Source organism: Dermacentor silvarum, chromosome 1 (genome assembly GCF_013339745.2).
Source record: "Dermacentor silvarum isolate Dsil-2018 chromosome 1, BIME_Dsil_1.4, whole genome shotgun sequence".
Classification (NCBI taxonomy): Eukaryota; Metazoa; Arthropoda; class Arachnida; order Ixodida; family Ixodidae; genus Dermacentor; species Dermacentor silvarum.
Genome location: NC_051154.1, coordinates 291,411,885 through 291,481,132, shown reverse-complemented (window position 1 = coordinate 291,481,132; position 69,248 = coordinate 291,411,885). Strand labels below are relative to the sequence as shown.

The window sequence follows — 69,248 nt, the reverse complement described above, 5'->3', positions numbered from 1 at the left end:
TAGTGACGATAACTTTGTGAATACTGTGGTATACACTGATTGGTTAGGTTACAACCTTTGACATATTCTTGGCGAAACTTAAATCTGTACACGACCGTTGTCGAGTAGTTGAGTGACTTAGATTGGTGTGGCACTTCAAACCAAACTCTTCTAGCACAAACTGAATGAACCCTTTCTTGTCTGGTTTTAAAATGTCCGCATTGAAGTCTCCAACGGTGATCAGAGGGGTAATGTCATCACGGCTAACCCATGCAAAGTGCGTGGTCATGAACTTCTTGATATAACACTTGGGTGTACCTGGAGATATATACACAATGGACATCACACTTCCGTCTTTCGTTTGCACGGCACAGACATCCCTACAGTCAGTGGCATTGTCCTCTTGTAAGTCAAGGGTGTATGGTTGTACATCCATTTTGTCCTTTGCGTATTTGGCAACGCCTCCTACTCGTGAGTCCATGTAATGAGTGAGTAAAAACTTTATTGAAAATAAATAAAAGAAGGTACGATGGCTGGGGTTCTTATTCCAGGCCTCTACTGGCACAAGTGGCTCGCTGGACTTGGTCCAGAAGAGCTAATTGGCTCTCCCGGCTCTCGTCCGCAAGCCATGCCTCCCACTTCCTATTCCTCATTTGTAGGTGTTTGAGTATTATTGGGCTGCCTATGTGCGGAGGCCTCCTTGGGCACTCCCATGTGATGTGTTTTAGTGTGGCTGTGGCTGTGCTCCACGGGCACTTGTCAGTGAACCTCGTGGGGTGTATTCTGTGCAGGTGGTGCAGGTTGGAGTATGTATTCGTCTGAATACGACTACAGTCCCTCTCCCATTGGCTGTTTAAATTCGAGTGAGGATGTCGAAAACGTCTCTGCTCCGGTCTTCGCTGTAAGAGGATGTCACGAGAATTCGGTGGAAGGTCGTCACTTGGCTCGGCCGTTGCTCGGACTTTTAATCCCCGAGCAATACGGTCTGCCCTCGCGTTCCCTGCCAGTCACTCGTGACACCATATGATAGTGTGGTGCCCTTCTACTTGACAGCCCAAAATTTTGATTATTGACGGGGGCGCCGTCCCATTTAGAAACAGGTGGAAAGCTGCTTGTGAGTTGGATAATACGACATCCGAATTGGTTTGGCGCTCGGTGTCCTGAATGGCCACGGTGATGGCTGCAGCCTCTGCCACGCAAGCCGAGGATGTTTTGAAGGAATGCGTTGTTACGTTGTTCTGACACGTAAAGACTGGGAACGGTGAATGTGTCGGAGCTGGTTCAACTAGCATCCGTGTAATACACTCCCAGTCCCATGCCGAAACATTTGTGAAGAGTTTGCCCTTGCTCTGCGTTGTCCGGGATGGTACTTGGGATGCATATATATTCTTAGGAATTGGCGCCACCGCAATGTGCGATTGAACGTTGCGTTCTATCTGTGCCGTTTCCTCTCCGCAATACCGGGGCCTCAGTGTAAAGCCTAACCTCGCCAATACTTCCCTGCCCTGAGTTGAAGAACAAAGTCGTTCTTTCTGAGCGTATAACGTCGCGACTGCGTACTTCTCAAAAGTATTGTGCATGCCTAGTCACTCGAATGTCTCTGCGCTAGCACATTCGGGAAGACCAAGAGCGGCTTTGAAGGATTTTCTGATTTATTTTCCTGTATTATTTGCCAGTATTATTTCTTGGTTCGCCAAAGCCTGAAACGGAAGGGCGTATGCGATCCGGCTGTTTACGAATGCGTGAACTAGGCTGATGGTCTCTCCTTCAGTTAGGCCGTCTCTGCTTCTTACCACTCTTCGTATCATCCTGGAAACATTTCCTGTGACCCCCTTTTGTTCTTGAAGGGTGTGTGATGTTCCAGCGTTCTGCTGTATTCGCAACCCCAATATTCTGAGTGTGTCCCCTTCTCAAATCGGCGCCCCATCGAGAGTCAGAGTGATTGGCACCCAGTCCTTCTTTCTTGCGTATTTCGCACGCACCTGAATGAGTTCCGATTCCTCGGATGCGCACGCCATGTCCGCCATCCTCTTGTATTCGACGACAGCATCCATAGCCTTTTGTAAAGTATCTTGCTTGTCTCCGTAGGACTCCTGGTGAGCCCATAGCGTGATGTCATCGGCATATATCGCACAGCCGAGTTTCGGGTGTTTATCTAGCTCAAGGGCTAGCTTTCTCATCCCCACATTAAATAGCAGTGGAGAGAGTATATCTCCCTGAGGAGTGCTTCTGTCGGGACAGCTAAAGGTGTCGGACCTCGTGGAGCCCACGCCGATTGTGGCCGTGCGGTCACTGAGGAACGAGTGCACGTATAGGTATAAATTCGTGCTCTGGGGTAGTTTACCGCTTCCAGTTTCTCCAAAGTAGTGTGGTGGGAGATGATGTCGAAGGCCTTTTTGATATCCAATGCCACTACAAATTTATCGACCGACCCTCTGTTGGGGTGCAGGACCTCGTACTTTAGTAGTAGAAAAAAGTCCTGCGCCGTTCTATGTGGTTCGAGAGCCGGACCTGAACAACCTTTTTGAAAGAGTTTCCCTGCGCCTGAGGTTAGGGAGATGGGTCGACGGTTGTTGATGTTACGGGGCTCGCCCGGTTTCGGAATCAGGATTACTTTGGCTTCATTCTATTCTTTGGAAAGGATGCCGTTCTCTGTCCAGATCGTGTTGTTAAAGAATTCGGTCAAGCTCTTTAGCCTGTCGTCGCCCATGCGCCCACGCTAGAGTGCAAGGTGATTTTTTTTCTGTAAATTAGAGTGGCTTACAATTGGTTAATCCGCTACACAAGGCTCATGGGGCGGTATCCAAAGTGCTAGAGCTAAACACTTTGAGTAAGTAATGCTAAAATCAATGCGCCGTGCGCCTGTAAGGAAGCTACTTTCATTACGATGAAGATACTTTGTGCGAGGTCAGAAAATGACAAATCTGAGCCTCTGGTAAATATGTTCTCTCTCTCTGTGCTTATTCGCATTAAAAGAGGATATTCGTTCCACGAATGTGCACATAGGTTAAGAAGCACTAAGAAAAGAGAACAGAAAAATGCGAGAACTCCAAGAGATGGCAGGAAACGGCTCCCATAGCATCGAAAAAAACTCTCCGGTCCTCAATGAAGGGCATGGTATAGGCAAAGTTTTTGCCGTTGCTACATGGTGAGATCAAATTTATTGCGACATTTTATTTCGTCGAAGAAGTTTCCGGAGGCCGTTTTATTGTTTATCGAGGCACACGTTGAAGATCTGACGTATTTTCTCCAAGTCTTCTTTCTGAAACGGTGAAAAACAGAAGAATAATCATTTGGTATAGCGGAGAGCATGCATTGTGCTCTCCTAATCTTCTCGGTACTTTTCCTTATCTCGCTTCGCTAAGTTCCGAAAGCGCTGGTATCTCATGATCCCATGACCAAAGGAAGGGAGAGGAAGGTGGTTGAACACCGTCGTCTTGCGTGACAAATAAATTATGCAGTCGTCGCAGGTGTTCCCAAATAGGAATTCTAGCATGAAAACTTCAACTGCGTTGTGTATCCTGTTCATATAAAAAGTACGCCAAATGCAAGGAAGAGCACGGTGTCTATGCTACTAGATCACTCGTAAAAAGGTCACCCTATTGGTCTCTTGCTCTTTCAGAAGCTGTTTGTGTGCTAAAGGTGGCATAAAAATTTTACAGGAAGCAGGGTGTTGGATACCTCCCAATTCCCGTTTGGCCTGCGCAACGAAGTATCGAATTTATAAGCTTGATACGTGCTTGATTTTAGACCAGAAATACTACGTCCCGCTGAAATTATGGCTGCATGCACAATGTTTTCGCCGGAGGGCGCCTAACCAAAAGGAGCGACAATAGAGCCTTGCGTCTTAGAAGATAAAGAAACCAGAATAATAAAAAAAAATACTGAGTTTGATGTGTTCGCGCCTGCGGCGTAGTTCATAAGAAAATAAAGGTAAAGTACAACTGTCAATACAGATAAAGGTAACTAAATGGAGATCGGCTGATATAAACGAGTCGGAAAGGCGCGAAGCTAAACACAAATGCGCCCTTCACACTTTCATGCTCAAAACAAAGCGCAGGTGCCACCTGTTGCCACAGGTGCCACCCCGCAGTTTCAGCACTTTGAAACTGCAGGGTTATTTCCTTCTCTGAACTCCCTTTTGCCAAAAGAGAAGACAGCGTATCGGTTCAGTGCTTATATGAAAAAAAAAAACTGCGCACCCGAACAAAAGAAAAGAATGACTGGATTCCGGAAAGTGCACATTTTTGTTGTTGCTGTTTTTTATAAATTTGCTGAATAGTGGCCCCAACTGTGGAGCGGATGCGGTAATTGCAAGCTTTGGGCAAAGGCTTCCCACACCGGTGAAGCGACGGCCGGCATGCCTTTCTCTTTCTATGATTTGTGGGAATATAGAAAGTTAACTCGAAATAAATTCCGCCATAGGAACGTCTGAAGCACAAAACACGAACATTAGACAAAATCTGTCTACTACCGTGCAGTCCCACGTTGGCTGAACCATCATGCTTGCAGTTCACGTATAGGCGCTAGCGCCTTAGTTCCATCGACTTATTTTTGTAGGAAACTGGAAACGACTGGGTTAGTGTATATATATGCATCCTTTCTTCCTGCCCTCATCATCATATTTCATCACTCTTTTTTTGTCCCCTTTCCTTTTTCCCCTGTGCAGAGTAGCAGTCCAGAGAATGCTAGCTCAGGCGGACATCTCTGCCTTTCTAATAAATTATCTCTCCTTCTACCTCCAGGGGCCAACCTAAACTACGGCGAGAATGTCGCGGCCAACTCGAAGAAAGGCCACATGTCCTATTTGTGGGTGAGCCTTGTCATAACATCATGGTAGAATTCTTTCGCAGAGTCTTTGAAAGCTGCACTGTTGTGGTGCGCAAGCGGAAGCCGCATCAACCTTTTTTTTGCATCATGGGCAGGAGAGCAGCCTTGCAAAACATAACGTACCTCAAAGTATTGAAGCTAACGTGATCACAGGTGCTGTAAGAACGTAGCGTTGGCATAGTGGCTGTAAAGTTAACCATGAAAACCTAATTGGTTAATAATTAATCGAGAACAGCACGAGTAGTGCCGGAGGCTTTTTCAGGTGGTGCTAACTAGTCACGCTTGTTCTGAACGCAGAGAACGCTTCGCTTAAACAAACAAAACAATAAAAAAAATAGCCGGTATACACAAAAACATTCTTGCGCAATAGAACTGTTCGTAAGAGCAGATGTCCGGAATGATGATATTGGGCCGACTATTATCGGAGGCTGCCGGCCAATGGCAATGAAAAGTTTTTTTTTTCTAATTCGGCCACTGGGGCGTATAATCTATGGCACACTGTTTATGTGAATTTCAACAACAGAAACAAAATTGCGCCGTATACTTTATATGCTATGTGCTACCTCGTTTAGAACCATATTTGCGTTTAGAACTATCTTTATTGGCCCAATAATCTTAGTTTATTGCACTGCATCGGTCAAATAAATCATCTTGAAAATAGAATCTAGATGACTTACCAGGAGAACTCCTTGTGCTCCTTGTTCCTGCAAGTGATTCAAAGGAGTGGCTTTAAAACATGGCAGCTGTGCACACAGATAAGCACATTCACGCGGTAAGCCCGTTTGGTCCAAAACCAAGTTTTTTTCAGTGCCCATGAGCTCTCCCAATTGTATTCTTTTTCGGAAGAACGCTGCAGAGCTGTACATACGTAACAGCTGTTTTTTGGAGTCAAGTGTCGTCATCGCGGGCCTGCTTTCGTACGAAACCTCTTGTACGGAAGTACTTATTTTACTCCGAGAAGCGATAAAAGTGTGATGACCAGACTACTTTCCTCTTCTTTTCATCAAATTGTTGTGTGCAAGCAAGATTCTAAAATGTATGCATCTCAGAGGAAGACCGTTATTCTGTGCTTTCTTTAAGGGTCACGAGGGCGATATAGTAGCGATAGCTCTACGTGTTCAAGAGAGTTGCACAGAGGTGTGACGGGACTGATTGATTGATTGACTCGTCGGGTTTAAGATCCCGAAGTAACACTGAGAATGCTCTATAGTGGACGACTATGAAGTATAAATAGCTTTGAAATTTAGGCCAACTAGGCCCAGGTACAGGGTGATAAACGAAGCCAAAGAACGCATCTGAATCCACAAGCACGAATATCAGATAAATCCACGTACTAATCCACCAATCCCATGGTGGCTGAACGATCGCAGCGCCAGACTTCACCCTGGCGATTATAGCAGGAAACTCTATGACTTTTGCGACCTGCAGTTCGCCGGCATCCAGTGAGATCAGAGAGGAGTCGCCGATTCATTCGCGCGGGCAAACGCCAGGAGTTACCTTCTTTCAGCATCGCTAATCGCATCCGCAGTGATTCCAGCTGCGATCGAACCTATCACTTGCTTTACGTGGTGGCTAAGGCGCTCGCAACAATGGCCATGCCAAAGCTGGCGCGTGTTGTCGCCAGCGGCCTTCCGCGTGCCGCACGCGCGAACGCATCTTTATTTAGCGCGTAAAATGAGAACACAATGTATCCGATTGAATTTTTCCCTATTATTACTATATTCCTAAGACTGTGATTTTTGTAATAGTAGTAGTATATAGCAGTCGTTGTATTTTTTGTTGTTGGGAATGGAGCTTGGCTGATTGGAATAACTCTCACGCTTTCTCGCACGCCATATGAAACGCCTGTCACGTAGCATATGGCGCGTTTTACTTCTTGCTTTGCGCGTTCCGACAAAGCGTCTCAACTGTAGCGCGAGTTAGGGCACAAGCCGCAAACGTGCACCTTGTTTTTTATTTTCATCCATGCAGCTGCCTTCCTGTTTCGTGCTCTCGAGATAATTGTCAACAAGCTCAGGGACGTTTTGCGGAACTGCTATCGCGGGTGCGTTCTCTTTCATAGCTGCACCTGTGAATTTGGATTTCAGAACGACGTGGCACGCGGTAACGCGCGTTCTGTACCTCGTTTACGGCGCTCGAAGGCTTTAATAGACAGTATAGTGTTCGGCGCCTTGGGCACATCATACGCAAGCACTTGCAGGATGCAACAGTGCGCGTCTTTTGAACGTATACGGAGATGCAAACACGTTAGCGGATGAGGCGCCATCTTGTGCCTCGTGTCAAACGTGTGCAAACAAAGGCACTTCATTAGCAGACCTCTTGCCGTTTCTTTGTCAACGTGCCTCGTCAAGCTTACGGACCCCAGAATTGTCGAAACAGCTCAGAAATTCGGCCTTCCAGTCTCTCATAACTTGGGAGTCCAGTGAGTTGACAGTAAGCTAGAGAAAGCTTAATTCGCCGCTTATTGTCGATCAACGATACCGAGAGCGCAAGTATCAGGGCAATTTGTACTGAAGTGGGAGCCACGGGCGCCGCCGTGTTTGACAACGCTATTTTTTAACCTCACGTAAAACTTACGAGCGCTCGTAAGCCACAGAAGCCCTAAGAGCGGACGGAGCATGCGTAGTGACGACAGCACTCTTTATTTAGGTAGGTAATGCGATTTCGTTTGCTTACCAAAACTATTCTGAAACAATCGAATGACAGGCCTGCTAAATCATTATCTATTATATTTCTACAATTAATCACTATAGCTTGGCACAAAAGCACGGGGTCATTCTCGCAGCAGCGCCATATGCGAAACACAAAGGAAAACTACGCGTTCTCTGCGCTAACACCTGCGCGTGAATCAACTCCCCTGATGCCTCTATCATGCAGCTCGGCGCGTGTCCCTTGGATGAAAGATACAACGCATTGGCCTCATTCACCTCCCATGACACCCAATTCGATACGATTTGTAGCGAACGTTTTACTTAGTTTGGCAAACGGTAATTTAAAGGGACACTAACGAGAAACACCGAATCAGTTGCGATTGATAAAGCATTCTTGAAGAGCTCTGCTTTCGTTGATTTCGCGGTTATTGGTTGATTATTACAAGAAAAAAATATATGATCAAAATGTCATTTTTTTAAATGTGACCCGTTGTGGTTCAGTAAAAGTTGTTCAAACATTCAAAGTTCAATCTCCGGTTCCTTTAGAGTACAATACAGTCCATTTTTAGTGATGGCTCTAGCTTGGACCGAGCAGACATGGTCAAAATCCATGACGTCACGGCTGGCTGATGCGGGAACTTGAAGACGGCGTTACCACACATCTTTTGCTTACGCGTATTTCCTGGCTTACTAAGCGTCTTCACGCGGTAAGATGGGCTGTTTTGGTATTGTGAAAGGGTAACTTACTAACAGAACTGTAATCATTTTTCTCTTTAGTGCCCCTTTAACAATTGCGAGAAATCATTCAGCTACGTACGCTGAAGGGTCTCCTGATTTCTTCAGCTCGTCAGATGAAGGAGTCTGTGAACAGCTATTTCCGTGAACGAAAATAAATGCAGGTGACCATGCCAAAACAACGTCGAGGTTTAAAACTGGGACACTAGGGCGCCCCGGCTATCAACACCATGCAATGTGAAGTGAATTCTGCTGCGCTTAAGCATGCTAATTTCAGCCGCACAGAGTCACTGAAACTTCGCCGCTTTAATATGTGGCGCAAAAAAAAATAAAGAAAGAAAACTAGAAAAGCAAATGACGGAGGAAAGGTTGTGTGTTAGCGCATTCGTCCTCAAAATCTGACAGTGCTTCATTTAGTCCATCTTACAACGCGCGCTTGTCAGTTTACTCAGATGCGAAGAAAACACGCAAGCACATTTGCCTGCAGTAAGTATATGTTTGAAAATCCCGAGTGACACACTTACCAGAGAGCCATTGAATTCCGTGCACACTTTCTTGATTCCGCATTCCACGTCCTCGCCGCAGTGCAAAACCTTTCCGACAGCGTTTAGCTTGGTCGTCATCTGCAATAATAATCATAGTAGCAATAATAATAATAACAATAATAGTAATAGTAATGCCGACCCCACGTTCTGGGGGAGTATGGTGGTACTACGAGGAACTCTGTTTTTATTTAGCGACCATTTGCAAGTATAAAGCATACAACCAAGTAGGACACACTTTCATCAGGAGACGCCTAGCTGAACATTAATTGTGGCGGCAGCGATATGACTACACGGCGTGACTACGACCGCATGGCGACGTTGGGGACGAAACGCGGGAACGGCACGACGGAATGAAGACGAAACGACAATGACGACACTGAGATGGCGACGCTGGAGTGGCAGCGGCAGCATGACGACGATGCGGGATAAGAACGCTGGAAGGACACGACAGAACGAAGACGATGCATCGACCACGACGGCATCACGGCGACTGTATGACGACGACGTCGCTTTAAGGACGATGGAGTCACGACGACTTGACAGCACTAGGATGATGGTACTGGAATGAGGAAGAAGGCGTGTCGACGACAGCATTAAAATGACGACGTGCGGACGGACACATTGTGAGCCTAAAGAAGCCATCCACTGCAATAGAGAGAGAGAGAGAGAGAGAGAGGAATGTGCGCGATGCGAATAAGTATGTGTTAAGTAAGAAGCCACGTGAACAGCGTTAGCTCGATAGCCGAAGCTCTTACGTCGCACAACCTGCGCTCCGTCAGCGCTGACCAGATATCAACGGCGCTGATCACAACATGAGCTCACTTTCCTTCCTGAATTGCACGGAGACCCGCCATGGTTGTTCAGTGGTTATGGCGTCGGGCTGCTGAGCACGATCGAATGCCGGCCACGGTGGCTGCATTCCGATGGGGGCGAAATGCAGAAAACACCCGTGTACATAGATTTAGGTGCACGTTAAAGAACTTTCGTTGGTCTAAATTAATCCGGAGTCCCCCAATATGATATGCCTCATAATCAGATTGTGGTTTTGGCACGTAAAATCCCAGAATTTAGTGTGTGTGTGTGTGTGTGTGTGTTTGATCCACCTTATTTGGTGTTTTCATTTCGGCATAGCTTGTGAGTGGTGTAGTGCATAAACATAAAAGCGGCGTGAGGTTACAAGTTGCATAGTATGAAAATAAATAGAATTGTACGCATCGCCATTAGTTGAAGAGCATTTTATTAATAGCTTCACTAAAACTTCATTTCGCAAGGGTTCCAACATGTGCGCTAGATCTGCATTTTGTTTTGTCCAGCTCTCTTGATTTCATGGCACAACAATGAAAACAACATTATCACTCGCACACAGACTCGGTTAATTGTGAAATAATATGTAGTACTGATAAATTCATTGTTTTTATCGTAGATTTACCTGATCACTCAATCGGTGTAAGCAAAACTTTTCTTGTGTGTGTGTTTGTCTGTGTGATTGGATGCAAGTATCCAATCATACGGAAACTCCTGCGTCAGTGTACCCTCTGTTTCCCTGCATAGCTGCGAGATCACCTATTTGTAAAAAAACGTGACATCCTGTTATGACGGCGCACGTGATGTGATGATTTCAATTCTATCCCTGTGAAGATACCGTGTATTTCTTGGTCTTCTGCGCTGAGTCTACGTTTTGTATAAATTGCGTTCCGCGCAATAAACCAGTGGTTGTTAGTTCAGTGCCTTGTCTGTGGTCCTCACTTCGTCCCGACCATGTACCAAACAGCCCAGTTCAGCACACTCATTCGTAGCCTTAGTGAACTTTACATAGCTACTTCGGAGGTTCTGAAGCAGTTACCACGATAAAACTAACATCAACATTTTCAAGTGACTGAAGTGATACTGATATGGAAGTGAGGCTTACAGAGAAAGTTACAGTATGAGGAATGACTCTATCTGAGCTGCGGTCACTCTCATGGACAGTTGAGCTGAAGTTTAGGAGGGCAGCTGACATAATGATAGCTGCGTAACGGAAATGGACAAACGCTACGTTGTCAGAAAGACCATAAAGATTGATCGCGATAAGATGAAGCAAGATTGGCGTGAGACGTGCCGGGGAGCCGCTGTGAATCGAGATGTTATATTCAAGAAATTGAAGAAGGAGTAGGGAGATGATGTAGGTGCAGTTGAAGAAGCAGCATATCAAAAACTGTGGCACAATGTCGCAATGTAATAGAGCATGTTCAACAGCCAATAGAGGCATTTCGCTTGCAGATAGATTTGTCAGGTATGTTCCCTCCTTATACGATAGAAGTCGCACAGGTATGCTTTGGATTGAAATAGTAAATGAATTGGCGAAAAAAAAGAAATAGTAGGATAAACGCTAAGTGACGATTGAGGGACAACCTTACAGTTACCAGAAACGTTAGAAGCGTCGTTTATCACATTATTAAAAGAAATTCACTCCCCACATGTACTCCTGCTGCGTCAAACGAGGGACGCTGTCCAAGAGCTGCAATTATCAGCAATGAAGCAGGTCATGCGTTGCACTCTTCTATAATTGGTTAACCAAACCACCTGTCTGAGCCGAACGTACAACCGGCTTTAGACACGAGCGCACCGTTCACGTTCGTGGAACGTGATTTTCTCTGTCATGCAAGTTATGATGATCGACGTGATCAGCACTAGGCTTTACAAGCAGACTGTTCTCCCTGGTCAGAACGAATAGGCATAATCATTGTCACAGCTTTCCTACTTACTGCTTGCACGGCGAGCAGGGCGATGGGAATTTAAATTCATGACCACAAGCAAGTGCAAAGTGCACGTACCTCAGTTCCACTTTTCTCCTTAATACAGGATACCAGAGCTTTGACACCGTTGTCGTCCAAACCTGAAAATTGATCACATAAAGAAATGAAAACAACGTCGTTAGGACAAGCAGGCGCGCGAAACATACGTTCCCCAATTCTGCGCTGGAATTCTTTGATACAATAATTTTTCGCGAATTAGTGTTTAGCAACCGCAAGATAGGCGTTTTTCAAGTTGTGCGCATTTTTGCTCTCTTTAGTATAGAACGCGTGTGTACTTGAGGTTTGCATTATGGGTGATGCCGGCTGCTCCTTCTCGACTAGCGAAACGTTACTGGCAAGAAAAAAAATAATACCAATAAGATGAACAATAATAATGAATTTTTAAGGTCATAGAAATATCAGAAAACTACATTCCGCATCAAAACACATAAAATTTACGCAGCAAGTCTTGAGAGTTTGTCAACGAAACAATAAAAATAAAATTGAAATGCTGGTCGCGGTCAATTAATTTTTTTTGTTGCCTTCTCCTTTCGCGTATGAGACTGCGAACGGAAACCCGCGTTTCAATTTTTTTTTTTTTTTGTTGCCGCAGATCCTGCGCTGCAACTCACATCTCGCGAAAATAATGCGTCGCTTGTCTCTGTTTTCTTCGCCCTTGAAGTCACGAGATCCATGGCCTGGTGTTCGTGTTTGCCAGCAGTACAGACCTCTGGCCTGTTAATGCGCAGTCATTTTGACCCGGCCCGGGGACGAACATAAAAGGCCAAATTAAAGCGCGGGAACGGCAATCCGCGAGGCCATGTCTGAGCACACATCTTGGATCAAGGCGAACACGACTCGCGCTTCGGAGATACATTTCCGTTCTATCACAGCGCATACTTCACTAAAACGCGACAAGGCGCACGACTCACTGCAGCTTCTGGGGAGTTGACTGGGATGGGCCCAGACGATGCCTAGGAAAGCGACGAGCAGGAAGCAAGAGAAGGTCTTCATGGCACTTCGTTCCTGTTTGGTCTAACCTCCTTGTCTGGGCCGACGGCAGAGCGGCGCCTTTATAAGCCCACGGAGCCGGTGCAATCGCACGCTAAACAGCGATGGCCGGTCTTCACGATAAATAAACGAATAAAAACAACAACCGCGAAACACTAGAAAACCCTCGGAGCAAGACACCTCCCACCGAACATCGCGCGAAAAACTCTCCACGATCAGCACACGTGCTTGTCTTGTCTACAACCGATCGCATTTCTTGGGGTGCGCCAGCTTTCAGTCAGCTGGATGCGTGACTTCCTTCGGAAAGGAGGATTTCCGAGAGTCGTCTCTGTTCGTGAGGGGATACCAGCCTGTATGTTGTCCGACTGACGAGTACCCGTAGAAATGTGTAGCTGAACACGAAACCGTCGCTGCAGTACTACAGGCGCGTCGCTGAAGCAAAAGTAAATAAATAAATAAATACGGAAAGACAGAAAGATTGCAATAAAGAAAGAACAGGAATGAAAAAGAATATAAAGCGCTGCGACGGCTCAACAACATGGTATAAGACGTCAGCAGCGATTCTGCATCAGGTTTCGGGTAGTATCGATTATCTTAAAGGCGCCCAGTTAACGGTAGCCAGTACTGACGGACGCAGTTGCTGGGGCTTTTTCCACATGGAGTGAAAAGAAAACAAAGCGAGCATAAATGTGCAAGCCCCTGTGGCGCACTAAAATTATCCGTATAGTAAGCAGTCTTCTGTCAGGGACTACGTGGTGGAGTCGGTGGCGCTATACGTGAAATGTATTCGCTTGGGGCCATCCGAAAGAATGCATTTCATTCACATAATAACGTTATTTTTTTCCAGTCGTTTGAGTAAGGTACGTTAACTTCGTATCACGAGACGAGCTGCGCTTAGAAAAGGTTTTATTGCGTTGGTAGTACCGAAGTTATCTTGTTAAGGGTCTCCGGATTTCGGAAATGCTTTCGATCAGTACAGCATTTACAGGTTCCGATGGGCAAAATCATGATGCTTCTCGAAGAGTGAACGTGACACTCAATAGTAAAAAATATTAAAGCGTGTATAAAAGCACAGCGCGCCGAATTCTTGTGACATAAAGAAGACATTTCGAATGATTTATGAAAAAATAAAACATGTGGCTACTATATATACTGTTTCAATCGGTTAAAGCGAGAGGGAGAGAAATAGATGTTAACCAAGGTCTCTCCCTGTTGGCTACCCTCCATGTGGGGAAGGGCAAAGGGAGAAAGAAAGACAAGAAGGAAGAAAGAGATGCTAAAGATTGAGAGTAATTGTGCACGCACTCACAGATGAAAGTTCACTCACGTTTATGTTCACTCATGGTGAGCATTCATTTCCAAGTGCTCATCTAGTCCGGTTGTCTTCAAAAAGGCGCATTAGCGCTTTGGTGGCATTGTGCATACTAAATGTCTTCAGCCAGGGTCCCATGATCTTAGCTTCGGAGAACGGTCTGTCGTCTGAGCGGCTAAGACTCACACGGAGAACATCTCGTTGAGAGTTCTGTAGGTTGTACAATGGCACACAATGTGCACTGTGGTCTCATCCCATCTGCAAGAGTTGCATACGGCGCTGTTGGTCATTCAGGTTAGGAATTAATAAGTGTTCGTGAATACGAAGGCCCAACCATATAGGTGGCACAATAAAGTTGCTTCACTTCACTTGAATTCGGTCGGCCGGCGAAGTAGCATGTCGGGGTCCAACGAATATAATCTAGAGCCGGTAAAATCCGGTGAATACCAATGCGAAAGTGTAATGCCACGCTCATGGCAGTAAGGTTGCCGCGCTGCATTGGTTCTCGGCAACGAAGTTTTCTTTGGTGCTTCAGCGTAATGTTTTTCCTCTTGAAGGACCATATGCAAGATGGCACGACAATTGCGATGGTGACTGTGATAACAATTGCATGACCATGATAAGGACGACGACGGCATGACAATGACAGCGATGATATGTCGACGAAGGCCATGGCGTTTACTCAGCACACCACTACTTCTGCAACTCCTTCTCAGCAGCACTATGTTCCCGTCTGGTAGCGGGGGTGAACTAGAGCGTGCGTAGGTGCTCTCGCTTTTATGCGCAAATTGTTCTATGCGACGTGAAGCAGCCCGCGCCAATCGTCTCAGCGCCACAGTTGACACGAGAGTAGTATTTGCGCGTCTGTGGCTTAATGGTCAGAACGTCCTCCTATTGATCTAGGTGGCCCTGGTTTAGACCTCACTACCGGATACAGTTTGTTTTATGACGAGAGGTCAGACAGACTTTAGGTGAAAAATGGCCGGAAGAGGCAAATGAGGCTTCCGGTATTGAAAACATTGTGGCGCCGTCTGCTGGACCATAGCGTCGCATCAATGCAAGAAAAGCCCACTCAGGCGCAAAGTGAACAGAAGTAGGCAAAGAAAGATATCGCTTGAAAATCTCAGAAAGATACGCGCAACTTTGAGTGCCACACGTCGTAGACACCGAGCCAGCTGCCAATAACATTTAGCTTAATACTTTACCTCATTACCTGTTTACGTCTGCCTCATGTGAGCTAGGATGAGGTCCTTCGTTGTAGCCATGACGGAATGATGCCGATTATTTGCTGGTGCAAGGCACCTGGTATCGAACGGGACACGGCTGCACAAGTTAGGCGTGGAGTGGGGCATACAGAGATATTCGCTTTGTTATGGAGAATCTGGTGCCACGAAGACACGTAAGACTGCTCATGTAGGTGTGCCATGTTGCTGAACGCGGAAGATTAGCTGCTCATAAATGTTCATTTTTTAGTTGGAGCCGAATAAAAGGACAGATACACCTCTGCTTGTTTGTAAAAGCAATATCTGCGGTGATGGAGGCGTGATAACTTTTTTTAGACAGGCATGTTGCCAAGTGAGCACTGTCAGAACTGTTCTTTTTTAATTATCCACTCTTTTTCTTTTTTCACCTCACGATTTCATTGAAAAGTAGAAAAGGTATAGAAAATACAGGGAAGTTAACTAGAGAATAAATTTGGGATGCCGTCCTTTGCCTTAGTAAGAGTGCAAGTGATGAAGGCAGAATGAAAGAGTGGAGTTCGCCATTGTCACGGCTCGCTGGTAGCAGTGCTTCAAATAAGTCCGTAGTCGTTAAGGAGCAGAGCAGGACCTTTCAATTTTACCGTGAAAACGTTTACCCGATGCCAGCAGAAAGGAACCTTCCAAACAGAAAGTGCACAGTTGTTGTTAGGCTTATCAAGTACAGAAGCGAGCACGTATCTCTGTACACAAGACCGAGAGAAGTCACTGATGAGATTTGCGATCGCCTCGTCACCCATCCAGATCCTTCACGAACTGCACTTTCAACTGTGCCAGTTCGAAAAACAATGTAGACGTTCGTGAACGACAGGCTCTTGTAGTAGGCCGAGTGGTTAAAAGTAGGTACGCAGAGCAAACAACGGCGAGAGACTAAGGATAATTAAGACTCGATCAACAACTATTACACAGCGTATGCCTAAATGCCTTGCGTCTTTACTATCCACCGAGTCATGTATTTAGTCGCGCGTCGCATAACATGGCTCTACAATGTTTTTGAACCCATATCAAGTCTCGCATGGCACAGAGGCGTTGATTTTCACCACCGCAGACATGACCGCAGGCGTAACGGTCTACATGCGTCCTGTCTACATGCTGAGTGCTGGACCTCCCTATCACGAAAGCATTCGAGGCTTGCGAGCTTGTCGGCCCAGAACATTTCAGTGTCGATGTAGTTACCAATGTGACACCACTGCAGCCCACGGCATAATAGCTGTTGCATGTGTGTACACATTACGTGTACGTTCTGATAATTGGGCAGGTCTCTTTGATATTAAGCTATTCGCTAGATATTTTTGTCAGGGTCCCACTTTAGGCACTTGGCAAGAAGCGGATCACAACGAAGGATTGGCGATTATGCTGCGGATTCAATACGTTTATCCCGAGAAATGCCAGAGAACGCAATGAGACACTACTCATTGTTCCGAAGGCAATTTCGGCAGCATTGCTGAGTGTCTTTCCACTGACCTGCTCCCGACTCGGCATTATTCGTATTCATGATTTCGCTCTCCCTTAACGGCGCATGGAAGTGAAAAGCGATGACACCAAGTGCAATAACACTCTAACGCAAGCCCACTGCAAAATCCGTAAATTATTTAGCGAAGCATCGCTTTCAGCATTGACGACAGGAGAAAGAGGGGCTGAACGCCCTTAGAGCGGTAGGCAATGTGTTAGACTGGAGCAATACACTAAAAGAAATGGGCACACTTCAGCCGACCCTTAAGTGTGATTTCCAGCTAGCACTGAGAAAAATATTGAACTCAAAGAAAACCATCCAGCGGACTTAATGACACCGTTTTAAAAGAAGGAATCAAGCAGCAGTACTCCGCAAAACACACTGGTGATCGAAAACAATCGCTGGAAAATTGTTCTATACCTCGCGAATCATATCACTATGAGCTCTCAAGCGGCAGCCACACTCAATAACGGCGCACCTCTCTTGATCGGCAGCGCAGAAACGCTAATACACACATCATGTTACAGACCATACAGCGAGTACACTTGATGCCAGTCATAATAGAGTGACTCCTTTCTTCTCACAGAAACCCTCGCAGCATGGGGCTCTCCTTTTTAAAGCGACGCGGCTGTATATGCCGAGTCAGGTATTCTTGGTGTGAGTTAAACTCGTGGCCGCAGTGTGCGAGTCGAGTGTCCTACCTCGCCGCTATACTGTAGTAGCTATGAATCATCTACGGAATACGGCGGCGAGACACCGCCGTAACCCTAAGGATTATTTATTTATTTATTTATTTATTTATTTATTTATTATTTATTTATTTATTTATTTATTTATTTATTTATTTATTTATTTATTTATTTATGGAATACTGCAAGCTAGAAGTCTCAAGCTGGAGGGACAAGAATGAGAAAAATGCAGTAACAGGTTCAGTATTTCAAAGTGCCAGACATACAAAAGCGCAATGTACGAAAGCGCCAAGAACAACGCGTGGGACCTTATACAGAAGAGTTGGCAAAACAAAAGTCACGTGACATAGCCATTGATTCCTTCTATAGATCTGAGGCAGCGTTGAGGCGAACTGTGTCAGTCAGCAATTAAATATGGATACAAAGAATACTTGAGCAGATTTGTCCTAGAACATTATAAGGTTAATGAAAGCGAATGCGAGTGAGGGTTTATCTTGTTTATATAGTGATGCGCATCATTTTAAGAACGGATATGAGAATTTGAGTCGATTTAACTTAGGTCTTGTTTGTAACGCTGTGAATTCGTTATCTTTTTTTAGCTGTGAAACAGACACGCTGCGATAGTACTGAGAAGAAAAAAAAAGGTTAGGTGTACACATGTCATCGACGCCAAGGGTTGCAACGCGACGGCTCTCAATAAGCTCTCTGGTCAGGCTGGAAACGTCATCAGAATGATCACCCGCATCTCCAACCGAAGAGGCGGGATAAAGGAGGACAATCTTATCAAAGCTTTCCAGGCCTTCTTCCTAAGCCACATTACCTATATAACCCCTTACCTTAATTGGAGCAGGGCAGAGAAGGCCAAATTAGACGCGCTTATAAGAACGGGCCTCTCACGTGTGCTGGGACTTCCCCAGTCCACGAGCACGGAACGACTACTGAAGCTAGGGCTCCATAACACGATAGACAAAATTATAGAAGCCTACTCAGCGGCGCAGGTCTATAGACTATCGTCCAGCAAGGCAGGAGTAGTATACTAAACGAGGCAGGCATTCGGCTCAGGAACGACCCGGAGGGTAAAGTCTGCATTTGATGGTTCCCGGCCCACCTGGGAGACTCAATCCAACCGCACGGCTGCAACCCCAACGAAAGGGCTCACCGGCTGGCGCGCGATTTCACGACCCGCGCGGCCGTCAACGGCCCTCCTCGTAACGAGGCTAGCATCCAGAAAGACCCATCGTGCACCTTTCACGAGATCGACTCACACTACCGCTTGGAAAGACGGTGGTTCTCTCCTCCTCACCCAAAACTAAATAAACCACAAGCTAGCACGCTCAGAATGTTACAAACCAGCACGTACCCCACTCCGCGGTCCCTTAGCAGGATCGACCCGCACTTCCCGCAGTCGGGCCCCAAAAGTGGAGCCGACTCATGCTCTTTCGGTCACATGCTCTGGCTGTGCCCAGCCATAGAAAACTCTATGCTTGCCACAAAGGAACAGTGGGGGGAGTTCCTAAGAAGCGACCACCACCACATCCAACTCCAGGCAGTCCAGAGGGCCCAGGACATGGCAACGGGATTTCGCCTCCCGGTGCCATCGTGGGCGGAGCCACGACTTGACCTGACGGAGCCTTCGGCTCCCCCTGGCCAGTTTCTCAGGACCAATAAAAGTTCTTGTCACTGTCACTGTCATTGTCAGGTGTACACAGGCTCGAAGGGGCTTACGCGTATACAACCGTACGTCGTCCCACGTCACCTATCACGCAACGTGAACAGCGTGGCGTCTGAACACTACTTAAAGTGAACGTGAGCCGCGCACGCTTCACAATTGCGTGCTTCACTAGTGACAGAGAGTTTGTCGGAAAGATGTCCATGAGGTTGGCCTGATTCCCCAGGCTCCCACGTACCACTCAAAATGGAAGGAAGGAGGAAAAAAGGCAGCCGGGGAGGGAAATATTCTTGCTGGCATTAGAAGCGAATGCAGTGTCTCATGTCAAAAAAATTTTACTGCCTAGATAAATTAAACAGAGAAACTACGGGTGCGTGACAGCCACTAGAAACGATTCTGGTATTGTTCAAAAGTAAATTACGAAGTGGCATTTATGTTTTGATCAGAAATGTATGCAAGCTCGTGGCTTCTTTGTCACTAAGAGCGCAAGTGTGGAACGCTCATGCTACGCAATGTTGTATCGCTGACTATACTCTGCTGGTTTTTGGCGGGCAATGCTCACCGCGCTTCAACCGGATCCACCACTGCCACTGTTATGTCCTTTTACGCGACTACGTTACGCGACTAGTGTAAATTACTGCGACGCCCCAGCCGGCTTTTGCTCAGCCGTGCTAGTGGTGTAAACTGTTACTCTTGTTGCTTATTAGATGCGAGATAATCCAAAAGAGTTGTTCCTTGAGAGTATTGGCTGCATGTTGTGAGAGAACTGACAATGGCTGTGCCCGGTCTTTTGATGCTTCTACACTGCCCATAAAGCTTCTAACGAATACTTGTTCTTCCCTGCCCTCGGCTCAGTGGTGTAGGCTGCTGACACCGCCTTCAGCTCTACGAGGCGCTTCCAGGAAAGCTATCTGACAAGATTTGATCAAGACCGCATTCTATGTGCGATATAATTTCTCTTCGTGTACCCCTTAGGTAATTGTCTAAATCTGGCTACATGGCCTCTAAGCTGCACGCGTAAAATGCCACTCCATAGTGGAAGCAATGCGCAATACGTCGCATCGAAAACAACACTTTTCCCGCCAGTCACTGCTAATGTGTACCGAACTTCTGCTCCAGCGGCAGCCAGCAGTTATAATCCGGGCGCGCTAATTATAGCGTGCCACGGTACATCAATGGCGATTGCTATAAATTATGCGGAGTTTTGCAGATCACGCAGGCACTCAGAGTGGTAGCGCCTGTGCAATGAGTATCGAATATCTCAGCAGACAGTTCGGTATAGCGGACGAAGGCACCTACCATGCAGGTATTGCTTGCGCCTGCTTTCGTCAAGAACGCAAATGGATGCATTAATATCCATAAGACTCGCGACTAACACCCTAAATGCGCTGCTTCCGTATTACGACAACGCTGAGTCGATTGCATGGTCTTGAACAACGACCGTGGACTTTAATATTGGCATAACAATAACCCTGAGTTGGTTTCATGTTTCACGAATGAGTCCTTGGGGTTAAATCTCGTCAACTTAGACTTAATACCCACAGCAACAACCAGACGTGTTCGCAGGAGGCATAAAAAGTATAAACTCCGGAATGCACGTGTCGCGCTTCAGCACCTACCTTCCCCAACTACACTTCATGAGCATTGAAACATTTACTGAGAAGCAGAATCGCTTAAAGCGTCGCAGATTTAGACCCAATAAGCAGAAGCTTATGAATTATATCAAAATGCAGTGTAATCTTAAAATGAAACCGCATTCTTTTAGACAGCCGTCAGATATGAATTTCACAAGTTCGGCTCGCTCAAATTTGGCTGCATGTTGTACACGTTGCCATTGTGATTGCTATTTTTTTTAAAAAAAAACAAGGTTCTGTTTAAAAATGAAAATCAAATGAGCAGTGGCCCACCCACATTCATAAAGATTCTGCCTCGTGTGTTAGCCTGGTGTCTACTCTTACTTTACACGACAAAGAAGTAAATTTTATGAGTGGGATAATTTGCTGAATCTATTTGCATATTCTACATGTACCACGTGCCCTGTTGGTATATTTATATACATGTATACATACATGTTGTAATGAAGACAAACATTTAAGCGCACGTAGGCTCGGGCGCTAGGATGGCAGGATCAAGGACAAAAGAGGGAGAGGCTGAAATAAACTAAGCGTTCGCAGGGATGGCGTCTTGTCTGCTTCTGTGATCATTACAATGGCGCAGCCGACAGGAGCCTGCCTTAATGTGTTCCAGCCTTAAATGCGTCCTCGTGGGTCCGCAGAGTGCCGGATCCCTCCCGCCAAGGAATGCCGTCCACATGCACTTCCTCCGTCATGAAGCCCGCTACGCTACTACAGAAGCAAGTACCCACTGTAGTCTCTGGGGATGGCACAGGTGGTGCGCCCTCATAACCGCCAGAGCCACCTTCGGCAGCGTAGCACGTCGCAACGTGGCCGAGTGTACTGAAGACAGAGGTGCACTTGGGCTCGGGCACTCGGATGGCGGGCGCTAGGACAAAAGAGGAAGAAGAGGCAGTAGTAAACTAGGCGTTCACTGGGACGTCGTCGTATACGCTTCTCTGGTAATTTCAATATCCTTGTACGCACACACACACACACACACACACACACACACACACACACACACACACACACACACACACACACACACACACACACACACACACACACACACACACACACACGCACGCACGCACGCACGCACGCACGCACGCACACACACACACACACACACACACACACACACACACACACACACACACACACACATACACACACACACACACATATATAAGACGGGCATTCTTTAATGTCCGTCTTCTTTTCTTCTGTCATTTCTTTGAAGGAACTGTGCCCATAGATGTATTGCAAGTGGAGCCTGGGCCATTGATGTATGTTCGTCATGGTACATCAGCACTACGGATAAACTGAGAGAAGGATGGACAGCCCATATTCTGTCTCCCTTGTCTTCACTCTTCATTGTGTAGACTGTCGTATTAGAATCAGTGTTCGTCGAATATATGCGCAACTTTATTAATGACGTGAGATACAAGCGGGAGTCATTGCCTTATTTTCACCGGCACGAACGAATTCAACTTCCACGTACTGTTGTTCTTCTTTACGCTGAAATGCGCGCTAGGCTACGTCACAGTTAACTCGAGTATAACACGATGCGTTCCGTTGGTGTTACGGAGATTCTTCTCGAACCGTGCAGGTAAAGCTAGAATGATCCTCCTTGTAGCTTTCTTCGCACTGCCTAAAGTTCGCGCGCAGGGCCACAACGCGCCCGGCCTAACTGCTAGGGTGGTATTACATATTGTAAAGAAAGACCCCCTCTCCCCCCATGCACACACCCACAAAAAGAACTGTTTTTTAAAGAAAAAGAGTTGCTTCATTTAGGACTAAGAAAGTACTTAGCGCCCTTAAGAATAGTCTCCCACGCAGTCAGAGTACACTTTTCATTCTTTTTCTCCTGCTCTTCAAAGCAACACTGGAGCTCCTCAAACTTAATGCTATTGAGAGACCCCTGCGAAGTTGTCTTCACCTCGTGCATAGTGGTAAATGTCCTTGGAATAGCTTTCTTTGACTCGTTCGCTCGTTTTCGGGGTTGGTCCGCGGTCGATGGTCGGTGTTGGGTGGTCGATAGTCGGTGGTCGGACGCGGCAAGGAAAACGTTCATTCGTTAGCTGGCTGGCTGGCTGGCTTGCTGGCTCGCTGGTTCGTTCGTTCGTTCGGTTGGTCGCACTATTTGCTTACTTGACAATCATCACCCATGGTTCCTGTACAATTTTATTGCGATAGCAATTATATGGAAACTTAAACCGGATTTATGTCGTTGGCGTCGCCGTCGCCGTGAGGTTCCGTATAAAGTCCAAGGGCGATAAAATCGTCGCCGCGCGCCGTATGCGCGAGGGGGGGCACAGCTTTTACTCTGCCAACAGAGGGGGGGCACAGGGAGGGGGGGCACAGCTTTTACTCTTCCAACAACTGCGCTCGTACTTTGCCCGCGGCTGTGGCGGTCCGCCGCACCGTCTGTTATCTCCACACGGCTCTGACCTTTGTATGCGCTGTGCATTCGCCGCTCAGTTTCCGTTGAAGCGATAAACCGCACGAACCTCGCCCGCTGCGGCGGCTGCGCTTGCTGCCAGCGTTTTGACAGTCGTTGTCTGCGGTCATTCAGTGTGAGAGAGAGAGAGAGTAGATTTTAATGAAGAGAAGGGAGGAGAGGTCGGCCTGGAGAGCGTGTCTCTAGCCTGCTACTCCTCACTGGGGTAAGGGGAAGTGGGATATACAGAGAGAGGTAGGTGACAGGTGATTATGATATCGTACAATGAGCTACTATTTACACACTTATTCAGTGTGATTTATTCATGTTTGCTTGTGCGCGCTGACACCACGCTTGTTAATTCAGTTAGTATGCGAATGTGTCCAAGTTTATGCAGCCGATAAAACTACTATCCATACTCCGAATAGCTCTCTACTAATTTGCTTTTGAAATTGATGCTTCGCCTTTCGGGCGAAACTGCGACATTTTTTTTAATTGTGCAGGACAATGGCTGCACAATTTTACAAACGCTGAAGAAAAAAAAAGGAAAGAATCGAGGATCACTGTCTTCACGCGAGCGCACTTGTTGAATTTCTTTCGGCATTGCTTAAGAAGGCGTCTTCAACTGGCTTGACATTTGCTCGGTTACTGGGTCAATCCCAGAGCACCAGCCTTCGTCATCCATGATGATCTAGGAAAAGAGGTCTGGGTGACTTTCGATGGCATTTTTCAAATATTGGCACACAATCAAACAAGGGAATTTCGTTTTTCGTTTCTGTTTTAGTTTTTTCATCTTGGAGGCAGGCGGACAATAAACGTCGCGGCAACGCGTCTCATATGCCTCATTTCACGCTCAATATCCAGTCATAATAGCTGCAGCTCATTCCAGCAGTTTCTGAAATATTGTGAATTGTGTCGCAACGACTCTCGTTGTTTTTTTTTATCTTTTCGGCGATCTCACAGGTAAGCCAGGTTGAATTCGGCCGGAATGAGCATGAACTTTCATCGATGAGTGCCTCCACCATAAACGTCCTTGGAAGCATTTGAAATGTTTCATTGGTCATTTTGCTAAGGAGGGAATCAAAATCTCAAGGAGATTTCCGGTTCCTTATGAACGGACGTCAGGATTTCGGGAGAGTAGTGTGACAACAGTTGGGTCAACTGTCACCACAAAACCATAAGACGTTTTATGGTGACATCGGCTTGACGTCAGCACAGGTCTTCGTCAGGGATTTCTTTTGTCACCACGTTTCAGGCTTAGACAGAGCGTTCCTACAATCATATCGGGGCTTCGGCGTCAAGTACAGCACAACGGTAGTTGACGAGAACAGGCGCATTCCCGGCGTTGATTTTTGCTTATGACCTCATATTGATGGCGGAGGACCCACAACATTTAAAAGCGCTTCTGGACATATCGGCCAGCAAAGTGTGAAAGCTGGGTCTTCGCTTCAATGTACGTAAGGCCGCGGGTGCGATGGAGGACGCAGTGGTCATGTGACTATGCGGACAGGTACTGCGCGTTTGCTCATCACTCAAATATATAGGCATGCACATCTGCTCGCATTGTGAAATGTACAGAGTGCACGAGGACACGATAGCCCAAACAGCTTTTTGCTCACAGTGAAGACTGCGACGCCACAGCCTGTGGGGCTGCAGTCGCTATGTAACGTTCAGAGACCTAAGGAAAATCGTCCACGTCCCTGCGTTAACCTTTGCGAATTCAGTTGCATGCCTGTCGGCGAAATGTAGGGATCAACGGGAACGTCGACAACGGGGAGTAGGCCAAATTGCCGTGGGTTGCCATAGAGCAGTTACCAACTAAGCTGTGCAAGATAACCTAGGAAGGCCAAGCTTATAAGCACGACAAGTTTCCAGCAAGCTGGCATACTACAATCGCCTACCGTGCATGAGCAGGGGCAGATGGGCGAGACGCGTATTTAAGTACCTGTCGGTAACATGCCTCGGCACCAAGTGGGTCAGGCGTGTGCACTACCTCAAGCAGAAGCATGTACGGCCTCCTCCAGAGCCCAGTGCAAGCTGATTAGGCTCGGGCATACGCACCGGCGGTGCGCCACAGAGTGCAAGATGCAGAAAATGTCATGTGGGGGAAGGCACTCACCTACGACGACATTCTGACTATCTAACACAATCATAGGAGTGTAATCAGGACCCTCCACTTGTACAACAGTGTCGGAAGGTCACTGCTATTCTAGGAGAGAGCAGGGACATTGCGAACGCTACACGGCAACGAACGTCGAATAAAGCCTGTGCAGTGTGCTCTGTCGAGCATGTGGCAAAGCGGAGGAAGCAATGAACATATCGTACTAGAATGCGAGCAACTGGGCATGCACCGACCCGTGACATCTCTGCCGGAGGTACCCGCCTTGGAAGATGCCCCTAGGCTGATGCACTCAGCGGCAGTTGCATTGACGAAGCGACGCCTCGAACGCTTGAAAAAAGGCAGCGACGAAACGCCAGGAGCCAAACGACAGTCAACAGCCACCACAAGAGTCGGTGTCGGACTCGACGTTGTGCGATTCTGTGTTGGACTCTATCGCATTGCGACTCTGCTTGTTTTCAACTGTTTTTTCCTTTCTTCTTTTTTTCTTTGTTCCTTAATTATTAATATCATTATTACAGCTAGGACGTAACCTATCAGTCATCCCGCTACAATTTTCCGCTACTATACGTCCTCCCGCTTGAAATCATTATCATCATCACCGGCACCAAGTGGCTCATATTTTCACTTGTTCTGTAAGCCGGCATGCAAGCGTATGTACCCAAGCAGTCGCAATTTCGCCCTCACACACAGACATGCATGCATCCATACACACACGTCCACGTACACACGTGCACAAATGCGCACGTACGCACGTACATGCACCCACCTGGACAACACACACACACGCACGCACGCACGCAGGCACACACACATACACACACACACGCACGTACGCACACACACACGAACACACATACACTCGCGCGCACACACGCACGCACGCACGCACGCAGACAGACAGACAGACAGACAGACAGACAGACAGACGGACGGACGGACGGACGGACGGACGGACGGACGGACAGACAGACAGACAGACAGACAGACAGACAGACAGGCAGACAGACAGACAGACAGACAGACAGACAGACAGACAGACAGACAGACAGACAGACAGACAGACAGACAGACAGACAGACAGACAGACAGAAACCACATGCGACTGAAAGATAGGACAAATGTACGCCGTGATATTAAGTTGAAGGTCTTTAGTCATGCCTCGCGCAGTTTAAGCGAGGGAAAGCAGCGCGCTGTGGCTTCTCTCACCACGGTACTGCGCAAAAACATCCCATCGCTTTATGCGCAGTTACGTCCACCACCCGACAAGGTGGAAAAGTATATAAACTGTCGCATTCCACGGTCATGACAACCAAAACAGCCGCATGCTTCCAATAAGGCCGCATGGCGCATTCCACTGAAACAAAGGCAAAAACGGAAGGCCTGATTGTCGCCACCTGGAAATGCGTGTTCATTTTTCACTCCAGGCCTTCAATACGCTCAGCATCGAGGAGTTCGCGCTTTGCCACATTGAGCTTGGAGGCACAGTGCTACTTAGTAATGCTGAGCTGATGACTAGGCAGAAATAGTGCAAAAGTATTGGCATTGGCTCGGTTTATCTTGGACACGTGCGGCGAGATTGAACCCGTGACCTCGAGCTCAGAAACGGAACGCTATAGACACTAAGCTACCGCGACGGGTAGACTTAGACTGGTGGGTGATACAGAACGGTCTGTAACTATGGTGTACAATGAATAGTTACTTTGAATTTGGCTAGTGAGCAATGCGGATCGATCTTGTATCAGTGCGAATGACGGATGGTCGCCCAGCGGTGAAAAGGTGAATCTCAAAAAGACAGAGACTTCGTCACATCTATACCTGGCCTCATCGCCCAGAAGACGCGTTAGACCGAGGATGCCTTTGCAGAGAAAAGTGTTTTTGATATCTATGTTATTGCTAACGAGCTCCAAACATTACATCTTGAAATAAAACAGTGCACAAAAACGTGGATGGATACAGCAAAACACACACACCACAAACGCTGTGTAATCCAAATAATAGCCCCAAACTACCGACAGAAGCCGTTTGAAGAAAACAGGAGTAAAAGTAAGCGCGCTATTTCGATGTCAGAAATACAGTGGCTGAAGGCGATACAGTGGGGTCTGCAAAAGCAATACTTTGTTTTGTTGAGTTGATGTAATAGGAGAAGCTGGCGCCTTAAGATGGCGCTGGCTACTCGTCACTAAGTAATGTTATCAGAATATTTGTCAAAGATTGTGTCAGAAGTGTACCACAAAATACAATCAGTCAGTATGAACACAAATTTCTGTACATGAGTCCAGGAACCAACCGCAGATAAGCATGTATACAGTTGCATATGTAAACACAAATACTTCGAATTATCAGGGAGCACATACAGAAGTTCACTGTTTTGTAGACGAGTGCACAGAACGTAAGTGCACATGGGCGGAATATACTACATAGCCACATGAAAAAATAACAAACATTAAGCTTTGACTACACGTATACCTTGCCGAGGACACTAATTTTAATTAACACCTAAGATACTGGTGCTTTCTAAGAAAACACTTAAGCGACGAGCACTTTTTTCTGAAGCCCCGCTGTTTACCATGGGCCAAATTTTTCATTTTTTTCTGCAGGGTGAATGGTCGCTGAGCTAAAATCATTCAAGGTGCCCTTAATGTTCGCCTCACGAGACTTTTCTCACAGATCGTACACCCACAATAGGGCTGGGAGATGTGAGGTCACAGTGAGCAGACACACATAACAAAGGAATGCCACAAGGAGCAGTGCTGTCGCCGACACTTTTCAACGTGGCCATAATGACCCAGCCTAACTCGAGAAAATACCGGGGATCAGACATGCCTTGTATGCAGATGACATCATGATATGGACGGTCAGAGGGTCCATATGAGAACAAGAAGAGGCCTTACAGGAGACAGTAGACGTCGTAGCAAGATACGCGGAGACATGCAGACTGCAATGCGCGCAGGAGAAGTCGGAGCTCCTCATAATCGGGAAACGCTCACGAGGACGATCAACAGCGCAGGCACAAACCATCCACCTGTGAATAGGTCCTAGAGAAATCACCAAGGTGGACAGATTTCGTATCCTCGGCTTACACTTACAAAAAGACGGGGGTGGAGGATACACCATACAGAAGCTACAGCACATGACTACGCAGATTTTGCGCATGATGCAACAAATTACCAGCAGGAAGAGGGGACTTAAGGAACAGGACCTGATCCGACTAGTGCAGGCTCTGATTGTAAGCCGTATTGCGTACTCGGCACCATATTTAAATTTCAGTAACGCGGAAGTGGAGGTACTCGACCGGCTGATACGCAAGGCGTATAAGCCAGCGCTCGGACTCCCACCCGGAACGGCTACTTTTCACCTCGGGGTGACCGGGGTGTACAACAACGCACGGGAAATCATAGAGACCCACCTGGTAAGCCAGAAGGAAAAGCTATTATAGACAATAGCGGGACGGTGCATCTTGGAACGTCTTGGATATTCCGTACGGAAGACCAGCGCACTGACGAAAATCCCAACATGAATACAAGAAACTATGCACGTCTCACCGATTCCCAGGAACATGCACCCAAACTTCCACATCAGGCGGCGACAAGCCCGAGCGCAGGCGCTCGCGAGAAAGTATGAGAACCATCCCAATGTCTTGTACGTAGACGCGGCCAGCACCACAAGAAGCACCGCATTCGTCACCAGCGTAGTCGACAATCACGCGACCGAAATAAATGTGTCGTCAGTTTCCAGAGCGAGTGCTGCTGAAGCAGAGGAACTAACGATGGCGTTAGCCATCACGACGAGGCAGCACTGGGAAGGCGTCATAGTTCTGACAGACTCTCAGACGGCATGCAGAAATTTTTCCAGGGCCGTACATCGCATTCTGAGTGGCGCGCACCAGCTCCCACCATATATACAAATCTTGTGGACTCCGGGGTACGAGTCCTCACGCGGCAATCAGCAGGCACACGCCTACCCCTGAGCGCATGCATACCGGGAGCCGCGAAAGGGACTCGCCGATCAGTTCTATCCTGAGCCCACACCATTATCCTACACGCACATCCTACAACACTATCTGATTTCAGGACGATCACTTCCGCCGCCTCATAATGCTCTGACACGAGAGGAAGCCGTAATATGGTGAAAACTCCAAACAAACACATATCCGTGCACATTTGAGTCTCTACCACGCCATACATCCTGCGGTGTAAATATACACACTGCGATCAATGCGCAACGCTTTACCACATGGTATGGGCTTTCGCAAGCACACCACAGCTCACACCCATAATACACCGCACCACACGGCAATGGGAGGCAGCGCTGTCCAGCTCCGACTCGACGGACCAGTTCAACCTGGTCAATCGAGTGACAAGGGCAGCTAAGGCCGCTGGACTGCTGGACTGAGGGGGCCAGCCACTGCCGAGCGGAGGAGCTACCTACGCTCATGTACTCTTTTGCACAAAGTTTATTCTCTCTCTCGCCTTGCAGTTTCGTGTCTTGAGCACTTGAGAAGCAGGTGGTGCACATCTTCGTCTGGGTGGCCACAAGACCACTGTGTACTAGGAGCACGTTTTATCTTGCACAAAATGTACCGCGTATATGCTGTACCAAGTCGCAGGCGGGGCAGTAAGGTTTCAAATTTTCTGTTATTCCTCATATTTGACGGAATTGACAGTTTCATACATGGCCCTATAAAGAATGACTCGTAACTCTTAGTCTGTTGATCCAAACAGATCTTTTTTGCTGAAGGGACATAATTTATTTTTTTTTCGGAGGTGTCGGTCTTGGGCTGGCCCGACGCCTGACCGACGCCTGCTATCACGTGGACCTGCGGATCTACAACCGTAAACTCTGTAACGCGTCCCAAGAGCCTGGCTCCTGCGCCTACGGCTAACACTCATAACCTGATGTAGGTGTGCCCTGGGAATCGGGATAACAGCTAGAAGATGCTCAGGGATGCCAAACAAAATTGTAACATTCCAGAGGACTATACCCGGTGGACAACTGGCAACACATTCGCAAAGTCATTATAGCTGTATCCGCCTCCCACTGGGCTGCATGTGTATATTTGATGTTATTTATTCTAAATTTTTTACTAAATACACTTAGCGGAATATCACCTTATCTGAAAAAAAAACAGACTAGTATACGTTAGGCGTGCAAATGGTACCATCCGCTGAGCTTGTAACAACAGGTAACTTGGACGATACCTCAAGCTCAGCAAATATGTGGCCACAGTTCAAAGAACATGCTGGCGCAAGAAATTAGTGGACGTTATTGGGGAAGAAACTGTAATGAACATGCGTCCTTTCGTGTCGGGAACTGCTAATAATTGGTTGGCTTGCGAGTGCCGAGTGGAACGAATGGTCCGTGCAACCCGTGGAAAAAGTCCTTCCTAGCCAAACAAAAACCCGTTTCACAGATGGGATGTAGCTCTCGCACCCCAACATAACAAGAGAAATGACTCTATCACTATTAATAAAAAGGAAGACCATACTTCACATCGAAGATACAGACCTTCCGAAATCTGAACTTGTGCGCCTGATATGATTCATGGCGTGAGTAAAGCACCACGGAGTGAAGTTTTACGTAAGCGTCAAGCACGACGGAGGACTTACTCTGCTTGAAACACGTTAATACAAGAGGTTTCTTTTACATTCCCGCACAAAATTTAACATAAGCGAAAAGCAAGCTTTGAGATACGAGAATGCACGACTTATCGCGAAAAGTAAAAGGACAAACTGCCTGACCGGCAATGGCAGGCCGGCCTCTAACTTCCCACCTAACCGACGCTGAACAGACATTTATTATCTGCTCCGGACACTGCAGCCAGCTTTACTGATTTCGATGAAAGTGGTGCCGGTATGGTAAGTTTGTTGCAATATCGATACATTTTATTGCCGCTGAAAGCACACAGCGACGGCATCTGCTTTCTAGCGCGCCATAAGGACTATAGCTTATGCTCACACCAAGAAAACTGCGAGGGAAATCCGGCGTGTGTGACTTTAAAGGAGTGCATACATGAAATTCTCGGTTGACAATTGTTTACTCTTGGGTTACACACAGCATTCAGGAGATCATAATAACGACCGGCCTACGCACTATTGCGTCCCCGGTAAATTAATAAAAACCGATTTCCATCACACAATTCCTGATTTCAAAATTCCCGCCAGCAGGGGCGAATCCATTTCGGGTGACGTAAATCATGAGTACCTGAGGTCACGGAGTTCACGCGAACCACGAAAGTATTGGCGACAGCAAACTCATCCGTCCTCTGCTCAATTGCACATGAGCGCCCACGTTCGTCGATGCCGCAACAATAGGTGGGAGACGCGCATCTCCCGGCCATGCTTGCGCAAACGCGCGTGCAGCCGCTCTGAAACTGCGCCGCCACCAGCGTCTTTGGCGTCACACCATTGACGGTAAAGCAATGATGTTTTAATGATGGCTATCGCACTGAGAAGGCAGCCAAGTTTCATTTCTGGACTTTAAAATTGAAATAAATTACCTTTTATGCGTGTGGTGTCAGTCATACTTCATGAAAGCCTTCCTCGTAAGCATGCAAAGCATAAACTATAATCAACTTAGCCTCTGAATTTGGTGCCTGCATTCCTTTAACACTTTATGTGTATTGCAGCAAGCGAGAGCAGCGGCCGTTGCCCGGCAGTGGGCACGCAAATCCTTCGAGCCCCTGAGTAATTAACAGAGCCTACCATTAGGGGAGGCACTGTCTCCTCGCGGAATGCACTTCCTATGGACAGCTGTGGTTGGACAACGATTTTTTTTGGGGTGTACGAAGAACATGAGCTATATACTGGACATACGTATAGCACAAAAATTGATCAATTGACTTGAATTCGGCTGATACTGCATGCTGAACAGGAGCAAGATGCCATACTTGTTTAGAGGAATCGTAGCGAGAAGTACTAAATCAGCTGACACCGATGAAGCATTCTTTTGAAACTTTATTTTGTTTAAGTACGGCAATAATTACTAATTTAACTAAGATGCAATGGTTTTTGAAAATCAAGCGACGGCTGAAAACGCCGTACCGAAATTTTCTACAAAACTATGTACAGAAACACCGCTTACTCGGAAGCATATAATATAACATAACGAAAGACTTTCGAAGAACTAAAGTAAGACTTTCAAGCAAACTGTCCCTTAGGCTGCAATGCCAAAAGTATGGAAAATTTCGTGTTAAGCTGCGCAGCTCCAAATGAGGCGATACAGGGTGAAGACGGGACAGGAAGAGCGCCGACTTCAAAGTGAACTTTAAATATTTATATACTGAAATTTATTTTAAATCAAATTTTAACGAAATTCAAACTAAAACAGAACGTGGTGTCCTTTCTTCCCATCGTGTATACTTGTTTTTCTTGTTCTTCCTCTTAACATAAAGTCATACAAGCTCGCACAAGCTTCCGTGCTCTTATGGGAAAACTTGACAAAATATATTTGCTTAAACTCACTGCCGAAGATGGTTTTGAAATGTTTCATGTTATCAACAGTCATAGTACGAAGCGATCAGATATCATCCGCTAGTAGACCTCTCATAGCTCGTGCTCCTGATTTAGACGTAAGGCTACCTGCAAATTGTTAAGCGAAAACAACAGCTAAAAAATTTATCTCGTCATCGTTCCCATTTTATTCCGATTTATACAAGAGCACCACGCTTACATTTTGGTGATTGTTTTTCAGAAGCAAATTGATCGCAAATAAATATCGTTTTGTTGTTACCTTTTGTATCTTAAAGGAAAAATTGCAACTATATGTCTGGCTTCCATTCGGCGTCACTAAGCCATCCGCTCCCACCGTATCCAAAAACAAGTTTAAATGCTCGCGACAGGTGCTGTGCCAAGGCTTCTGAAGCTGTATATGTTAGGAAGTGCAAAACAACGTGCTCTCTGTTGCACTAACGGCGGAAACACGTGCCACACTTTTTACACGTTATTTGACTAATGTTTCCGGACGCAGCGCAAAGGCTCATTGACGTCTCGACGGTTCTGATTATAATCGCCCATTCGTCAGTACAACACCCCGTTGCCTTCGTGCCTATTGGTTGATATCAGCCGCGGGCGGGGCCGCAAGCAGGAAAAAGGGCACCATAAACCCAGGACGGCTTCGTCGCGTTAGACGGTGCAACATTAGCAACTTGAAGCGACACTCGCACAGTTGATATGGCGTTTCTCATCTCCGTGCTGGTGGTCTTCGTCGTCGCTTCGAGAGTCCAGAGCGACGCCAATGAAGATGGCGACATCATCGACGTTCTCGAGGTGCATTGACCCCGTTTAATTTTCGTGTGTTGTACAAAAAGACATATTGTGCGCGTTTCCCACGTTTCCCATCCGTAATAACTCGAGTTACAAGTAGAGTTCCCGGATACTATAAGGGTACTATTTGCCAGGCCCCAACGAAACACACACATTATGTGAACAAGCGTTTAGACAATGTGTTGACAATGTGTTCAGCCATGTGGGTATTTCTTGTGATACAGTTTCGGGGTAAATAGTCCCTCGTAATGCACATTCAGCGTCTGACTACGCCGGGATGTCAAAACACTGCATCAATATGGCAAATCAGCTCTGCCGAAATTCGAAAGGTGGAACGAGTTACTCTACCTTTCGGATTTGCGCGAAGTTTATTTCCCGCAGTCCATGCGGTTCCAGTTGTCCATTAATTCGGCTTCGCTGTGCAATATTATAGCCTCTTGGTTAGCTGAGATGGCAGAGCGACTGCTTCGGAAAGAGAATGTTCCTGAGTTCGATCCCCGGACCAGGACCAATTTTTCTTTGACCGCGAAGCCTTTTTGTAGTTTCATGCTACTCTCAAGTCAAATACAATATTTTGTTCGTTCTACACTTCCTCAGTTAATGAAGTGTGGTCGTGTACCATTCCAGATAAGCTGTACACCTTGGTTCTACAGCAAGAACTGTTCCTCTTTCTTTCATGAACTGCTGAATTAAATACTAATCTCCGCAGTCAACTTAAAAAACTGTAGGGATGAATAGGTCGTTTTTAGCTACAGTTCTCGTACGGTGCTTCCGAATGACGCAGTCATTCGGAAGCACCGTATACTCACCAGGCTGAGACACCCCAGGCTGAGGTCAACATTGTTAAGCTTGACGAATGGTGTACGTAACCTATTATCACAAGGGCAAATGACAGCCTCGCGTTTGGTTGTACTTCTCGTACGCTGCTGCTGAACTGCGCAATGCGGTGACGAAACGTGTACTTCACAAGGCGCACCTTAAAAATTGTTGATTGACGCACAGCGTACGTGACGTACTAGCGCAGCTCTTGAATGGGTTGGGAGCTCTTAAATAGCTGTAAGGATTCACTTCACCTATCAACATTGTCCATTCATACAACTTAACGCTGTGGAGAAGCCGGATACATATTGTACTCATTGCCAACGTTTCCCATCCATGATAACTCGATCAAGCAAGCACAACATTTGGTATTAAAACCGATGGTTTCTGAATCATGTCATATTCTTACCGGTAAGTAGGTGTTGCGTACGAATAGTAGATGCGAATGTTATTTATCTGTGCACTGTGTAACCAATATCGCTCCTTTGTTTGGTCAGGTGTTCGGTTATTATAATAAACGGACTCCTTGACAACGCATGCCCCTTCATCTCGAAAGCGGTCATTGCACATTTCTGTCTCCCGTTGTTACTATTCATAACTGCAGTTCGAGTAATGTGTGAGAGCAGTTATTTGATACTGGCACTTTATCTCGGAGGATCATTTATAAGTTTTCCGGAAATCTTGAATTTCACTTGTGGCAGGTAGCATAATTCTTGTCCTTCAGCGGGATTATTCGAAGAGGCAGACATTACTAGCACGACAAATCTAAACGCATATTTAACTCAGTAGCCGAAATTCACTTAACAACTTCCTAATTAAACACTTTATGTCGCATCTTGCAATTTACGAACTGCAGCCAGTGAGTTTGCGAGACGTATCCATGGGAAATGAATTTCGAGGAGGACACCAATTCGAAGGTATAATTTCCCAAAGTGTGAGCCGAAAGACGTGGTCGTTCCATGGAGTTACTTTTGTGCTTCAATGCATAAAACAGCGTTTTGTTAAAAAGAGTAAGTGGAGCAACAGGGGAATTTTTCGGCCAGTTTGATGACGCATATCTCCAAACGGGTGTCATTCTGGAAAATTCTATGGTTACTCTATTTAGGCGAATGTCCGCCATCGTCGTCGGCGTTGCCGTGATGTTCCGTATAAAGTCCAAGTGCCATAAGATCGCGGCTGCGTGCCGGATGCTGTAGGTGCGAGGGAAAGCATGCAAGGTTGAGCAACGAAGGATGGTGACGTGGTGCGGCAGTGTCTTCTCGCACGCGCAAGAAAGAAGGCGGTGCAGGGGGGGGGGGATGGCATCGTAGCTCGCGTCTCCACTTCTGCTCGGATCGCGGCTCTGCATGGCACTTCTGAGCGGGGCCGCGCGCGTCTTATCTCGGAGGTAATCTGCGATGGGTTCGCAGGCTAGCCGACACGACATAGTTCAGGGCATCGTGTATGCTGCACTCTCGCGCGACTAATTCGCGTTAAGGCGAGAGGCAGCACGAAGGGGAATTCGCTCGCTGCTGCTGCCACCCGTCATCATGCCAGCGTTCTGACAGCGAGTGTCCGCAATCATCAAGTGAGATGCGCTCATGTTTGCCTGAACGCGCCTGACGCCATGCTTGTTAATTTAGTTTGTAAGCGAATGTTTACAGCCCTTTACACAGCTGATAAAACTACTAACTATAACACATATATAGTTGTGTAATAATTTGCTATGGCAATCAATGCTTCGCCTTTCGGGCGAAACTGCGTCTTTTTTAGCCTGAACGGAAGATTATTTTATTATGTCCTTCGTGGGCTGAGCGAGCAGCTACATCGGCATGTTGATTGCCTATCAGGGGCGAGGAGTTACGAAGTCGCCATCTGTCGGAAGCGCCTCGCTTGCGTATAGTATGAGAGATAACGCGGCGCGCTCCTCAAAGGTTTGGCTGTCGGCGCTCAATCAAAACACCACGCGGGAGCCCTCCTGGACATTTCTGTAAGTACTTTCCAAACGAGGGAAGCTTCTTGCTGTCAAAATAATAATCTTGGGCAGACAGAAAGCACAGAATGGTTTAGACGCTATCTCTTTACCGAATACGTACAGTTAAGGCCGATTGCGCACGGTCGCCGTGATGGAGTTCCCCGAACCAGCTTCTTGCGTGAAAGGTATATGCAATCGCTGAGAGCAGACTATGTGAAATATGTTCTTATGGTGTGCTGTCTGTATAACCAAATGGAACATAAAACAGAATGAAGACTCAATGCAGCGATCGCACGAGTTCGCGGCGACCGACTGCGCGTGTGCATGCATGTACACACGCACAACGCTTCGCTTTCACTGCCGGCGCGTTTTCGCACCACGCCGTGAGCTTTAGGCCGCAGCATATGAGCATTTGACAGTACACAAGCAACCATTGTTGCGTGGACGCCATCAGAGCTGTTCAACATAATTTCGTTATAACGGCGACTTCGACGCCTACCGTCGCAACGATTCAATTTTTTCTTTCTAAATTCTTGGAAGTTTAAACATCATTATTTTTCAAGTTGCATCGCACTGTATGTTTATCGGTCTTTTCACCGAGAAATTTCCCACTGCTTCCCTTTTCTTGATCCAGTACATTAGTTGTTTGGCGCTAACCCAAACATGAGCATATGCCATTCCTTTTTTAATGTGCTTTTTACCGTTCCCTTTCCATTCCGGTGAACTTGCCAGTATCTAGCATCAACAAGTTCAAATACCTAATCTTCATGACATTAACCGTGCAGCGCGTGCGGGCGAGCTTCCCAGTGCGCGCTTTCTGCTTCTCACCGAACATCACAGCCCCAACGCCATAGCAGAAATATTTCTCGTGTAAGTGCTTGCTACACACCCGAGTTATAGCCAATGGCTGATTTCCGGTTCAAAGTTTCGCAATCCAAGCTACACGCAGCTTCTTGGCCTGCGGGTACGTGTGAAGGCTGACACCGGGCTGCGTTGCGTACGCGTCCGGCACTGCGGTACCGAGCAATAGCCTACCATGTCGGACCCTTTCAAAGGCAGCCACGATACCTATTATAGTGATTTCAAGTGTTGTAAAGCAAACACCCTAAGGGGGAAAGCATCCCCATTTAATCAGAACCTTAGCACAGGTGGGACTAAACTTACGTTTTCAGCTCGCTTCGGCGCTTCCGAAGCAGACGACGCGGCCGCTGTGTCCACGTGATCCGTCATAACACGTCACGCCCACGGTGGCGCCAGCTTTTCCAATGGTGGAGCTCGCCCCGAATAATACTGAGTATGACTTCGGAACTACTCAAGAATAACCTGAAATGTGCCGCTGCTTCTGCAGCGTGCCTTCGGTTCACAACTGACCGGCGCGGCAAGCTTCCACGTTGTCCCAGTTTACCTCCACCACAAAGCTTGCGCCAAAACGTGGCCTGCGTTGCGATTTGATCGTGTAAGCATATTTGCGAATTTCAGTCTGGGTGAGTTTCCGTGAAAATGAGACGTCATTTAAAGGAGCGAGAAAAGAAATGCGTATTTTTTTCTTTGGTCATGAAAAGGAGCTGACACGTGTTCACTGTGGATGCGTACTGTGTACTGTGTATGTGGATTGGCGTACGACAGAGATCAAGGCGACCATTCTTAAGTTTTATGGAATTTTAATCATAGCCTGTTGCCGATAACATAATTCTAGTCCTTGAGCTGGATTATTCAGAGAGGCGGACTTCACTTAACGAGAAATAGAAATACATATTCAACTAATTAACACATATTCTCTAATTACCTGTTGAAATATTTTACGGCACATAATGCAATTTAGCAATTGTAGCCGGTGAGTTTGCAAGGCGTATCCACTTGGAATGACTCTCCAGAATGACGCCAGTTTGGAAATATGCGGCATCAAACTTGCCGTAAACATTCACTGTTTTTCCACTTTTATTGCGATGGCAATTATATGGAAACTCCAAGCGCATTTCTGGCGTCGTCGTCGCCGTGATCGTGAGGTTCCGTATGGAGTCCAGCGGCGATAAAATGGTCGCCGCGCGCCGTACGCGGTATGCGAGAGTGAAAGCGTACTAGGGTGAGCCGGCAATCGCGGCTCGATGTAGCGTACGCGAGGCAGGAAGGCAAGCCGGAAGCGCGCCGTCTTTTTTCGCGCGTGAGGCACGGGGGCGAGGCAATGGAGAGGGAGGGAGGGGGGGAGGGGGTGCGTTCTGCTCCGTCGGCTGCTGCTCACAGCGCGCCGTATCTTGAAAGCGATCTGCCATGTGGGCGAAGTGCGCGCACGCGCAGGCCTTATCTTCGAAGCGATCTGCTATGGGGACAAAGTGCATGCGTCGAGCGCCGGTAGCTTCGTATTGCGCTGTCATGTTGACGTTTAGTTCCCGTTGAAGCGGGACGAGAGACAGCACGAAGGTCAATTTGCCCGCTGCTGCTGGTGCGCTTTCTCACTCCGCCGTTTCTATAGGGAGTTTCCGGGTCATCGAGTGAGTTATGTTCATGTTTGCATGTGCGCGCGTGACACCGTGTTTGTCTATTCAGTTAGTAAGCGAATGTTTACAACTTTATACGGCCTATTAAATTGCTATCTTCGTTTCGCATAGCTCTCTACTAATTTGCTATCGCAATCGATGCTTCGCTTTTCAGGTGAAACTGGGACTTTTTTTACCAAACATGCATTGAAGCACAAAAGTAACTGGATCACCCACGTATTTTGTTCTACACATTGGGAAATAATATCTAGCAACTGGTGCCATCCTGGAAATTCAATAATTCTTGCAAACTCAAAGAATTTTTTTCTGTGGAGGTGGGGGGGGGGGGGGGGAAGAGGTGCTGGCCCGAAGATTAGTCCGAAAGTTAAGTGGGGAAACTGGCCCGCTGCCCCTTCCCCGTAGTTGACGCCTCTGTAAATATCCATATGTATGGTTAATCGCCAGATCACGCGTAAGGTACAGGTCATTCCCGCAGTTAATAAACACTTTTGACATGTTAAGAGCACCACCCGAAAGAAAATACAGGTGACAAAAATACAATAAAATAATCTACATACCTAATGTCTCGGTGAGGAATGTTAAATATATTTGTAGCCCTTAAATTATTATGGCATGAGGATTGTTTTATTGCATTTTTGTCGCCCATTATAACTTAGCTTATAAACAAATGTTAAATGTGCATGCCATCATAAAGAAGTAGGCCTGTAGCATAAAACGTAAATGCACATTAGCATCTTGGATAACACTTGTACTTAAACCAATAATGGCACAGAATCAGTAGCGCTGAGTCAATGACTGTGCTAAGCTCTTCTGAGTGAGCATTTGTAGCGTTAGAGATCTACAAAAGAACTTGTTTGGTGGTGCCATACTTCGTTAAAAGGTTGGTGGCACTGGAACGTATTTTGTGCCATCTCACAGCTGTTCGCAGAGTTGGCTATACAATCACATAGCTTAAGAGCTCAAAAACAACAGTTGAACACAGAACAGGGCGGATGTTGACCAACTGTGCCGTCTCCATGGACGTAAGCGGTTGGCCTTTGTGCGCCACAAAAAAAAAAAAAAAAAAAAAACGACGTGCCCGTGATTAATAATTTCAATGGATGCGAGAGTGGTCGGAGCCCCGCGAGAGCAAATGCACGTGTGTACCTGTACATAGATGTGGGTTCGCACAGGCGTATCTTGTCGCGCCGATGTCTGCGCTTATTATTTTTTTTAAAGAAGATATATGCGCTCGTTGCTGGGAGAACATGAAGCTAAAATTTCTGAACACCGCTTTGTGTCAGCTGTGTTTGGCGCTGAGCACCATCGAGGTACATGCGTCGCGGGAGCGTAACACAGGTTTCAGTTTTTGCCCACGTGAGGGCAACTGATCGGTGGTAACATGACGTAGGAAAAATTGTAATGACCGCAAACAAGCGCTGCGGAAATTGCCGGCAACATGCATCCGCTTGTAGCAACAGAACTCTCACTCACTCACTCACTCACTCACTCACTCACTCACTCACTCACCTTGTTCACGAGAAAGCCAACAACAGCCGCCATGGATTGTTCAAACGGGTCCTGAACCACTTTTACGCGCAAGTGTGCATGCCCCGTCTGTGAAATCGGGGAGATTAAGTTGGAGGGCGCCGAGCTGGGTGAAGGAACCGAGCGCCGGAGGAGGAGGGTGCCTGGAGGTGGATATACGCATACCGGGTTCGTCGGGCGATCGAGAGGCCGAGCGGAAGGATGGTTCGGCAATGCAAGCGGCGACCAACCCCAAAGTCGTCGGCAAGCGCCGGACACTTTTTAGAAAATTCTTGGCCAGGCACGGGCTGCACAAGAAAAGGCTGGGGCTAGGCGTTCCCAGGCGACTCACAAAAAGCGTGCTAGGCGGCTTGCGACAATGCGGATGTGTCAGGCAAGACGGCATAGCTTAGAATCTCCGGAACAGCGCCCATATGCGTGCGCGTAACCCGCGTTCACGAAGTGAAACGTCACTATAATTTTTGTATCGAAGTCAAGAAATTAAAACAGACCATTTCAGAAATACTTTATTGCCTTGCACTGCGCCGGCTATGGCAAAGTGGGATGTTCGCACAATGCTCCGCCTATTCAACTTCACTGTGGCGCGCCGTTCAAATTTGATTTTGTATGTCCACATGGTTCACACAGACCCCGCTACTTCCGATTTCAGCTCAGCGAGCTAAGGAAGCCTGGCTTGGTATCGAGGCGCGTGCCGTACGCTGTATGTGCGAGTGAAAGCATGCCGTGGTGAGCCGGCAATCACGGCTCGCGCAAGCAAGGGCGGGAAGCGGGAAGGAAGCGCGCAGTCGTCCAGCGCGCGCAACGCTCCGGAGGGAGGGTAGGGAGGTGGAGGGGCCACGCTTTACTGCGGCCGCGCGCTTCCGCCGGGCCGGAAGGCTCCCGCGCGAATGTATCTTTAAAGCCATCTGCGGCGGGGGCAGAGTCCTTCCTGCCTGCGCTGTGTTTTCGCGGCCTAGTTCGCGTTGATGCGAGTGGCGGACGAAGACGAATAGGTGACCCGTAAAAGAGCGAGGGATTCTCGGATGCGCCGTCTGCTGGATGTTTCTGGTTCGAGGCAGCGCAGCCGCCGCCTCCGCGTCGCCGTTGAAGCCTATTGATGCACTTGCAGTCCGGCTTTGTCACAGTCGAAGCTGGTTGCAGGCGCCTAGCAAAACCATAGTCGGCTGTTTACCGTTGGCTGCTCAAATTAAAGCGTTAAAGGTAAAAGCATGTAACTACTGCCTTGAAACGTACAGTGCCACTTATCAGGCGGTGATAAACGTCAATGAACTGTGTAAGGGCCAACACGGAATAATTCCAGAAGATATTTCTTTCTTTAACATTGACTGAAGCATCCAGAACTATTTCAGTACTCGCATGCACATATAGAGGTATGAAACATGGTCTTACGGCGCAAATTTAAACGGAGACAGCGAGATACATACACAATACTCGTAACCAAATAGGGCACCTTAGTTCCTTGAACACAGAAAGAGGTAATGCACAGCCGTAATATGACGGCGATTGGCTATTCCCCCATTTTGCTGACCAAGAAGCGAAAACTTCTAACTACGTACCACTTTAAATGAACTTCGAGTTTCGACCGAGAAATGCCGTTGAAAGCGCGCAAAGTTTTCAAACATTTTCAGCAATTCACTTTCTAATTACGCTAGCTACGCCTTTACCGACGATATCGGTTACAGCGACGATTACAGAGCAGCATTTACCAGACCACTGTAGCCATCACCTCAGCACCAGATTTTCGAAGTTTTGCTTCGATACGCTTGATAAATTATCGGATAGAGATAACTTTTTCATCTGTATGACTTATTTGCCGGCAGGGCAGTCAGCGACGGTGCGTCCAAGCAGCGGCAAATGTCGTAGAAATAAGCCTGCCAGAAACAAAAAAAAGGCTGCCGAAATGAAAACGAAAGTTCGTTTATGAATAAAAGCATATCCTCTCTTTTCTTGGCTTGTCATCGTCGCGCCAAAGTGAACTGAAACCTAGAAATCAGCTTCATGATAAGTACGACATTGCTGGTCGACAAAGCGGACGGAAAACTTCGCACCACTGACCGTAGGAACCACGCAGAAAAACACGTGCGCCGGGCCACCGCCGCGTCGGGCGCATCATCCGTCGAAACGGAAGCTGCTAGCAGACGCCGCGCCCCACAATTCCCTGCGATTGCTCGTTTTACCGGTCACCTATTCGCTCGCTGCTGCTGCCGAGCCGTGCTGACTCACTTCAGCGTTTTGACAGCGAGTTTCCGCGGTCATTGAGAGAGATGCGTTCATGTTTGCTTGCGCGCGTCTGACACCGCGCTTGTTAATTTAGTTAGTGTGCCTATGTTTACAAGTTTATACGGCCTTTAAAACTAATATCCTCACTCTGTCTAGCTGTCCACTAATTTGCTATCGCAATGGATGCTTCGCTTTTCGGGCGAAACTGCGCCTTTTCTTTAACATAGTAAGAAAACTTTGCCGATCTATCATAGAGGCTGCTGTGAATGTGTGAGCCAAATATTACTACACTGCATGCAGCTGAGAATTTACAATCTACTGTCAAACACAGCAAAAAAAGAAAGATCACTTGCTCTCGCTTCTGCAATGTCGTTATGCAGTGTCATCGAAAGCAGCTTGCCCACCAATGCTGTTGGCTGATTTCGTGATGGCGAGAGCATTCTCAGTAATACATAATTGCTAATGTTGAATCAAATAAGTGACAAATATATATGTCTGCGGTCTCAAAACGACGGAAAAATAAATCATTTGCTCTTTGCACTGCGCGTAGCTGCGTCTGCTGCGCGTCGCCTCGGAGATACCAGCGGCGTGCTGCATTGCGTAGTCTACCGTGGCCGTCACGGGTTGCCACGCCGAGGCCTTTCGATGCCGCGACACTCAACTTTTGGCTGGCGCTTTGCCCTCTTGGCTAATATATTTCTTGGTTCTTCCCATACCTGTTCATATACTTCGTACTTCTTTTACAAGAGGCACGGTCAGCGTGCTTGCGGTGTTATTGCTCTACCTGATACGGGGAAACGCACGATACTGCCAACGTACCGTACTTTTATTGAGCTATTACAGCTAAAAAAGTGCACCGCACAGCTTCATAGAACTTCCTTGACTACAACATTTGTCGCCACAATTTTGCTGCTCTTCCGATCATTTTCTTTTTATTCAGTGCATCTCAACAGCGAAAGACATCGGCAAAATTTCTGGTTAATTAGTAGCCATGTACCGAAGCGTTTAGATTGTGATTATTGTGGTAGCGATAATCTAAATGAACATGGTACAAATAAAATTTCCCACATTCGCCATTCGTTATAACCCCTGGGAAAATATGTACGTGTCAACAACCCACCAGTTAACCAAGAAACGGGTCGATATCGATCATTGGTAGCCCAATGGTTCCTCCAGGAATCGTGATTATCCACTGCTTCAATAGACTTCCGAGAGCTTATTGCGCTTCAAACGTCGAAATTTGCAACTACGAAAAAACAAGAAAGGACTGAACACAACTTTTAGCACGACTCATCTGACAGTGGAGGCAAAGGCGGCATACTCCAAAGATGCGGCAGAAACGTCAAATTTTGATCAGTTCCAAAGTACAATTATTTGCGAAAACGTCAGAGACAATTAGTGACCTTCGGCGTCATTTTTCTTTCACAATAGTACTTTCTTGCGGGCTAGTTGGTTCATACTTGAATTACCCGACTCGGTGGCTTAGCGGCTATGGTGTTGCGCTGCTAAGCAAGAGGCCGCAGGATCCAATCCTGGCCGCGGCGGCCGTATTTCGATGGCGGCGAAATGCAAAAACGCCCGTTCCCCATGCATTGGGAGCGCGTTAAAGACACCCCGGTGGTCAAAATTATTCTGGAGTCCCCCACTACGGCGTGCCTAATAATCAAATCGTAGTTTTGGCACGCAAAATCCCAGAATTCAGTTAATTCATACTTGAATTATAAACGTGCTGCGTAAGATACACAAGAAAAGAAAATAATAGGACAGGACAGATCGCAGACTGCCAACTTTATATCATGAAACAACAGGAAGTTTTTATATAGGCAACATACAATCAGGTGCCCACCCGGATGCGCAAAAACTAGACAATCAAATTGCCACCAACAACAAAGATTGTCAGCACACTTCGTGTTAGTGGTGGCAGTTTGATTGTGTAGTTTTTGCGCAGCCGGGTGGGCATCTGATTGTATGTTGCCTATATAAAGGCTTCCTGTTGCTTCATGAAATAAAGTTGGTAGTCTGCGATCTGTCCTGTCATCTTTTCTTGTGTATCTTGCGCCGCACGTTTATAATTTCTTCCACAAATTACAGAATTCTCGGTTTCTGACATTTTGATTTCTAACAGGAGTTCTTGCTTTTTTTAAGTCTATGTGTTCGAAATTCCTTATAAAACGTGATCATTGCTACAGGAATAATTGCATTAGAAAGGGTAGAGTATGCTTCGTGAGTAAGGGGGCAGAGCATCAAGCCTTAGCCAATTCTTGGTTCGCAAAAAAAAAAGCGATAGCGAGAATTTACAAGATTGGCATAACTTGGTCATCAGTTGCATCTTGCCCCATACAAACATACTGCGAGCCTAGGGATGCTTACGACTAAGTACGTACCTTAGGCCTGAAGTCACGTGGTGTCAGCGATATAATGAGGAACATCATTAGTGTCATTTTTCGCATAGGACACAGAGAAGTTAGCTTTCGCTAAATAAGACGCGTTCTGCAGAAAACCACAAAGTGGAGAAGGCTGTAAAGTTTTTTTTTTTCCATTGTTCATGGATACTCTCTTGTGTTTTCTTTCGCGTGGCCTTCACGTTGTACTGAAGCCACAGGGAGTAACAGTAAGAACCTTTTCGCTGTTTATGGCCCAACCTGCATGTTGTGTGGTCTCGAAAGGGTCAGTCGTACGTGCGTATACACCACAGTCGTCTGAATCTTGCGGAAAGTGAAGTGCTTCTTGTTTTAAATTCAGGATTCCATGGGATGACCCCGGTGTCCTACATTCAATGTATGGGGGGACATAGTTCACCTAATGTGCTCTATACATCCCACCTGGCTGCCCCAATGTCCCCACTCAACAAATACTAGTAGATCACGGATAAGGTCTTGAGCTGCGGCGCGCATACTTCAACCATACACCAGTACCGCCTGTGAATCCCGCTCTACGAAGCCGTCATAAGTTTTCTACAAGACGCATGGTCTCAGCAAGACACTCCGATTAGTTTTTTTATATGTCCGAGTGTATATGCTGTGCCATTATGGTGCGCTTTCTGGGTACCAATTCATATGTCATCGTACCAGTCGCGCCGCCAGGGAAACCTCTCCAATTTTTATTTGAGAACCTCTGTTTTTTTCTTTCTCTATGGGCTTCAAGTTGTCGAATAATTCGGCCAGTGCCGTTCTTCTAGCGTTGTGGCTAGCTGAGTTTCGCAGTGCGACTGCCCCGTAAAGGCAATGGTGCCAGCCTATACTGAAAGTCAGGGTCCACTTACACAAATCAGGGTAAATGTTTCTGCAACAGCGAAACTTGCTTCTGAGAAACACGCCTGTGTTTCTTATGTAGCTTTGTGCTATGTTTGAGTTATATATATATATATATATATATATATATATATAAACTTTCTCAAGCGTAATCTCTGAGCTTTCTGCAGGTAAGAGACATTCTCTAAAGGAGCATCTGAAGTGCGGAGGCACAACGCAGGTCATCCGTGTTCTTTTGTAGTTTTTGTGGAAAACACACATGCGGAACAACAGCGATTATAATAACGCCGATACAACCTCTTTACATCATACTGAGTGGGGCCGAGCAGATGACAACAGTGCTTGGTAATCCTTTAGTTGCGTAATTGAAATATCGCGGCGTCGCTGAAATAATAATCAACCTACTGAATGATCAATTGGGCATTAACACAGCCAACAGGGCGAATAAGAAGACAGGTTTTGCTAGAGTTACCCTTTGAATCTTGTTGTTAGCGCTGTTTTGCCGTACGTATCGCATGGTATTTAATTTTCCCGCTTTGCGCTCAAGTTATCTTTCTGTTTCGGACCTTTTGTCCTTGCAGGTGGTAATGCAATTTGAAGACGCGGTCGCCATCTACAGCACCATCGACGATCCCAACCAGAAATGCCTGAAAACAACGCGCGAAAGTCTTGACCAGGAGGCTAAGACCGCGAATTTTACCTGGTACTACCAGGGTCTCGAAGGCTCACCTAAGTACGTAGCCAGCACGCATACGTCGAGACTGATTCATAATTAACTTCATTGAAGAAGCACCGTACAATGTTACTTCAAACTATTGCACATTTCTGCCGTTCAGCTCTCGAATCCAACCATGCTTGCTTGTTGGGGGTGTGATCTTGAAAGCTTGTATCTAATGCAGAAAAACATTGCTTGCTTCATTAATATGAAGCAAACCATTCGTCATTTAAGAACATACTTAATGATGCTTAAGCAAGACTGTGCATTGAACATTCATATTCTGTATAAACAAACGTCATCTGAAGCAGCTTTCCTTAGCTCTAAAGACAATTACAACTTTATTTTGTCTTCGTACACTTGCACAACAATCATCTGTGCTTTTATAAAAAGAAATGTCATCAAAATAAGCACTAGCACGAAGTTAATTAAATGACAAATTCAGGCACTTAAGGAAAGTCTCCATTACGTTGAGTTGAGTATAATAGTCGAATGCAGGTACCTTATATGGTATATACCTTGGCGCAGTGGCGTAACCAGGAATTTCTTTTACAGGAGAGGTGGGTGGGGGGTGGGTAGGAAGGGGGACAGGCGGGTGTTGTCGCACCGTCGTTTTATGGCAGGTATCCTAGCACACAGAAATTTCAGGATGGGCACGTGTCCGGTGTAGGTATACTTGTGTTTGTTTCTCAAATACAGAAAATGTAACGAAATGTTAGCAGTGACGCTCCGCAGGACACGTGTGGTGTAGGAGCCAACCGTCTCATTGTGAAACAGCTAGAAGTAATTTTTGCAGAGGACACGGGGAAACGCTGACGACCATATCAAGCTTATAAAAAAGATGCGTGCGTTGAACTTCCCCGTCTATTGTCTACGTTACTACGCTCTGCTTTACCGTAATACAGAAACAACTCGCCGAAGGTTACGCCGTAGTTGCACCCAGAGTTCGCAGTAAGCGTCGAAGTGACATGAGGAAACGATGCGTTTGAGAACCAGATGTAGCTTTCACCATATTTTGAGCGAGTTAGCTCCATCGCCATCACTTAACTTCCTCCGTTATTTGATTTGTTACAGCTTCCCTGCCAACAAAGTTCATCGTGTTCATAGCGAACTAGCGGGGCCCGAGAGCCTCATGTAACGATCTCTTGGTAATGTTGCCACTACAATAAAGTGCATGCGAAAGATACATACATGACCGACGTTGATCTTAGCGGCTTTTGATGGTGCGTTTGTTGCCGAACCAGTCCCTCAATCATGGTGGACGTCACGAATGACCTCTTCGAGCCCACAAGTCGATTGTTCAAAAAATGCTTTGTTTTCTGTTGTTATATTACAGGACAAAGTGTTTTTACAACTTGATGAATGGTACTAGTCCTGCCATCTTTTACCTGTCATCATGCGATGGTAAGTTTCGTTAATTTCACTACGCGTAGGTTTACGAGCATAAATGCTTGCGCTATTATCAGAAAGGACCGCAGTTAATACAAGCGGTGAAGAGGTTTTTCGTTATCTGAAACCTATAACTCTGCAGAAAATAACTTGTTTTTTTTTTTCACTTTTCTCTTAACAGTGTTAGCTTCCAAGCCTACAGCAGTGATAGCATCACACACTAAATGATAGTGTACTGCTGGTACTACAGCATTAGCGCTCTTTATTGAAATGCGATCAGCGGACCCTATCTCGCACCCTCCCTCCGGATCGTTGTGCGTGACTGGAAGACTGCGCGCTTCCTTCCCGCTTCCCGCCCTTGTGCCGGCTCACCGTCGCATGCTTTCACTCGCACACACAGCGTATGGCGCGCGGCGACGATTTTATCGCCCGTGGACTTTATAGGGAACCTCATGGCGACGACGACGGCGACAGTGATGGCAGAAATTCGTCTAGAGGGTCCATATAATTGACATCGCAATATTAAGGCTGCAACTGAGCAGCGACATCAGCTGTTGTGATAGCAGCGGTAGAAAATTCGTCCCGTAATCGCTGTGACGATAAAAAGGCTAAATAATTCCAAGATATTCTGACATACAGAGGGGAAGGAGGGTTGCAGAGATGGCGGAAGCGGAGGGTTCAGTAGGAGCACTCGGCCACCGTCTCGCACGGGATTGTGGCGCCATCTCTTGATAGCTAGCTCTTCTAAAATCCACTTGCACATTGTGCACTCGCTGACATTCACAAGTGTAGCCGTTCTCTTAATTAAAATTCGTGCTCGTTTACTGCACTCCCGCACAGTTCCAAGCATGTTCAACGCCACTTTATTCGTTCCTTTCCCGTAAAAGAGCTGCTTGGAACAACACCACACAATTAAGTCTGCGGACTCCATTTTTGCAGATGGCGAAGCCTTACCCAGGAGGACTACCTCCCCGGTGTTGGGGCTGTGCCAGCTACACATATCAATTTAACCACTGTCAAATCAATGAAGTGTTTGTACTTTTCAATTGCAAATTAATGTCTGCATGACAGCGCTGAACAATTTTTTTTCTCTAAGCACGTTTGCAATCGAACAAGTGGAGAACTCCATTTTCAGTATCCTAGAGGCTCAGTAAATATTTAAATAAAGAGCGAAGTAAAATCGCGCAATAAACCACCCCGCGACCTGCAGAGAAGCTTGTAAGTAAACACCTGCCGACAAGACCACTTGTCAAGGCCATTTACTCGTTCAGTGGGTTTCGAACTGTGGCACTACAGCTCGCTGCGCAAGAATGTGTGATCGTGGGTGGCGTATATCCTTGACTCCGCTGCACGGTACTGAAACAGCGTATAATCTGAATTTTGATGCCTGGATTGCGGTATTTGACAGTGATAACGGTGACTTGCGCCCTCCACCCCATTATTATTATTATTATTATTATTATTATTATTATTATTATTATTATTATTATTATTATTATTATTATTATTATTATATTTTATTTCCTTTCTTTGCAGACACCCAGAACCTTGAGCAGGCTAGGGAATTGTACACTGACGGCACGACCTGCTTCGTGGGATACTTTCCACCAGTTGCAGGCGATCGTGAGTGACTCCTTAAACACTTTGCGATACCCTTGACGGAACCAGACGGAAAATATTGACTATTCATTGCCACATGTGCAACGGGAGTGAAAGTGATAGCTGTGCATGTAGTTGGTGCAATATTTTTACATGAACAGAATTTTTAAAAAGGGCATAAGCACAAATCTACTTATTGAGCAGGATTGTTCGCAGAGATCGTCATTTCTTGCACTAGAAATCAAAATGCATAATTGACAAATAACAAAACTTTCCTAATCGACTTTGTTCCTAATTACTGTTGCGCACGTATTGGAATGTACGAAATGAAACCAGTACGTTCGCAACGTACATTCACTTGTAACGAATTTCGAAACTATCGCCAGTTTTGAGATCAGCGCCGTCAAACATGCGGTAAAAATTCCGTGTCCTACTTGCTCTTTTAACAAAGCGCAGTTGTATTAATTGTATTTGAAAAAATAGCTACAACACCAATGCTATCGCAGCAGACTTCGGGAACACATGCCTATCAAATTGCAACTGGTATCATCCTCAGATTTCGTTCGAATCAATCATCATCAATCATCATCATCATCATCATCATCATCATCATCAGCCTATATTTATGTCCACTGCAGGACGAAGGCCTCTCTCTGCGATCTCCAATTACCACTGTCTTGCGTTAGCTCATTCCAACTTGCGCCTGCAAACTTTCTAACTTCATCAGCCCGCCTAGTTTTCTGCCGTCTTCGACTGCGCTTCCATTTTCTTGCTATCCATTCTAACTCTAATGGTCCACCGGTTGTCCATCCTACACATTACATGGCCTGCCCAGGGGTGCTATGCAGGATGCGCCGAGTTTCTCGTTCGCACGAGGTTTACTCGAGTTTGCTGGATGGCAGTCAGTGAACGGAGATAGCAAGGAAAGCGCAAGAAGAACGGGCCAAAAGAAATGTCGAGATAGAGCCGCGTATGACAACATGAGCGCAACCTGCGCGGCGTTTCAAGCACAGAAGACTGCGCAACGAAACGCGCCAGCGCCGCGTATTGTTATCAACGTATTATCGCAATTGATCAATGCAGTCACTGTCCCGCTGTCTATCTGCACACTTGCCGTGAGCCGCTTGCCACGCCTTTCTCGGGCGCGTCAAGGGCGTGCCTCCTCTTTCGGGCATTATCTTTCTATCCTCCGTCGAATGCGAAAAGGCACATGCGGTGCATTCCTGCATCTACACTTTCCTTCAATGGAATACTTTAAAATACAACAAATAAAATAACGAACAATTTATTTCTTAAAGTATCGTTTTTTTTTGTTTTGAATGCTATAAATTTCTGATGAAAAATGAAGATAGAGCGAATTATTAGATTTTGCACTTTTTTGCCGTGAGTGGTGACCGTGAGGCGACAACTTACAAGCGGATACATTCTAGAGGGTCGCACGCGCGAGGCAGTTCATACGGTGACAAGTCGCCAGGGGCGCTGCAGTGCTGTTCTCGATTAAGTCAATCATGATAATGATCTGACCATTCCCTGTCTATTAGGGGAAGGGCATCGCCGCGACATCGCTGTTCACCGCAGGCGCTTCACTGAGGCTACTAAGGCCGCCGCTTTACCAACGAAAAACGAGACTCTAGCCATAGAGAGGGGAGCAACGGCTGTAGCTACAAAATGGCTGTACGGTACCATGTTTATTTCCGTGCGCGAACCCTCCGTGATGCATTGTGAAGAAGAGCGAGCTGCCCAGCGTAACAATTAATTGATTTTCATCGCTTGCCCAGTGAAGGTGCCTCTGTGCGCGTATACGCAGTATTTTGAGTGTGTTGTGCACTCCAAAGTGCTTGCCGATTGTTTGTGCTGGAGTTAACAGCGATCATAGATGGATATCGTAACGACACCGCCACAGTCGCATTTTGGCAGGTGAGGGTTCTAGTGTGCAGTGATGAAATGAGACCTCGAACGCAGGAAGGTGTTGCAACTGTTGAGTGTGCCGTTCTTATAATGAAGAAATGCCATCCTAATGGGTCTAGAAAAGCGGGCGATGCCCGACGCTGACCGTGTTAGCGACACTACCGCTCCGATACATATAGCCGTCATCAGTCATCTCAAATGACAGCTGCGATACGTTGTCGTTGGAAAACACTACGCACTCCTCAGCATCGTCGTCCACCACGGCGCATCAACACCTTGCAAGTAGCTATAGTGACGTGCCGATAATTATTTGCTGTGTGCTACGCCGCCACAGTGCAGGCAATGAAACCATGTTGTGGGGCCATCCCAGCCCGAGGAGATATACGCGTATGTGTAAGCCAGCGATAGTCGGCGCTCAGTACATCACCGATGACAGTGCATTGTGCGTGTTTTATCTCGGCGGTCAAGATTGTTAATGCCTCTCTGCTCAGCACCGCGTCGCTGTTGCCGAACAATAAGTTGGGCGTGGCTCAACTGTGGTGGGGGCGCGCACAAGAGTTACATGCCTCGCGTGGGGCGTGACCTAAGGTTTTAATTGACAGGCGAACTCGTGCCCAACTCGTACATCGCGAAACCCTCCCCGAGTTGAACCCGGGAACATGGCAGCGGCAGCAGCAGCCTGTGTCATCGCATCCAGCGACAGCAAGCGTCAATAGACCATCTGGACCCGTTCACCTACATGACCAATGTAGAGTTTCAACGTCATTTTCGCCTTTCCAATACGTCAGTGCGCTGGCTGTGTAGCGAGGTAGGCGAAAGCTCTCGTCTGCGGAGACAGCGTGGCGGGCAAATTATGCTTTCGGAGCACAGATTGGTGTGACTAGGTTGCAGAGGAAGAGTTCATGCGATCGCTAGCTTCGGCTCTCTCCGGCTTCAAGCGCCGTGCGTCCACCTTGTACCAGCGCCAGGCCAGGTCCGGCGGCGTCATTGGAGTACTGGGGCACCTGCAAGCACCTAGGGTTCCAACCGGACCAGCCAACCTGTGGTTGGTTGGTCCCATTATAGTGGTAACATTGTACAGGAAGTATCAGAATGGACGCCAGGTGGCCTTACGGTGCAACAGGTGACGAAAGCAGTCTTTGCAGTTACACGGTACCGCTGCACTGTACGGGCAGAGAGGCGAGGGAAGTTACTTCGCCAACACGGACCGCCTCGGCCGTCCGAACGTCCACCTCTTTAGGCGGCAAGTGATTTGGCTCACGTACTGACGTACTGCGTGAGCAATAGTGTAGATGTGTGGCTGTTGAATGAGATGACCAGCGACTTGTGTCCTTTATCGAAGCGTGCCATCGCCGACTGAAAGAACTACGACCATGAGGTCATGATGGATGAGCTGCTGGCGCGACCTCCACTCGGGGGCCCCGGGAAGATAGTGCAATTTCACGAGTGCCTTCTTCGCGGCAAGCGAAAGTACAACCGAGGCCGCCTGATGAAGGGCGACAACGTTCCACCGAGCCGCCAAAATTACGGCGATGTTAAACGAACGTGCACCATGGATCTTCGGCATGGTCTGCGCTACCACAGGAGTGCTGCGACTTTTCAAGGTCGACCGACGAGACGAAGCTATTATTGCAGCCAATGTTCAACCGGGGGCCGTTATTCGCGGTAACACATGGGTCGCATATAACTGTATTCCAAATTTAGTAGATGCTAACGAGGCGAGCCTCAATCTGCACTGGGAGACAGTCAACCACTGCGTCAAGTTTGTGGGCCCCATCACGAGCGTTAAAACGCAAAAAAATTGAAATTTATTCTCAAAAAGTGAATGGCCACCTCGTCAGTGTTGGTGACAGGGTAACTGCACCGCTATTGGTGTCATTCCTGGCATAGATGTCGTGGTAATCAATTAACCGGCACGTACGCTGCGAAGATAATTTGTTGCGTTTGTTAGAAGCCACGGATCCCTCGGGCTACCCAGTACAAAGACTCTTTCAAGCAGTTGTTAGAAGCCATCTCTCGGCGCTAGCCCGTCTGAAGGTGCATCACAAAGTAAAAGAAAATAAAGCGTAGTTTTCTGACCCTTGTATGAGTGCTTTCCGGCATTCGTGAGTGCTTACACAGTTAGTGCGTGGCAAACCACTACTGCGCTAGCAGACGCTCTTTCGTCTCGCAGCCTTACTTTAGCGCGAGCAACGAGAGATCTGTTGAAAGCGCAATGTGAAAACCAGGCGCACACCAATCTGGGCTCGGAAATGGGAGCGCAAGCAGGTAGCGAGCCGCACCAATTCAATCCAGAGGAAGGAGAAGGAGCAACGAGCGATCTCTTGAAAGCCTAGTGCGAAAACCAGCGCACACCGATCTGTGCTCAGAAATGCTAGCGCAAGCACGTAGCGAGCCACGCCAATCCAATCCAGAGGAAGAAAGAGGAGGGCGAGCTTCCCCTCGTGGTGTAACGCGAAACGCATTAAACGGCAAATTAGTCTAATACACATTCAGTGCACATCTTGTAAACTTTAAAATGCTTATAACCCACATTAATGTGACTAATATTATCGTACTAAATACATTTATTTTATAACATGCTTGTGCCTATAATACACTCGGTGGAACGACAAACAAGTGAATAAAGGTATGACCATGCACCGACCGTATGATCACGTGAGCCCCAGTTTGTCGACCGCCCATATGGCAACGCCCAAGAGATGATAGCCACCCAGAGTGAATCTAGATAAACCAATGAAACTGGAGGCGTGCCGACGGACAAACTTTGTCTTGTTACCATTAGTTCTTTCATCTTGGGGCGTCGCCAGAGCTCGTGAAGATCCCGAGTTTCCCCAAAGTCGGCGCATCCTGCATAGCACCCCAGCTCCATTTTTTCCTCTTAATGTCAACTATAGAATATCGGCTACCCGCGTTTGCTCTATGATCCACAGCGCTCTCTTCCTGTCTCTTAGCGTTAGGCCTAACATTTCTTGTTCAATAGCTCTTTGTGCGGTCCTTAACTTGTTCTCGAGATTCTTTGTGAAACTCCAAGTTTCGGCCCCATATCTTAGCACCGGTAGGATGAAATGATTGTACACTTTTCTTTTCAACGACAGTGGTAAGCTCCCAGTCAGGATTTGGTAATGCCTGCCGTACGCACTCCAACTAAATTTTATTCTTCTATAAATTTCGTTCTCGTGATCAGGATCCCCTGTGAGTAATTGACCTAGATAAACGCACTCCTTTACAGACTATAGAGGCTGACTGGCGATCCTGAATTCTTGTTCCCTTGCCAGGCTATTGAACGTTATCTTTGTCATTTGCACAATAATATTTAACCCTACTCTTACACTTCCTCGGTTAAGGTCCTCAATCATTTGTTCTAATTCGTCCCCATTGTTGTTGAATAGTACAACGTCATCTGCAAACAGAAGGTTGCTGAAATATTCGCCGTTGATCCTCACTCCTAAGCCTTCCCATTCGAAGAGCTTGAATACTTCTAATGATGCAGTGAATAGCACTGGAGAGATTGTGTCTACTTGCCTAATCCCTTTCTTGATAGGTAACTTTCTACTGCTCTTGTGGAGAACCAAGGTAGCTGTGGAATCCTAGATATTTGCCACGATATTCACGTATGCCTCCTGGGCCGGTATTTTGTAGCGATGCCTTTCCGATGATAATGCCTTTTGGCGCTTCTCGCGCTTGGTCAGTGGTCAGAGCGACGGTCCGCTCACGTTATCAATGGGATTAGCCGGCCGTGAGCGGTCGATGATAAGACTAGTATAGAATAAAGCATAATGCATCGCTACAAAATACCGGCCCTGGGGTGCTATGCAGGATGCCCCGAGTTTGGCGAAACTCGGGATCTTCACGAGCTCTGGCGACGCCCCAAGATCAAAGAACAAATGATAACAAGACGAAGTTTGTCCATCGGCACGCCTCCAGTTTCATTGGTTAATCTAGATTCACTCTGGGTGGCTATTATCCCTTGGGCGTTGCCATATGGGCGGTCGACAAACTGGGGCTCACGTGATTATACGGTCGGTGTATGGTCGTGCCTTCTTTCACTTGTTTGTCGTTCCACCGAGTGCATTACAGGCACAAGCAAGTTATAAAATAAATTCATTTAGTACAATAATATTAGTCACATTAACGTGGGTTGTAAGCATTTTAATGTTTCCACTATGTACACGGAATGTGTATTAGACTAATTTGTATTTAAATACGTTTCGCCTTATGCCACGAGGAGACGCTCGCCCCCCTCTTCTTTCCGGATTCGATTGGCACGGCTCGATACGCGCTTGCTCTAGCATTTCCGAGCACCGATTGGTGTGCGCTTGCTTTTCTCACTGGGTTTCCAACAGATCGCTCGTTTCTCCTTTGCTCTAGATTGGATTGGTGGGGCTCGCTACGTGCTTGCGCTCCCATTTCCGAGCAGAGATTGGTGTGCGCCTGGTTTTCACACTGGGCTTTTAACAGATCGCTCGTTGCTCGCGCTAAAGAAAAGCTGCGAGTAGCGCGCGCATCCCGCTACAAGACGAAGTGAGCGTCGGCTAGCGCATAAGTGGTTTGCCGCGCGCTTACCGTGTAAGCACACAGGAATGCCGGAAAGCACACATACAAGGGTCAGAAAACTACGCTTTATTTTCTTTTACTTTGCGATACACCTCCATACTGAAGCGTCGAGCGATGGCTTCTAACAACCGCAGGAAAGAGTCTTTGTAGTGGCTAGCCCGAGCGATCCGTGGCTTCTAACAAACGCACGAAAGGGTCTTTGCAGCGCACGTGGATGTTGACTGCCACCACATGCATCCCAGGTGGGACTCCAGCATCGGTGCAGTTGCCCTGTACCCATCGCTGACGAGGGAGCGCTGCACTTTTTGACAATAACTTTCTTTTTTTTTGCGTGTCAACGCCCGTGATGGGGTCCACAAAGTTCACGCTTTGGTTGACTGTCTACCAATGCGGATTGAGGCATAGCCCCGTTAGCATCCACTAAATTTGGGATACATTTGTATGCGGCCAATTCGTCACTATGAATAATGGTCCCCGGTTTAACATTGGTTGCAATAATGGCGCCTAGCGTCGCCGCCTTTCTTCGGTCGACTTTGAAAGTCGCAGCACCCCTCTGGTCGCGCAGAACATGCCGAAGACCCATGGGCCCCCAACTTTAACACCGCCGTAGTTTTGGCGGCTGGCGGAAAGTTGTCGGCCGTCATTAGGCGGCCTCGATTGTATGCTTTTGCTCGCCGCGAAGAAGGCACTCATCAATTTGCGCTATCTACCCGGGGTACCAAGTGGAGGTCGCGCCAGCAGCTCGTCCCTCGCGACCTTACGGGGGTATACTTCGTCCTGTCGGCGATGGTGTGCTCCTATAGAGGAAACAAGTCGCCGGTCATCTCCTTCAACAGCCATATGTCTACGCTTTTGCTCACGCAGTACGTGAGCCAAATCATTTGCCGCCTGGACAGGTGGTCGTTCGGACGGCCGAGGCGGTCCGTTTTGGCGAAGTAACGTCCTTCGCCTCTCTGACAGTGCAGTGCAGCTTTACCGTGTAACTGCGAAAACTGATTTCGGCACCTGTTGCATCGGAAGGCAGCCCGGCTTCCATTCTGAGTCTTCCAATATAATGTGACCACTTCGCCTACTCAGGTTGGTTGGCCCGGGTTGAACCCCAGGTGCTCGCAGGTGCCCCAGTACTCCGATGACGACGCCGAACCTGGCCTGGGGCTAGGGCGCGGTGGACGAGGAGCGCTTGAAACAGGAGAGAGCCGAAGCGAAGTGATCGCACGAACTTTTCCTCCGCAGCCTAGTCAGATCAGTCTGTGCTTGGAAAGCATAATATGCCCGCCACGCAGTCTCCGCAGACAAGGGCGTTCGCCTAACTCGTCACACAGCCAGCGCACTGACGTTTTGGAAAGGCAAAAACGACGCTGAAACTCTACGTCGGTCATGTAGCTGAAGGGGTCCAGATGGTCATATTGACGCTTGCCGCCGCTGGATGCGATGACACAGGCTGCTGCTGCCGCCGCCATGCTCCCGAGTTTAACTCCAGGGGGGGTTTCGCGATGTACGAGTTTGGCCCGAGTTCGCGTGTCAATCAAAACCATAGGTCACGCCCCGAGCGAGGCATGTAACTCTTGTGCGCGCCCACCACGGTTGGGCCACGCCCAACTTATTTTTCGACAACAGCGACGTGGTGCGGAACTGAGAGGCATTAACAATCTTGACCGGCGAAATAAAACACGCACAACGCACTGTCATCGGTGATGTACTCAGCACCACTATAAAAAAAAGTGTCGACTTTCGCTGCCTTATGCATATGTCTTCTTGGGCTGTGATGACCCCACAACACGGTTCATTGCCTGCGTTGTGGCTACGTAGCGCACAGCAAATAATTATCCGCACGTCACTGTAGCTGCTTGCAAGGCGTCGATGCGCCGTGGTGGACGACGATCTTGAGCAGTGCGTAGTGTTTTCCAACGACAACGTATCGCAGCTGTCATTTGAGATGGCTGCTCTGTCAATGATATAGTGCAGCAAACACGGTCAGCGGTCAGCGCAAACACACCCAGTGCAATGGCATTTTGTCATCACAAGCACGGCACACTAAACAATTGCAACACCTTCCTGCGTTCGAAGTCTAATTTCCTAACTGCACACAAGAGCCCTCACCCACCAAAATGCGATTGCTGCGCTGTCGTTACGATATCCATCTGCGATCGCTGTTAGCTCAGCAGCAGAGGCAATCGGCAAGCACATTGGAGTGAACAACACACTCAAATTCTGCGCACATGCGCACGGAGGCACCTTCAATGGGCAAGCGGTGACAAGCGACGAACTGTGTCGTTGGGCAGCACGCTCGTGTTCGCAATGCATCGCGGAGACTTCGCGCACGCAGATAAACTGGTGCATTTTCATTGTGCTGCGTCACTACGGACCCAGAATACCGCACAGCCATTTTGCAGCGACAGCCGTTGCTCCCGTCTCTATGGCTAAAGTGTCGTTTCAGTTGGTAAAGCGGCGGCCTTAATAGCCGCCGCAGTGAAGCACCTGCGGTGAACAGCCATGCCGCAGCGCTGCGTTGCCATTCCCCTATTAGACAGGGAATGGGCAGATCGTTGTCATGACTGACTTTATCGAACATAGCACTGCAGCGCCCCTGGCGACTGCTCACCGCATGAACTCCCTCGTGCGTGTGACCCTCTAGAATGTATCCGCTTGTAAGCTTTCGCCTCACTGTCGCGACTCGCGGCAAAAAAGTACAAAATTTAATAATTCATTATATGTCCGTTTGTCATCACAAATTTACAGCATTCAAAACAAAATAACCGATACTTTAAGAAGTAAAATGTTGGTTATTTTATTTGTTGTATTTCAAAGTATTCGATTGAGGGAAAGTATAGGTGCAAGAATGCACCGCATGTGCCCTGTTCGCATTCGACGGAGGATAGAAAGATAATGCCCGAAAAAGGAGGCACGCCCTTGACGCGCCCGAGAAAGGCGTGGCAAGCGGCTCACGGCAAGTGTGCAGATAGACAGTGGGACAGTGACGGTATTGCTAAATTGCGATAATACGTTGATAACAATACGCGGCGCTGGCGCATTTTGTTGCGCAGTCCTCTGTGCTTGAAGCCCGGCAGCACTGTGCCGCGCAGGGTGCGCTCATGTTGTCATACGTGGCTTTATCTCGACATTTCTTTTTGCCTGCTGTTCTTGCACGTTCCTTGCTATCTTCGTTCACTGACTGCCATCGAGCAAACTCGGGTAAAACTCGGGTGAACGAGAAACTCGGCGCATCCTGCATAGCACCCCTGTACTCCTAGATTACGCAATGCCTCCAATTCCAATCGGATACGGCTTGTCAACTCACCGGATACAATTCATAAATTGCAGTGTGTGCCGTGAAGTCATTAATTCAAAATTAATTAACGACATTTATGTGATCAATTGATTATGCACTTAGAGTTGTCCAGCTCAAGGAGTAGAATTCTGCTGGTGTTTAAAATCGCCTGGGGTGATTTCAAACACCTCTTATATGACGACACTGCACGTGAGGCAGTGCTAATCCTTTGACACCTGTGGAATGCCTTGAGCTGGACCACGCAGAGGCGTCATAGACTCCTGCTATAGAGGCTCTGCTCCTGCTGCACCATCACCCGCTGCTTTTCGATGATCTTTTTAAGACGCTGTCGCGCAGTCGCCGTGTTCCGCACGATGTGAACGGCATTATCTTGGGATGTCATTATCTTGGGATGCTGCAGCGCTCAGCAGACGGTGTAGCTTCTCCTTTTCCCGCCACCTCTCGGCCACCTTGACCTCGGCGCATCCTTCTTATGCGCGGTGTTCTCGTCACTTAATTCGCGAGCCCGTTTCCACATGCCTTGGGCAAGGGGCTATCGCCGTGTTGAGGCAAAGCGCCGGTGAGGCGGTGCCTAATGCTGTTGTTATCGATCTAAATGCAGTAATTGTTGCGTCAACCTTTTATTTTCTCCCCTTTTAAGCGTTAGATATGATCGAAGGCCACTTTTAGAGAAATATTGTATTGTATATAAAAATAATGTGCATTGCGAATGAATTTGCCTGACTGACAGCTGTCATGAAGGCCATTAAATCGAAGTCTTGCCGAGCACGAGGTTGTGCATTCGCTTCCCGGCAGCAGCAACCACATGTCGATTAGGTCGAAATGCAAAAACATTTTTTTTCGTTAAATAAAAGAAAAAGTAAAAAATGCATAAAATAACCGCACTTGTACTTAGGTTAATGAGCGCCCTAAAGGACCTCAGGTAGGCGGTCAATGTTAAGCCCTTCCACTACGACGCTACTCCTAAGCCACCACGCCGTTTCAGAGCATTAAATTGTACAGTGTTTTTTTAATGGAAATCTGTTTACCGCGAAATAATTTTTCTCGCGAGTGAGCTTATAATACACAACTTCACGTCTATATAGTATTTAGCCGCGTTACAAATCCCCCGCAGTAAGAAGATTTGCACCCACAGAGTGAAGCTTCAGGCCTTGCGGATTGACAGCATAAAAAATTATCGTAGGCAAATTGAATTATGCAACTTCTGTAGTGACGCCGATTGGGTCAAAAGACAGACAGAACCCCTTTCTTGCTTCCACTGCAGTCGCAGCGCGTGACATATTTTCCCTGTGACACCACGTAAACCATTTTGCCGTTTCTGTGTGGTTAGGATAATCTTTTCATCATAGTGTGGAAAATTATCATTGCATCGTACGACAGTGACTCCGCAGCAATACCGGCGCTGCAAGAGAAAATACTTGCAGCCACTGACACTAAGGCGATGGCGATGACAGCAGAGATGATGTTAATAGCGCTTGATTGGCTGAAACATGTTGAGTCCTCCATGGCGTCGCCTCCAACGTGTCGCCTTCTCCGCCGCGCAGTGGAATCCTTTTTTACCCGCGATGGCGTTCTACGAGCGGCGCGTGGTAAGCTGTCGTACAACTATACCTCACTGAGGGGCCATGTAGTTGAACGGTAGCGGTGTAATAGTGATGATGATGATGATGGTGATGATGATGATGACGACGACTTATTGGCATCTCCTTTGAAACGGGGCGGTGACACACAGTCGCCTAGACTGCTTGATTTAATCAGGTATACTCTACATGTTCTTCCTTCTAGTATTTTCTTATACATCTCCATAATATTTTTCCCCCTCAACAGTTCTCTATCTACCTTGTATCGCTACCTATGCCTGTAAAGTATCCGGTCGTATCAGACAATTCCCTGCTTTTTCTCAATCGATACTCTAAACGACTCTGGCTTATCTCGACTGCACACCGCTTGATGCTTCCGTCCACTTTAAATCCAAGCGCTTCTGGAAGGTGTATGTTACATCCGGGTCTCACTGGGGGAATACCTTCGCATTCCATTAGGATGTGCTGAGTGGTCTCGGGATTTTTGCTGCAGCGTACACATGACTCATCTTGTTGCGAATAGGTGAAGTGGTGTTTCGCCGCGTGGTGGTGAAGTGGTGAAAAAAGAAACAAAAATGTACAGCATTTCTGCATGAGAATCAATGAGAAGTGTCACACTTGAGCGTGAAAATCACACCAATTATCCGCTCGCCTTTGGTTTTGTTACATCATCCACATAAGTCGTACTTGTATCGCATTTTTAAAAATATTTGAACATGTGTTGCGTCCCGAATCGGCCGGGCGCATTTTTTGATTGTTTCCCATCGAGGCAGGCCCTTTCATCAGCGTCGCCCAGACGGCGACAGTGCCCGACACCGACGTTGACGGGCAAACAAGCGCCCCAAATCGGCAGTGTGCATCGTTTGTGTGTTTCCCCCGATGCCACCCCCTTCATCAGCGGCCGCCTACCCGGCGACGCGGCGCGACACCGGCTGGGACGCGATGACAAAGAAGCTCACGAAGCGACTACAGCCGCCACCTTTTGTGGAAGCGGGGACCAGCGCGAAAGTCAGTCTTCCGACCCTGGCAAGACGAACGTCACTGAGAGAGAGAAACCAAGGAGACGACTTTCGTAGAAGGAGTGTGAATCCCCTGTTTCCAGATTGCCTCGTCCTTGCTTCGAAGGTGCAATATTAGAGGTGGAGTTCTGTAAACAATACGACCCCTCTGATTGGCCGCACCAAGGTCATGAGATTCCCTAGTCGGGTCAACTAGGGAAGTCCAATGTTTTATAAGGAGACACCTTGGGTGCAGTGGTGTGTCCTGACGTGTTCTGATATGTGCTCAGACATGTAGTGAGCTGAGACTTTCGAAGTGCTCCCTTACGGATTGGGCTTTCATATTTGGAGCCACTGTAACTATGTAGAATAAACCTTCTTTTTCTATCGCTCTTACTCCCGGACGTACTCACCCATATAGTTGAAGGATCATCGGCCCAAACGCTACCCCGAGTCCCACAAACTGGTAGCAGCGGCGGAATAAATCGTAACCCCGAGCCGCGAGCAACTGGATGTCTGCGGTGAGATCGACCCTTCAGCCAACGCCAGTCACCGGTATCTGGTTCGCGATCAACTGAATCGCCGTGGTGAGATGGACCCTGCAGCCAATGCCAGTCGCCAACAACTAATTCACGAGTGACTGGATGACAGCGGCAAGATGAAACCTGCAGCCAACGCCAATCGCCAACTGGGGCGCGATCTTGCACGCGTTCCAAAATGGAACGGAGGCGGTCCGTTCCATCGAGCCGCACACGATTGGTCAATTTGAACCGTGACGATCAAATTGACCAATCGTGTGCGGCTCGATGGAACGGACCGCCTCCGTTCCATTTTGGAACGCGTACAAGATCGCGCCTCTGGTTTGCGAGCGTCTGGATGAACGCAGCGCATCATGACTGCACAGTACAGGTTGAGTGCCTGGCTTTACGCTTGAATCATCGGATCTTTTAGCCTAGACTTGTTAAAAACCGGTGGAGCGTGTACAACTGCCCATTTTTATACTGTGGTTGTTGCTCATCTCAGCAGAAAGCAGCTTTCAGCATAGATCTGAACCAGCTGCTAAAGCCAGACTTCATACTGGTGTGGGAGTAATTGGGACGTAGAGACCTACCGGAATTGTAATCAGTTAAATGCGACCTAGGATTTGTCTTCTTGCAATTGATTCGATGCGGTGGAGGAGAACTTGGGGACTTGTTGCTACTTCTGTGTAAAGGCGTTTGGTTTCTGCTATATTTTCCAGGCTTCAAATTCTCTTGGGAAAACAGAATTGAACCGCTCGTAGTTTTTTTACTTGCATTGCAATTTGTGCGGGTTTCGCAGCAAGTATTATGGAATAGCTGAGCCAAAGCCTAAAGTAGTGACCATGGACCTCATGAGTTTGACGAGAGCTAGCTTGTTGCGGTTGTGTGAAGAGCTCGATGTAGAGGTAGATGAGGACAGGTCAGAAGCCGAAATTAGAGCAATTTTCGAAAGCAACAGAGATCAGGAATACTTTGAATATTTTGGGAACCTAATTCTGAAAGACCAGGAACAGGAAGTAATTGAGCATGAGCAGGAATTGAAGAGACAGGAATGGATTAAGCAACAAAACGAAAAGATCGAAGCTCTAACACAAGAGGTTGAAAGATTTGAACAGAGTTTTGAAGTGGAGCAGCATAAATGTCAGGCACCCGTAGAAGTAGCGCATGAAAGTGCAAATAAGTAGCACGCACGGTTTTACCGATGGTAGAAAGAGAAGCTGATCCCCGTGAGACTAATTGTACGTTCACAGGTGATGCCAGATCCGTAGACCATGACGTGGTTGTTGAGGAGCCCGTTAATGGGGACCGTATTGAGCGCGACGACATACTGTGCCAATGGAATACTAGAGAAGCAGCTAGGCCAGCTGTGGACGATTTTGCACAGTTATCCAGGGAGTACGTGGCGAAGGTAGCTCTTGCAGAAGTTCGAAGTGACCCCGATTCGTCAGACAAGAGCACCAATGCAGAGCTCAATCGGTGAGAAAAGTGCTTTAAGGCACAATGTAGGCAGGGAAGTGCAGTTGTGGACAGCTGCCAGGTATACGAGCTACGTCGCGCAAATGAAAATAGCTGCATTGTCCCTAACTGTTTGAAGATCTCCGCCAGTCGAGGTAGCATTGAGAGCAATGATTTACCCACCAATCATTCAGACTGCGCGGTTGAGACGGAAATGGTGACCGACGAGACGAGTGTCGGTCAGCACGAGATGCGAGCGGAAGGCTCAACACTGAGTACTAGAAAACGTGGTAAGATGAAGCGACGTCGCAAACTCAGGAATGCGGCAGAGAGTGCAACGCGGCCGAATAAAGGCACTAAACCCTCTGGGGAGCGCAGTCAAAGAGTTCGAAAGCCGCGTTTGTCAAATGGAATGTTTCCAGACAGAGCGCGTCCGAACCGCCGAAGGAGGAAGTTGAGAAAGGGCCGTTCGGCGCGTAGGTGGACAAAAGCGAACGTGGCGTAAAGGGGGCAATTATGTCCCCCCTCGTTGGGTTCTTTTCGAGGTGTGTTAGGCACGACACAGGAGACCGAATTCGTCAAGCGCGGCAGCGAAGTTGTCGCACGACGTCCAGAAGGCATGGTGCCTGTTAGTACAGTGTCGGGGGTGGGCAACGAGGAGAATGACCTATGTGCCCTTTGTATGCTCTCGTTAATACGAAGAGCCCTCAGACCGCGCCCGCCTCGAGTACGGCTTAAAGATATGGCGCCACCATAGGCTACTCGGAATGAAAAGTGACAGTACAGGTTTTGTGGAAACAACAGTTATTTGTTTCTTTATTTTTGTGTTTTGTTAAACGCTTTAAGGTCTCCGAGACTAGAGATCATTTCGATATGCACGTTTCAACCTTTGTTCAAATTGTTTGTTTTAGAAGCTCATCGGTATTCTGAAAGATATGGTTTGCGTGCATTCACATTTTTGAAACTCTTTTTCGACGTGTCGTTGTTTTTTTAAGCAGATAGTCAGTCTTCTTTTTTTGTATGTGAGATACGCTAGCAGTGTCAGGTCCAGGCTATTTGTTTGAAACCTGTAGTGGCGCGCTTGATTATCAGTTCACTATTTAGAAGTGTTCGCGAGATTTATTCTTTGAAAGTAAAACGCGTTAGTCGAGGAGCCATTGCGGTTTAACTGCAGAATTTTAGAATGTGTTTGTACCGTTTTTTAAAGCTTGTCATGCGCGGACTTAAAGAAGCAAAGAGTTGGTGCGTGTCTCGCACGTGTATTTGGAAGACAGCAACAGCTTGAGTTTCATTTACTGCGTGAAAGTACTTAGAAATAAGCGCGAATCTTTTTGTGGTTTTCAGCGCGTAATTTACGCAAGATCGGGTTTTGCTGGACTCAGAGGTACATCCGAGCTCGCTTTGGCGGCACAAAATTTTGCGACCAAATTATTGGGTTAAGTGAGGCCTGGTGAATTTAAAAAGATTTCAGGTGCTTGCGCACCGTGGTGTGCTTTGGTACTGGGAATGACTCTTAGGTGTAGGAGGTTGCGAGAAAGTTATGAATCCTGGTCTAATCTCAAAATTGTGGGCTTTAGCGAAGGTTTAGTGATTTTGATGGCTGCTTCGGTGCTATTATTAGATAAAGGCAGGTGCGTTGATTTGTTCGCTAGACCCGATGGCTCTCGGTGCAAGCAAGGCGCTTTTGCTGTGCTCGGTGGTCTTGTTTGCTTGTGTATTCCCAGGGAGAAGGCCACAACGAGGTTAATGCTGGGACCTAACATAACCTAACCTAATCGGCCATCATTTCAAGAAGAAACCCTGAGTTCACGACTGACCACTGACGCTTCGGGCAGCCTGACAGCTGGTCACCCTCAGGTCGGAACTTCCGGTGGGGGAGGAGTCTGTTGCGTCCCGAATTGGCCGGGCGCATTCTTTGATTGTTTGCCATCGAGGCAAGCCCTTTCATCAGCGTCGCCCAGACGGCGACAGTGCCCGGCACCGACGTTGACGGGCAAACAAGCGCCCCAAATCGGCAGTGTGCATCGTTTGTGTGTTTCCCCCGATGCCACCCCCTTCATCAGCGGCCGCCTACCCGGCGACGCGGCACGACACCGGCTGGGACGCGATGACAAAGAAGCTCACGAAGCGACCACAACCGCCACCTTTTGTGGAAGCGGGGACCAGCGCGAAAGTCACGTCTTCCGACCCTGGCAAGACGAACGTCACTGAGAGAGAGAAACGAAGGAGACGACTTTTGTAGAAGGAGTGTGAATCCCCTGTTTCCAGATTGCCTCGTCCTTGCTTTGAAGGTGCAACATTAGAGGCGGAGTTCTGTAAACAATACGACCCCTCTGATTGGCCGCACCAAGGTCATCAGATTCCCTAGTCGGGTCAACTAGGGAAGTCCAATGTTTTACAGCGTAAGCTGTTATGGGCTCATTCCAATAGCCGTTTCGGGTCGCGATGATGCCACCGCCGGCGTCCGCCGCGTAACCGCTATCACCGGAAACGCGAAAAAGTCCGCGATTCCCACCGGGATCGAGCCCACGCCCGCTGCGTGGGAACCGGATACTCTACCACTGAGCCACGCAAGCGCTTGCTACCGGGCCGCAGAAAATACTCTTAAGGCAAATGCAGGAGACGACTCGTGCCTTCGCCAGTATGGTGGCGCCATCTAGGTAAGATGCCTGCAAACGCAGCGTTCGCAGGCGCAGGCGACGATATGCGATTCAGACGAGGCACGCTATCAACCCGCTCCCGAGCTACCGAGCCTCCACCAGTATGGTGGCGCCATCTAGTTAAAGTGCCTGCAAACGCGGCGCACCTGACATGTAAGCTGCAGTTGTAAGGCTTGATCGGGTTCAGCAGACTGCTGTGCAGAGAGCATTACAAGCCGCAGCTCGCCGTCGACGCCGGGCGGACAGTTCAGATCGTTTTCGTCAAAACGAGGCCAAGAGACTGCCGCGAATACCCTGTTGTGCGTGGTGCCCAAATTGGAGCTACTATATATTGAGCCGCTCCACCAGCCTACGATGTGACTGTGGTGTGTGTGCCGCGCCGGCCTGTGACTTTTTATATGGAGACACCTTGGGTACAGTGGTTTGTCCTGATGTGTTCTGATAAGTGCTCAGACATGTCGTGAGTTGAGACTTTCGAAGTGCTCCCCATGGAGTGGGCTTCCATATTTGGAACCACAGTAAATATGTAGAATAAACCCTCTTTTTCTATCGCTCTTACTCCCGGACGTACTCATCCCTATGGCTGAAGGACCATCGGCCCAAACACTACCCGAGTACCAACACATGTTTCTGTAGTATTGTATACACAGCTCATTTGTTGTGTTGGTTGAATTTGCTGTCTGAATTTAATAACCTACATTATACTTTGTCTGTTGGTGGCGCTTTTGAGAATTTAATTATTGTCGTATTTAGAGAACTTAATTAGAGTGACAAAAATATAAAATGATATTTGCTTCATGTGAACTATACGGGATGAAATCCCATTTACTCACAAAGCCCGTATCAAGGTTCTAAATATTGCAGCTCTTTTTGAGATACGCTCTACACATGCACAACTTCTAAATTTCGCAAGTTATGCATGTGTAGTCGCAGTTTCGCCCGATAGGCGAAGCATCGATTGCGATAGCAAACTGGTGGACAGCTTTGCGAAGTAAGAATTGTAGTTTTATCTGCCTTATAAACTTGTAAAGACAGGCATACTAACTAAATTAACAAGCATGGTGTCGCGCGCGTACAAGCAAACATGAACACATCTCACTCGCTGTGGAAACGCTGTATTGAGTAAGCGCGGCAGCAGCAGCAAGCGAATTGACCTTCGTCCCGCCACTCGCATCAACGCGAACTCGGCCGCGAAAACACAGCGCCGGGAGGAAGGACTCTGCCCCCGCCGCAGATGGCTTTCAATATAGAGCCGTCCGGGCGGGAGCGCGCGGCGTAGTGCCCTGCCCTCCCTTCCCTACACCCCGGGGCCTTGCGTCCTGGCGGGCCCGTGGGCACGCGTGTTCGCTCGGTAAAACGCGCCGCCCAAGACGGCGCGCTTCCTTCCCGCCCTTGTGCGCGTGAGATTGAGCCGCGATGGCCGGCTCATCCTCGCATCCTTTCACTTCCACATAGAGCATATACGGCACGTGACGACGATTTTATCGCCCGTGGACTTTCCACGGAACCTCAGGGCGACAGCAACGCCGACGCAGAAATGCACCTGGAATGTCCATATAATTGCTATCGCCATAAAATAAATGCACAGATATTGTTCGTGCAGATCGATGAGAAGTGTCACGCCTGAGCGTGAAAACCACACGAATTATCTGCTCGCGTTTGATTTTGTTACATTTTCCACATAACTCGTACGAGTATCGCATTTTCTATATATTCGGAGATGTTTCTGTAGTGTTCTGTATATATATATATATATATATATATATATATATATATATATATATATATCAATTGATGCGTTGGTTGAATTTACTGTCTGAATTTATTTACCTATGTTGTACTTGGTCTGTTGGTGGCAATAGTTTATTTACAGAATTTAATTAGAGTGACAAAATATAACATAACAGCTTATGGACTTCATGTGAACCATACGGGATGAAATGCCATTTACTCACAGACACCCGTATCAACCTTCTAAATGTTGCAGCTCTTTCTGAGATATGCACTTCACATGCCAAAATTCTAAATGTCGCAAGTTGTCGTGGGCATAACCTAATAAACACAATTTCTTTTTTCTTTTTTGTTACGTTTCTTGGCAGAATGCATACTGTGGGTGACCACTGACTCCAAGGATTCCGTACCAGTAGAATGCGAAACGAAGTTCAACGAAAAGTGCCAGGGAGAAAAGTACCGGCTTTACGACCAGAGCAGCTGTCAATAGCCAACTTGCTCTGTCTCAATAAAGGGACTGAATTATACGTACTTGGAAGCTTCTACCCGACTTTTCCTGAATAGAAGGCACCTGTATATGATAATTAAATGTCATATGCTCCCCCTGACTATTTTGCTACTTCACTTTAGAAACAGCAAGTAGCACTAGTAGGAGAATATGCCTACCTCATATACATACAGTGCAGTCCACTTATAACGATATTAAGGAGAAAGAAAAATCCCATCGTTATAACCGATCCTCGCTATATGTGGACTGCCGTAAAAAATGCCGAATATACTTTTGTAGTTCCAAAACCAAATTTGCCACTTGCGATAAGACAAAACGTTTATTTATACGTCTAAATATTGCCTCAATCATTCGGCGCGCTGAAATAGAAATCTGCATTTGCTTTCGCTAAAGTTTCGGATTCACAACGCCGTTGCATAGCGCCCAGCTGCTGCGCAAACACTGGCAGCAATAATTTAGCGTCCATGAAATCAATGAGCAACTCGATCGAGGAAATTGCACTCTGGTTGAACATCGGGGGCGGTGTGAAAGACGGACAATTGTCAATCTCGTCGTCACTGCCATTGCTGTCGTCGCCTCCATCGTACAACGCCGCCGTCTAACACGACAACGATCACCACGTCGTAATGCTCTTCACAGAACGAGGCAGCATTATCTGTACTCAGAAACTCTTCCATCGAAGCACCACCTATTTCATCGTCAGTAGCGACGTGCCCCCCGAGT

General features: G+C 47.4%; 2 protein-coding genes across 2 annotated transcripts; one reads left to right on the top strand and one right to left on the bottom strand.

Moving 5' to 3' along the window:
• Positions 1-3,121: 3,121 nt before the first annotated feature.
• Positions 3,122-12,641, bottom strand: LOC119452860 (uncharacterized). Its single transcript, XM_037714814.2, has 5 exons — positions 12,447-12,641; positions 11,554-11,615; positions 8,720-8,818; positions 5,487-5,513; positions 3,122-3,241 (listed from the first exon to the last, which is right to left on the bottom strand). Exons 1-5 carry the CDS (start codon positions 12,526-12,528, stop codon positions 3,185-3,187), a joined length of 327 nt encoding a protein of 108 aa, XP_037570742.1. The 5' UTR covers positions 12,529-12,641; the 3' UTR covers positions 3,122-3,184.
• Positions 12,642-33,102: 20,461 nt separating this feature from the next.
• Positions 33,103-68,622, top strand: LOC119437215 (uncharacterized). Its single transcript, XM_037704263.2, has 5 exons — positions 33,103-33,352; positions 46,197-46,348; positions 47,667-47,734; positions 49,256-49,342; positions 68,386-68,622. Exons 1-5 carry the CDS (start codon positions 33,257-33,259, stop codon positions 68,505-68,507), a joined length of 525 nt encoding a protein of 174 aa, XP_037560191.1. The 5' UTR covers positions 33,103-33,256; the 3' UTR covers positions 68,508-68,622.
• Positions 68,623-69,248: the final 626 nt, after the last annotated feature.

Excerpts from the sequence above, each read along its gene's own strand:
- LOC119452860 (XM_037714814.2), bottom strand. The coding sequence starts at position 12,528 with ATGAAGACCTTCTCTTGCTTCCTGCTCGTCGCTTTCCTAGGCATCGTC. Across the intron at positions 11,616-12,446 it reads TCAACTCCCCAGAAGCTGCA|GTTTGGACGACAACGGTGTC; the intron begins GTGAGTCGTGCG and ends ATCAATTTTCAG. Across the intron at positions 5,514-8,719 it reads CGGAATTCAATGGCTCTCTG|GAACAAGGAGCACAAGGAGT; the intron begins GTAAGTGTGTCA and ends AATCACTTGCAG.
- LOC119437215 (XM_037704263.2), top strand. The coding sequence starts at position 33,257 with ATGGCGTTTCTCATCTCCGTGCTGGTGGTCTTCGTCGTCGCTTCGAGA. Across the intron at positions 46,349-47,666 it reads GGTCTCGAAGGCTCACCTAA|GACAAAGTGTTTTTACAACT; the intron begins GTACGTAGCCAG and ends GTTATATTACAG. Across the intron at positions 49,343-68,385 it reads TCCACCAGTTGCAGGCGATC|AATGCATACTGTGGGTGACC; the intron begins GTGAGTGACTCC and ends GTTTCTTGGCAG.